The 72,089-nt window shown below is 39.7% G+C and overlaps 3 protein-coding genes across 4 annotated transcripts in view; 1 reads left to right on the top strand and 2 right to left on the bottom strand.

Annotated features, from left to right (window-relative positions):
- Nucleotides 1–1,477: 1,477 nt before the first annotated feature.
- PPIL4 (peptidylprolyl isomerase like 4) lies at nucleotides 1,478–37,521 on the bottom strand. Of its 2 annotated transcripts, XM_061130447.1 has the most exons (14): nucleotides 37,405–37,515; nucleotides 35,374–35,468; nucleotides 32,034–32,101; nucleotides 31,884–31,948; nucleotides 31,481–31,598; nucleotides 30,667–30,809; nucleotides 29,792–29,888; nucleotides 28,922–29,038; nucleotides 23,813–23,937; nucleotides 22,302–22,368; nucleotides 20,765–20,876; nucleotides 14,756–14,852; nucleotides 9,485–9,632; nucleotides 1,478–4,191 (listed from the first exon to the last, which is right to left on the bottom strand). In XM_061130447.1, the coding sequence occupies exons 5-14, from the start codon at nucleotides 31,514–31,516 to the stop codon at nucleotides 3,940–3,942; spliced, it is 1,194 nt and encodes a 397-aa protein (XP_060986430.1). In that variant the 5' UTR covers nucleotides 31,517–31,598; nucleotides 31,884–31,948; nucleotides 32,034–32,101; nucleotides 35,374–35,468; nucleotides 37,405–37,515; the 3' UTR covers nucleotides 1,478–3,939. The 2 variants fall into 2 exon arrangements, with proteins under 2 accessions (XP_060986430.1, XP_060986429.1); XM_061130446.1 differs by lacking the exon at nucleotides 35,374–35,468 and having other exon boundaries at nucleotides 37,405–37,521.
- A 13,786-nt stretch (nucleotides 37,522–51,307) lies between these two features.
- Nucleotides 51,308–69,886, top strand: GINM1 (glycosylated integral membrane protein 1). Its single transcript, XM_061130262.1, has 8 exons — nucleotides 51,308–51,466; nucleotides 57,127–57,183; nucleotides 57,343–57,439; nucleotides 64,868–65,019; nucleotides 65,553–65,709; nucleotides 66,208–66,338; nucleotides 68,024–68,187; nucleotides 69,174–69,886. The coding sequence occupies exons 1-8, from the start codon at nucleotides 51,347–51,349 to the stop codon at nucleotides 69,283–69,285; spliced, it is 990 nt and encodes a 329-aa protein (XP_060986245.1). The 5' UTR covers nucleotides 51,308–51,346; the 3' UTR covers nucleotides 69,286–69,886.
- Nucleotides 69,887–71,542: 1,656 nt separating this feature from the next.
- Nucleotides 71,543–72,089, bottom strand: part of KATNA1 (katanin catalytic subunit A1) — a 32,467-nt gene continuing 31,920 nt past the window's right edge. The window contains exon 11 of the mRNA XM_061130261.1: nucleotides 71,543–71,903. Within this exon, the coding sequence (XP_060986244.1) occupies nucleotides 71,705–71,903 (199 nt within the window). The 3' untranslated portion in view covers nucleotides 71,543–71,704. The remainder of the gene's footprint in view (nucleotides 71,904–72,089) is intronic.

A 72,089-nucleotide genomic window follows, 5' to 3' on the forward strand; every position in this document is an offset into this window, starting at 1 on the left:
CCCACACACAAATCTATAGAAACTTATATGACAGATCAATGGAAAATAGATGAACCATTCCTAACAGGTTTTTAAAAAGCACTATTTCCCTCGTGGCTCACTCAGCTGGTAAAGAATCTGCCTGCAATGTGGGAGACCCTGGTTCAAATCCTAGGTTGGGAAGATCCCCTGGAGAAGTGAACCCACTCCAGTATTCTTGGGCTTCCCTGGTGGTTCAGCTGATAAAGAATCCGCCTGCAATGTGGGAGACCTGGGTTTGATCCCTGGGTTGGGAAGATCCCCTGGAGAAGGGAAAGGCTACCCACTCCTGTATTCTGGCCTGGAGAATTCCATGGACTGTAGAGTCCATGGGGTTGCAAAGAGTCAGACACAACTGAGCGACTTTCACTTCATAATAGATTTTGGACAACTGATTAGAGCCATATGTGGGGGGAAAAGTGAATTTAAATCCCTCTTATCACACCATACACATAACACACAAACAATTCAATATGGACTGAATGTAAAAAATAAAAGTTTATACTTTTGGAATATAGCAGAATATCTTTATTAAGGATTTCTTCAACAAAATACAAAAAGCACAAAACATACAGGGAAATGTTAATAAATTTGACACTAAACTTAAAAATTTGTCTAAAATGCATAACCTCATTTTAATCAAATATCTAGACTTAACTCACAGCTTATAAAAAGTAGAAAGGATGGGGGACATCATGAAGATATCATCAAATAATTTCAGAATGTGGAATACTCTACAAAGCAACTGGCCTAAATTCTTCAATGTCATTTAAAAATTAAAAAAAAAAAAAAAAAAAAGTGGTTGAGGTGGAAGGATGGCAGGAAACTCTTTTAGATCAAGAGAATAAAATGACAACGACAAGCACTACATGAAGCATGGTTGAGACTGGGTTTAAAAACAAATCAACATCAAAAAATGACATCCCTGGGACAATGGGAGAAATCTGAGTATGTGTTACATAATATGAGATAGTTGTTTGTTTTCAGTGTGACAATACTATTGTGGTTATAGAGGACACTTTTTAGAAAATGCATGGTGAAATACTGAAAGGTGAAGTATGTTTTCAATTTACTTTAAAATTATTCAACCACAAAATGTTACTGTTCAATCTGGATGGAATATATATGGAGGTTTGTTATGTTTTTGTGTTTCTACACATGTATGAAACCTTTCATATTAAAAAGTTCAGGGGAGAAAGGTGGGGGGGAGGCGGAATTTACAACTTGTGCTCTTCCAAAGGCATCAATAGGTGAAAATGTAACCACGAACGGTGAGAAATGTTTACAACATTTAGTAGTAAAAAAGGACTAGTATCCACAATCTGTTTAATTCCTTAAGGAAACATAAAATAAAAAGGCAATAACATAATATAAAATGCACAAAAGACATGAAATAAACTTTTCACTGAGAGCATTCAGGAAATGAATATATGTGAAAAGAAGCTCAACCTTATTAGCATTTAGGAAATGCACATTCAAACAATAAGACTTCCACTCTGGCCAAAATGGAGTAACAGGGCCAGGATTTCCCTTCTCCATGTTAACCAATGCAACACCTGTACAAAATATATACAACAGACTTTTTCGGACACTTGGACAACTGTGCACGACAGTGACTCTTGAGAGGAGAACAAACAGGAAAGTCCTACCATTGCCCGGACTAGCTGCAGGGAGAGCCCAGGCGTTCCCCTGGCGGAGCATTTGGGACACCAAGGTAAAATCTGTAGGGCAGAGTATTGGAAATGGCAACCCACTCCAGATTCTTGCCTGGGAAATCCCATGGACAGAGAAGCCTGGCAGGCCCCAGTCCATGGGGTCCCAGAGTCGGACACGACTGAGCGACCCATACATACATACACAGAGCACGGGAGAGAGGAGGGGGCTACAGAGGGAGAATTCTGCAGAGTTCCCCTGAGGCTTCAGCTAAACAGTGTATACACTTGAGAAGACGACCCAAAGGTGGGGAAGAACCACCAGAAAGGAGTAAGTGGTAAAAGTCAAGTTCATACAGGGCTCAGAATAGTTCTCATTCTCCATAGCCAGCGTGGAGAAAGCTCATTATAAACCAGGCAGGAGGAGGATTATTCAGAAGGGTTATTACCTCAGCAGTGAGCCCAACTAGCTCTAGGTTAAAGGCTGTTCTGGTCCTAGATCATTAAGTGTAAAGGCAAGCTATGAAAGGATCAAGCTGTTTCTAAATAACTATCTCCCAGAACAAAGCTCAACATATTTAAAGGAATAAGCTCTAGCACCCAACAATGTAAAATCCAAAAATTATCAGGCATGCAAAGAAGGAAATTACAACCTAATAAAGAGAGGGGAAAAAATCAATAGAAACAGACAAAAAATGGTAGATGATAGAAAGGTCAAAATAGTAATCACAAATACATGTCAGATGTCCCAAACAAAAAACAAAAAAAGAGGAAAGCAGGAGTCTGGAAGGAGAGACATGGAAGATACAAGACAGACCCACATGGAACTTCTGAAGATTAAAAATATAATATATGAGGTGAAAAATACACTGGATGGGATTAACAAGAAATTAGATACTTCAGGAGAAAAGGCTAATGAACTTGAGGACATGCGACTGAAACCCATCTGGAAGACAGAGGGAAAAAAGGACAGAAAACAAAACGGAGCACAAGAGCACTTGCTGCAACAGTTTCAAGTGGTCTAACACACAATGAAGAGGCCCAGAGGGAAGAAATGAAGGACAGAGACAAAGAAAATGTCATGAAAAAGCCCCCCAAATTCCAAATTTGATGAAAACCATAAACCTACAGATAAACAGTCCCAGCAGAAGAAACATGAAGGGGAAAACAAACAAAAACTATACCAAGCGCATCATAATCAAAGTGCTCAACAGCAGTGATCAAGAGAAACCTTTAAAGCAACCAGAGAAAAAGAATAAAAACAATTTTATATAGAAGAACAAATGTAAGAAAAATAGTAGTGTTCTCGCTGGAAACTAATAATATACCACTCAACAGCCACTGGATTGACAAAATTATAAAGTCTGAAATTAGCAAGTACTAGATGTGAAATATGGTATGAAATATTATCATGTGAAACAAAGGTAATTCAAATAGTGCCTAGGGGTATGAACTGGTACAGCCACTGCAGAATATAATTTGGCATTATCTTATAAAGAGGAAAATATCCATATCACATAACCAAGTAAATTATTCCTAGATAAAGAATGTTTATAGCAGCACTGTGTACAACAGCAAAAAAAAAAAAACAAAAAAACCCCCAAAACCCCAAACATCCATCAACAGAAGAATGGATAAATTACAACTTGTCATATAATACAGTATAGCAATAAAAGTGGATGACTTTGAGAAGACACTAAGTTGAAAAAAGCCAGTCACAGAAGTAAACACACATTATACTATTTATATAAAATTCAAAAAAATACAAAACTTAGTACTTCATTTAGGGATACTTACATATGTTGTAAAACTGTAACAAGCAAGAGAATGACAAACACAACATTCAAAATAATAATTATTTGAGGAGAGGGCACTTTTAAAATGCCAGCAATATTCATTTCCTAAATTGGCTGATTGGTACACATTTATTATTCTTTATACCTTATATATACATGATTGTGTATTTTTGCAGGTATGAAATACTTCATTAAAAATAAGGACTGAAAATATGAAAGACTTTAAAAATGAAAACTACTGATTTATGTATAACAATAAAATTAGTGTAAAAAAGTATACAAAGAAAATGTTCAATTCTTTATTGTCCTTCAGCGCCCTACAAAATCAGTGTTAATCTAAAAGGGCCATAATCCTACTGTGAAAAAAAATAACAAGCAGAGTCTTTAACTGCTCTGACACGAAATCTGAACATCTGGTACTCCAAGTTATACAAGAGTAAATATATTAGCATTCATGTCTGATTGATCCACTTTCATCTGTACTTGGATTTTTCTTTATCTTTGGATTTCCTGGGACTCCTGCTTCGGTCTCTCTTTTTACTCCTTTCTCTTTCATAGGGATCTGCCTGGTATTTGGATTTGTGACTGTTACTATAGTGGCCATCCCTTTCTCGAGATCGGCTGCGACTTCGGTCCTGAGGTCGGTCCCTCTTTTCACTCTTCTGCTTCTCCCAACAACTTTCTTCTTCTTCATAGTGACCAAAGCCCATTTCCCTGTAGATATCCTATCAAAGGAAGAAAGAGAGAGATATAAGTGAATCAGTAAAATAATCATTTTGTAGGACTATCAATTCACAAAACTTAAGACATATCCCCCATTAGCAAGCAGTTTTAACAGGTCAAATTTGAACACTACCACTAACGCCAAGAATCCTGCAAATTAAAAAGCAAAACTAATTCAGAAAAAGACTGAACCATTTTCTGACTGATCTCACTGCTTTGTACCTACTCTTTCAGCTGAACTGAAAGACCACATCTAAAAACAAGCAACTGAAATAGCCCAGTTGAAATAAGTCTTTGGGAGAAATTGCAATACCAAGAAATCTGGTTATGCACAGCCATTGTTCCACTCTCCCCTTCCCCACTCCCCCAAAATGTAGTTCCATCACTGATCCACAATGAAACTACTAAAATCCCCATTAAGAATGCTATAGAGACGACATCATTTAAATAACATATCCAAAGGAGATTTGAGACAGGTCAATCAGTCTAAAGAGGAGAGAAAATAGATTCTGAATACTTGGGTCTGAGCAATTATTTTTTAAAGTACTTTTTTTTTATAACAGCTCCTCTCTAAATCTTTAAAGTTTCTTGTTTAGACTAAATGTTTTTTATTAGACTCATTAACATAGCCGACAAAGGTTTTACTACAACCATTACTGACACAGTCCTTTAATAAAGAACTCACTGCCCCAAAGACCACAAAGCGGTGCATTCACTTCTGTTCTCAGTAACTGAGCAGCAGGGTCCATGGGATTCTCCAGGCAAGGACACTGGAGTGGGTGGCCATCCTCTTCTCCAGCAGATCTCCCTGACCCAGGCTCTGAACCCAGGTCTCCAGGACTGCAGGTGGCTGCTTTACCGTCTCTACTATCTGAGGCAACAGAGAAGCCCCTCAAGGAGCAGAAGTACCTCCCATACAGAAAAGGGCTGGTTACAGCACCCCTCTGCCTCTGCTCATGTCTTATCCCTGATCAAAACGAGTACCTCAGCAAGCGGCTGAAATCTAAAGATATCAGAGCCAATGCTCTTTCAAGAATAACTGATAAAATTCAACTTTCTTAAAAGATTTCTCAAAATAAAGGGGAAATTCTGAGGACTGAACTCCCAAGTGCCCAACTCTATTACCTTAGACATTATTACAGTAGATGTAAATGTCAAAGTTTAAAATCCAAGTGATGAATACCCACGGTTATGGCCTGGGTTTTAAGGAAATGATTCACAAGTATTCCATATAATGTCTAGATACCATACTATGCTTATTACAGGGATTGCAGTATGGGAAAATAGACCTAACAAGACTGTTACATGCCACAACATTTGTGGAAGACCTCCTATAAACTGATTCATTATTTCCCACAATACCAATAGTTCCTATCATTCTGTAAGAGTCCCAGAGGTAGAAAATGAGTAGGTGTTTCAACTTAAACTTTTACCAACTATTTTTGAGCAAAATGTGACATCCCTAGGAAAAAGACTTTTTTTGTTCTTCCTGTAACATACACAAAATGTAAATATGTATGTACTATTCTGACTGTACAGCAAGTTCTGGTTGAGGCAATAAACTTCTTAAATGGAGACTGTTTTAACTTATGGATAATCCTATAAAGTCTTCAGCACATTATTATACCAACAGGCACTTAAATGCTTTGAGTGTTTAAAATAAGAAAGAGAAAAAAATAAAATAAAATAAGAAAGCGAGATTACATAGTACTTAATTCTTTGAAAAAAGTTGAGGAAGCTGAAAACCTGAAATGGACTGAAATCTTAAAGCCTCTCCTACTTGGCTTAGTTTTCAAAGCTACACAAGCTTTGAAGTCATGCAGTTCTAGGTTCAAATGGTCTTTGCCATTTAGGAAAGGTGTCAAACAAATCCTCTTGAGGTTAGATTTATCAGTGAAGGTTCACAGAGGAGCTAAAAAGGACTGGAGCCTCAAAAGATGAGTGAGTTAGGGCTTGGATTGGCTGCAAGAAGGCTAATGCAAGAAGTGTATGTGAAAACTGAAAGCAAGGAAGACAGTACTGTATGCATGAAGGAGAAAAGTTCAGGTGAAGCCAGATTAGAACAGATCTAAGTATGTGTTTGCACAGTGCTCAGTGCTTGTGGAGTATGCTATCCTCATTCTAGATATAAGGAAACAGACTCTTATTTAACTGATCAGTAACTTTACAAATAAAACTGAAAAGGGGGCAGTAATGAAAAAATGATACCATATCTGACTGAATTTTTTTAAAACATTAAAGTTTCAGTCCTCCTACTAAACTATAAGGTCCATGGGGGCTTGTGGGGTCAGGATTTTCTTATCTAAGGTAAGGGAAACAACTTAGATAAGCTCTAAGTCATTTCCAGTATGAACTTTTAGAAATCCTACTCATTTTATAGATTTAAGAAATAAGACATGATGATTAAACAAGCATACAGCTAAAAAAAACGAAAGAATACTATAAAATGGCCAGTTTAAGGCAATCAACTTAACTGAGCCAATGACTTCACGTTTAGTAGTCAAAAAATTAAAAAATCAACCTTTGATGAGGTCTCCAGCAGTAAACTGGAGATTCAGTCACATCTAAATCACTAAAATAATATTAAATGATTAAAATGACAAAAACAGAGCTCCAGAGTATAAGAATACTGAACACCCATGAAAGCCACAGAGGAGGACAGGCAAGCAGCCTGATATTTCTCAGACAGGCAGCCCACGGCGGAGTACTCATTTCCTGTAACCCCAGTAAAACTCAAACTTTAAGAACACAGTAACCATCTCTGGATTTAAGACACGAGGTGGAAAAATTATAAACAGATTTCAAATTGAACAGTAAGGCTGTTGGTCAATAAAAAACAAAGCACTTGAAGAAATAAAGCATTCTTAGGAAACTAAGCTCACCAAGCAAAAAGACCAAGAAATGGGAAAATTTGAGCTGTACCTGAAAATTACCTAGCACTGAAAATTTCCTTTAATGATTATGTAATACTTTTGAGATTAAAATCAAAAGGATAAAAAGCAGAATAATAGAAAAAAATTGGGCCCACTGAAATCTTAAATATGGATGCTATTTTATTAGAAGGAAAAGAAAATCAGTGCAGCTATATTATTAAATCAAACCAAAACCAAAAACAACTGCTTTAATACACTTCAAGGGAAGGGATAAAGTTAGAATATTATTGCCAAAAGAGAAGGACATTTACTGCTGTTACTGTAAAGTCTTAAGTAATCAAACAGCAAGACAAATGAAGATTCACAAAAAGGCAGGGGTGCAAAGATGGGAACCACAGACTTGAAATGCAGCCCATCTTCGGATTTTTTTAAGACTGCTGATTATCTCGAACACATCACTGTGTATTTCAGGCCTAAACTCATCATGGATTCCGTGTACAAGTGTAAGAGGAGGAGCTGTGGCAACACATGGGAGTCGGCATGACTATAGAGTTTTAGTGGAAAACATGCTAAATATTCATAGAAATGTAACATAGCTACCACTGAAAAAGATGTTGAGATGATCGTTGGCTAAATTAATAAGAGTATAAAAATTAATAGGGAGATGTTCCTATTAGATGACACTGGAATATTATACTATGGGACAAGCTACATGAATTCCCAATTGGATTTAGGAAAGAAAACTGCTGACAGGGAAGGAGATTTGTGAAAGAATTTGACAGGAATACATTCCAGGTAAGAGGAACAGCAGTAGGGATACAGGTCCAGATTTACACTGTGGTTCTACTACTTACTAGCTGCATTAAGACCACTGGCAAGTAGCTTAACCTTTTTATCTTTTACTTTCTTGTGAACAGAGACAATAGCATCCACCTTGCATTACAAGGACGCAAGAGATGTTACTATTACTGATTCATGTGAGGATTACTGGAGGGATTGACAAGGGTGTAACTTAAAAACAGAGAGCAGGGCATGAATAAAGGGCAATTGAAAGAAGAGAGATTAGATCCTTGCTGGATGACAGCAAGGAGTAGGAAGATATGCTGTCTAGAGAACAGGGTGCTAATACAGATAAAACATGCATTTGCTGTCATTTTTTAAAAAGAAGAAAAAACCATGAAACACATAAAATGGTTGCCTTTGGGGAAAGAAGAAAAAGGGGAGGGGACAGGGATAGCAGCTAGGTGCCCTATGTGTACCACTCTGTAGACTTTACTTTGGAACCACACAATTTTTCAAACTACAACAGAAAATATTTTAAGTGATTTGTAAACATCAAAAGGAAAAAACTGAAATGTGAATCCAGTTAATGGCCTTACCACAGAGAGAAATGATTCCAAGTGATTTAAAACATATTGACTGTAAAAATAATATTTACAGCCAATGTAGAAAATGTTTGCACACACACTTTTTGTTTCCACTTACAACGTGCCTGGGAGACAAGTGTTATCTCAGTTTCACAGAGGAGGAAACCATGGCTCAAGAAAGCTAAGTCATGTGATGAGGTCACATCAATGAGCAGCAATGTAGAAATCTGGGCTCCCCTGTGGCTCAGCTGGTAAAGAATCCAAACCTAGCTCCTCTGACAGACAAACCCTTTACTCTGCCAGTCACACTGCATCTGTCCATCTTTGTGTCTTTGCTTGACATTCCCACTGCCGTGAGCCCCCGCAACCTCCCCGCCAACTGAATGCCTCCTCATCTACCAGGCCCAGTTTAAAGGTCCTCATGTGGTAAAAACCAGAGCAAGGGGCCGTAATGTAATCTGCTTTTCAATTAACTCAGAGCCAAACTGCAGGTTGGAAATGATTTCTTCTCTTTAATTTACTTTCTTTGGGGAATTTTTATTATCATTGTCTTAGAAAATTTACTGTTCAGGAAAGCTTTGGGGATGATCAAGCTAACTATTTATTTAATGTGGCTTTTATTTCATATATACCATATGTGAGGGCATAAATGTTTTTTTCAGGTTCTAAAACCTCAAGAGCTATAAGTGCTGTACATAACACCTGGTAATAAGTTAACATGATAAATTAGAAGGATTTTTTTTTCTTTAACCACACTTGTTTTTGATAGGAATGAGTAAGTGTTCATAGAGATGAAAATCACTCCTGCTTCACAGTGTGGAACTATATGACATGTTAAGTTATTCTGAAAACAATCTTTTATAATCTGTTATATATATTCTTCAAAATTAAAGTTTCATTACCCAAGTAAAACCGTTTTACATCTTAAGAATTAAGAATGCATCCCTCCCTGTTCAGAAGCATACCTTTATTCCTAAATTACATCATTATGATGTAATTGACAGATGGATGAAATATGTGTTTCTCTACAGCGGAGTCTGAACAGCAGTACGTACCTGGTTGGTACTTTTGATTGGCATGTAGTCCTCATCTTCTTTTTCTTCAGAGCAGTGGCGGGTCTTCTTCTTGTGTTTCTTACTTGTGTGTGAGTGACTCGCCTTCGCGTCTTCTGCCTGCTCATCCAGTACAAGTTCGTATTTGGCGCTGGGGCAGCTCGTTAAGGACAAATGTGAGAACTGACCCGGATAACACATCAAAACATGAGAGTCCGGTCAACAAGGAGGCCATCAGACTGAAGACAACTTTTTAAAGCAAAAAGCATCTCAGAGCATAGAATATACTTCTAAAACATAACTAATTCATATTTTACTTCATTACACAGGCAGGAAAAATGGAAAGAACTCTTGTTTCAAATAAACAGTTTACAATGGGTAAGTGGGCAAAAAACACAGGGGAAAAATTGATTTCATAAATGAAAAATATAAGTAGCATTAAAAAAATAAGGAAACCTATTTGTCAATAATGAAAAAATTTAAACTTAAAAAATGAGGCACATATTTAACTTGAGAATATTAAGACTTTATAAACCCCAATGCCAGAGAAGCTATGTAAGACGAAAATACACTCACGTGACTCTTCTTTTGAGTCTAAGTTCAGTACTACAGGAGAAAATTTAGCAAGGCATATCAACAGTTATCATGTTGAAATTCAAATAAGAATTCATAAAAAATTGAAATGACAGTAAGTTAAATGAATAACAGCACAGCTGTCCCTCGCTATCCACAGAGGTTGGTTCCAGGACCTCCTGGGGAGACCAAATGCCACAGATGTTCACGTCCCTTATATAAACAGCATAGTGTTTGCCTATAACCTACACACATGCTCCCTTACACTTCAAATCACCTCTAGATTACTTATAAAACCTACCGCAATATAAATGTGATATAAATAGTTGTAAATACAATGTAAATTCTACATAAATACATAGCTGCCTCCACAGCAAATTGAAGTTTTGCTTTTTGGGACTTTCTGGTATATTTTTCCAGAATATTTTCCATCTACAGTTAGAGATCCACGAATGCAGAACCTGAAGATGCAGAGGGCCAACTGCATACATAATAGGGTTTATCTTAAATAAGAGAAACTGAGAACAATAAGCAGCCTAGTAACAAAGATATACATAAACACATCAGAGTACTGCAACATGGAATTATAGATGAAGTTATTAACAATGACAAATGAATGCTGTTAAACAACCTGGCATGGTGTTTACAAAAAATTATAAGTTAAAACAGCTTGAAGCAAAAATTGTATATAACTTCATAAAACTTCATAAAAGATCAAGATCTGAAAGGAACAAGGAAAAATAAAACATATCCTTTGCCTAAATGGTAGACCTATGAGTGAATATTTTTTAATCTCACATAAATATATTATAAAAATTATAATAATGTATGCTTTAATTTAGAAATAAGTGTTTCATAAACTTCAGTATCTGAGAATGAGAAAAAATGTAAAACTATTAGGACCTCTCTAACAATAATCTTAAACCCTAAACAGGCAAGACTAGAATAGTGGTTTTCAAAAAAAAGATTAGGAAGAAGCCCCAAACACAGAACCCATTTTAGTGGCGTGCGGCACTAGAGGCAAAGCAGACACACTTCCCTCAGGACTGGTTTCAGGTCTGTTTTCACCAGGCCACAGTTCGATGCCCCTCAGGGATGTCTCGTGCAGTAAGCAAACACTGCACCCTCGGGCCTGTCAGAAGATGGCTGACGCCAGCGAGCCAGCCTGTACCATCCTATCATTTCCCCACTTTCTCCAGCTTCTTTCTTCCTTTAGTCTGTGTAACAAGAGTTTCCACGGTCCCTTGATACAAATCCAGTAGCCCTTGCCTATGATTCCACCTCAGTGTTTGCTCTACACATGATGCTCTGTTCAAAGTGCGGCAGAGCTCCTGAGTATTTCTAATTGCTACTCAACAGGGTATAAAATCCATTTAGTGGGTCACTGAAAGCCAGCATTTAAAAATAACATAGACTAGAAAACAGAGTACATGGAATCTAATAAAAATATTATTTTACAAACTTATCTTTCAATTCTGCATGTATGTGTATGATTATACTTGGACTGTCCAAGGGGAAGATATAAACTGTATTCCTTAAATAATGGACCAGAGTTAAAGAAAACAGTACCCCACCTCAGCCCTCATCTCCCCATATTCGTTGTAGCTTTAATGTCACTACTTACAGTATCATTTGAGGATCCTCTGACCCCTCACCTCTACTCTGAGTCCCATATCCCATGAGAAACGCTGGGCTGGAAGAAGCACAAGCTGGAATCAAGATTGCCAGGAGAAATATCAATAACCTCAGATATGCAGATGACACCACCCTTCTGGCAGAAAGTGAAGAAGAACTAAAGAGCCTCTTGATGAAAGTGAAAAAGGAGAGTGAAAAACTTGGCTTAAAGCTCAACATTCAGAAAACTAAGATCATGGCATCCGGTCCCATCACTTCATGGCAAATAGATGTGGAAACAGTGGCTGACTATTTTTCTGGGCTCCAAAATCACTGCAGATGGTGACTGCAGCCATGAAATTAAAAGATGCTTACTCCTTGGAAGGAAAGCTATGACCAACCTAGACAGCATATTAAAAAGCAGAGACATTACTTTGTCAACAAGTACTTCCTCCTAGTCAAGGCTACGGTTTTTCCAGTGTCATGTAAGGATGTGAGAGTTGGGCTACAAAGAAAGCTGAGCACTGAAGAATTGATGCTTTTGAACTGTGGTGTTGGAGAAGACTCTTGAGAATCCCTTGGACTGCAAGAAGATTCAATAAGTCCATCCTAAAGGAGATCAGTCCTGGGTATTCACTGGAAGGACTGATGTTCAAGCTGAAACTCCAGTATTTTGGCCACCTGACTTGAAGAGCTGACTCATTGGAAAAGACCCTGATGCTGGGAAAGATTGAGGGCAGGAGGAGAAGGGGATGACAGAGGATGAGATAGTTGGATGGCATCACCAACTCAACGGACATGAGTTTGAGTAAACTCCAGGAGTTGGTGATGGACAGGGAGGCCTGGCATGCTGCGATTCATGGGATCGCAGAGTCAGACATGACTGAGCAACTGAACTGAACTATCCCACAGACGCACTTCTTTGCAACATTCTATACATATTTAATTAATGGTGATTATTTAATGTCTGTTCTTCCCCCAACTCCAAAATACAACACAAGGTCCATGTGGGCAGGGGCCATGTTTCATAGCTAAATTTCTCTGGGCATGTAACAGCCAAGTAAGTATTGGCTAATTACTAAGACACTCATTGTATCTCTTCCTTCCTAGCTCATCCACTATCTTCTACTCACTACTACTATCAAGACTTTTAGAAGATGTCAAATCTCTCCAAAACCCTATTTCGTGATCCCCCTGACCTCTTCTCCAATTACTTACCAAGGTCTAGTCTAGCGAAGTTAAACTTCCGTCTTCTACCTCTATTTTTGAATCTTATTAATAGTTCTATAGCAATTTCTCTCTCATGATCTATAAAGTACTTCCCATGTCTTTCTGACTTATCAGTACTTAAATAATCCTCAGAATCCCTTGTTCACCACAGTAATAAAGTAATATATGTGAAAACATATATGAAAACATATGTCCTGTCCCTCTATTAATGTACCTAAAACAATAAATGTCTTGTTAAAACAAAACCTATCAATTACCAAAAACATAAAGATCATTCCACTAGGTCATCAGATTCATGAATTCCTTTCTCTTGTTCAATATTCTGTATCTGAACACGTGGTTTGCACCAGGACATGCCTGTCTTCTGTATCAACTTCAAAGGGTTAAAGCAACACTGTTCAATACTAGCTACGGGCAGTGGCTTAAATTTAGATTAATGAAAATCAAACAAGCTATAAAACTCTGTTCCTCATTTCCACTTCAGACGCTCACGAACCACTTGTGGTTAGTAGCCACACTGGACAGGGGAGGTACAGCACGCTTCCATCACTGCAGGAAGTCTCATTAGGCAGCACTGGGCTAGGGACTGCTTCTCAAATATGCCGAGTTTCTTTCTTAACTCACAGTAATCTATCACCTTGAATGTAAAACACTCTTATACCAGGCAGCCTTCCTTTTCAGCAGAAGATGCTCTTTCAACTTTATACTCCACGGTGACTTTCTTTTCATTTGTCCTACACACACCCCTCTTCCAGCTGCAGTTTCTAGTGATTTGCCTCAATTTAATTTCAAAGATTTGGTGAATAAACCTCAAGTGTATCTATCCATACCTTTTACGATTCTAAGATTTCAATCAAACGCCCTCTAATGTTCATCTTCTCAGACCAATCTTAGTTTAGTGTTTGGTTTAGAGCCTGAATATGAAAGCTTCCCTCGCGTTGATTGTGTCAGTACACTCCAGACATTATCCAGCTCTAATACCTTACAATGCTTTGTGCACTGCAGACAGCTAATACAATAAGAAACAAACACACAACACGTCAACCTGATGTTCATCTTTCCTTGATGAATTCTTTGGGAAAAAAATGTTTACACAGTATGGGGAAAGAGTATCCCTAAAACACCAATAGAAACTAGGAAACAAAGAAACCATTCACCAGAAAGAACTGCAAAAGAAATAACCACGTGCGGAGTGAAAGGTTTATAATGAGAGTATCAATGAACAAATTAAAATGACATCATATGAAAAGTATGTTTCATTGCTTCTTTCTTGTCTCAACCTAAAACTTGGACAAACTTATAAAGCGTCAAGTCTTTGGATTTCTTTTTAATCCTACAGAAGTCAACTCTTGCACACAGTAGGAGCGCAATAAGTGTGTGCTGCTAGACTGACATGTATCCTGCAGAGAGAGGGGCCGGGGAGCCTGGCCACACTGCAGTCCACGGGGTCCCAGAGCCGGACACGACTCAGTGACTAACACCACTGCCACAAAGGGCTTAGCTTAGCTGTAATAGAGGAATTTCTGACTGTGAGACATTTAAAACATTAAGATTATATATAGAAAATACAACTCTTACCTGCAGATCTTCTGAAAATAAGTGGTAACCTTAACCTAAGTGTAGGGAGGTAAAAGAATTAGTCTTAAAATTTCTCAACCCTTTCTCCCCACAACAAAGAACATATTGAAAAAACAAAATATACATATATAAAATGGTGAAAAGAGATAAACTGATTTCGTCACAGAGCATCTGAATTCAGGTACCTTGTTTTCTATAGTCTTGTCATAAGATATGACATTGTACTCTCCAGAGTAGAAGGTCAACACATATGGGCCAACTAGTTCTTGTGAAGGATACTCCTGTTTGGGCTTTACTTTATCTTTCAGAACCAAATTAGATGGTTTATCCTGTTCTTTTTCATACTCCTTGAAATCACTCTTGGTGTATTTCCCACCTATTTAAAAAAGAAAAAGGAGCTTAGAAAAATCACCTGATTAAACAAGAATAACAATTGTAAGAGATATAATACATAAGAACTATTTTATAAGTGGCATATATATCGGGGGTGGGGGGGGCTTCCCTGGTGTTCAGACGGTAAAGTATCTGCCTTCAATGCAGGAGACCCAGGGTTTGACCCCTGGGCTGGAAATATTCTCTGGAGAAGGGAATGGCTTCCCACTCCAGTACTCTTGCCTAGAGAATCCCATGAACAGAGGAGCCTGGTGGGCTACAGTCGATGGGGTTGCAGAGAGTCGGACACAACTGAGCAACTAAGCAATATATCAGAGGATATAAAAGGCTGAGAAGAAAACAAAAGAATCATGGTAATTCATTCTTCAACATTATTTTAACTGAACTCAGAAATCCATTTAATTAGGTAGTGATATGCTGCCCCCTAATGATATATGTGAATATTACAACACCAAATTTTCAAATCCTAAATTACAAAGAATATGACCACTGGAAAATAAGGCAGGGTTTAAGTAGAGCCGTTAAGTCTATGAGAACATTAGGCCCAAAGAAAATTGAGGGCTTAGGACTTGTACCTGGGATCCGAGAGGCTTATACGTTTAGAAGAAGTGAGAGTTTAAAGATCTCTGATTTGTCAAGAGAGACTGCTCAAAATCTCAACAGAGCACCAGGCAGATAGGGGATAGCAGGAAATGTACAGATTTTCACTAAAGAGATGTGAGAGGGAAGGGTTGAAGAGAGCACTAAAGATAAACTATCTCTGCTTTGAAATTCTTAAGAGCACCTTTACTGTTTCCAAGGGCCAAAAATGAAATCAACAATTCCTTCAGAAAAACAGGACTGTTAACGGGCCTACAGCAGCAGGGCATGAAAGGAGAGAGCATCCCATGGAGCCTCTCTAATCTCAAACCTAGTCTCCATCAGATGAGGATCCCGCTCCACTCCCTAGACCTGCTGCCTAGCCTGCCTGACCCACCCCCTCAACTACTGTGAGGAAAGGTTTCCAGAGGGGAAGGCCTGCTACACAAGAGTCCAAAATTGCATGTGCAAATAAAGCCGACTTGAGGTACACAGGTGTTTTGATTGAAAAACCTATATACACCTTGACTGCCACCAGGGTATTTAAACAAAAGAGAAAAGTAAAAAGAGGGGTAAGCATCAAAGACAAGGTTAATCTATTTGGCAATTTCAGACACTCTGGAAACAAAAATAGCCAGTAGACAATGTTTCATATAAATGTGAAACAGCATAAAGAGTTAAAATAGTGGTAACTGTGGCAAATAGGCATGGTTTCATCACTGAAAAGGTGTCTGCCATGTGCTTGCCATTAGAAGTCTCACCATGGATGAAGTATAGAAGGAGCAACAGATTAAAGTGAGAAGTTCTGGATTCAAATTCTGACTCCAGTGAGAAGTCGTAGGTAAGAAACTTCAATTCTCTGAAACGCTCTTCATTTAGGAACTGAAAATAATATTAACATTTCAGAGAGCTGTTGGAATCACCTCATAAGGCTATAAGAAAAAGTACTCAGCACCATGAATGGTATAGAGGATGTGTGCTCAGTCGCTCAGTCATATCCAACTCTTTGTGACCCCATGGACTGTAGCCTGCCAGGCTCCTCTGTCCATGGGATTCTCCAGGCAAGAATACTAGAGTGGGTTGCCATTTTCTCCTAGAGGGGATCCTTCCAACGCAGGGATCAAACCCAAGTCTCCTGCAGCTCCTGCAACGGCAGGCATTTTCTTTACCACTAAGCCACCTGGGAAGCCCAGGGCATAGGATACCACTCATTTTTTTAAATGTGAAAACATAATACATAAAATTATCACAACATGAACTGAGATTAACAACAAATTACATGTTTATGACAGCACACATGAAACTGAAGCATGTCTCTTATGACATTTTACTACAAATAAACTATACTGAAACTACTTAGGAAGGCAGTATTATTTCTAAAGTGGGTAGATGCGTTAGGAAGAAAAGAAAATTGAGAGAGAGAAAAAAAACTATTCAGATTCAGGAGTGGTTTAAATTTGGGTAAACTGGACCCTGGGTAAATCACTTCACAAGAAGCTGCCTCAAGTTCCCTCTCTGTAATGAGGAATTATAATAATATTTGTTTCATATGTATCCCAAATGACAAAATTAAATTAGCTTTCTAGGAAAAGAGCTCCACAGAAGAGCTACTTGGCAGTACCACGGGACCAGAACCATAATGCATTAGGTCATTGTTTGTCTATATTTCCTGAATATACTTGATTCTTTTGACCATAAAGCTACAATTATCATATGTGGGGAGGGAAAAAATGTTCATAAGAACCATGAGAAATGGAGTGTTATATAGAAAAAGAAAATAATCCTAGAATTCCTAGTAAAATTTAGCATTACATGGTGAATAACTGCCAAAACACTGCATCAGTGATCAAAAACCCATATTATTTCAGTATACACAGATTCTACCTAAGTTTTGTATGCTACTACTAGGAGGAATTTATCTGACATATTTATGCATCTGTGGGGAATGTCAATATGTATAGGAATAGGACACAGAACACAGAAGAACGAAAGATTAGAAACCTGACTGTGCTTTAACAGGACTGGTTCAGTAAACTATGACACAGAACTCAGTCAAACACTACACAGCCACTGAAAAGATAAACTCTTACTTCAGATACTGATACAACTACCTCTTAGATATATTGTTAAATGAGAAATGCAAAGTACAGAAACACTATGTACAGCCTGCAGTCATTTGCTTTCCTTTTCTAAAGGAGAAAACATACATATATGTGTGTTTCTTTTTTAAAGGAGAAAATTTTTTAAAGGAGACACATACACACATACAATAATTATGTGGGAAAACATGAAATGAAATCCTAAACATCAAATAAGTGGCTCAGATGATAAAGAATCTGCCTGCAATGCGGGAGACCCAGATCAATCCCTGAGTCAGGAAAATCCCCTGGAGAAGAAAATGGCAACCCACTCCAGTATTCTTGCCTGGAGAATTCCATGGACAGAGAAGCCTGGTAGGCTATGGTCCACGGGGTGGCAAAGAGTCAGACAAGACTGAGTGACTAACAGTTATGCTTTCTTTTTTAACATATATATATATTAATATGTATAATTAGATATATTCAAAGAATATATGTGGAAGGTTACAAAAGAAACAGGTAGCTGTGGTTAGTCAGTTCAGTTCAGTCGCTCAGTCGTGTCCGACTCTTTGCGACCCCATGAATTGCAGCACGCCAGGCCTCCCTGTCCATCACCAACTCCTGGAATTTGCCCAAACTCATGTCCATCGAGTCGGTGATGCCATCCAGCCATCTCATCCTCTGTCGTCCCCTTCTCCTACTGCCCTCAATCCCTCCCAGCATCAGGGTCTTTTCCAGTGAGTCAACTCTTCGCATGAAGTGGCCAAAGTATTGCAGTTTCAGCTTCAGCATCAGTCCTTCCAATGAACACCCAGGACTGGTCTCCTTTAGGATGGACTGGTTGGATCTCCTTGCAGTCCAAGGGGCTCTCAAGAGTCTTCTCCAACACCACAGTTCAAAAGCATCAATTCTTCAGTGCTCAGCTTTCTTCACAGTCCAACTCTCACATCCATACATGACCACTGGAAAAACCATAGTCTTGACTAGATGGACCTTTGTTGGCAAAGTAATGTCTCTGCTTTTTAATATGCTATCTAGGTTGGTCATAACTTTCCTTTCAAGGAGTAAGCATCTTTTAATTTCATGGCTGCAATCACCATCTGCAGTGATGTTGGAGCCCCCAAAAATATAAGTATGACACTGTTTCCAACTGTTTCCCCATCTATTTCCCATGAAGTGATGGGACCAGATGCCATGATCTTAGTTTTCTGAATGTTGAGCTTTAAGCCAACTCTTTCAACTCTCCTCTTTCACTTTCATCAAGAGGCTTTTTAGTTCCTCTTCACTTTCTGCCAGAAGGGTGGTGTCATCTGCATATCTAAGGTTATTGATATTTCTCCTGGCAATCTTGATTCCAGCTTGTGCTTCCTACCGCCCAGCGTTTCTCATGATGTACTCTGCATATAAGTTAAACAAGCAGGGTGACAATATAAAGCGTTGACGTACTCCTTTTCCTATTTGGAACCAGTCTGTTGTCCCATGTCCAGTTCTAACTGTTGCTTCCTGACCTGCATATAGGTTTCTCAAGAGGCAGGTGATGTGGTCTGGTATTTGCATCTCTTTCAGAATTTTTCACAGTTTATTGGGATCCACACAGTTGAAGGCTTTGGCATAGTCAATAAAGCAGAAATAGATGTTTTTCTGGAACTCTCTTGCTTTTTCGATGATCCAACAGGTGTTGGCAATTTGATCTCTGGTTCCTCTGCCTTTTCTAAAACCAGCTTGAGCATCTGGAAGTTCCCGGTTCACATATTGCTGAAGCCTGGCTTGGAGAATTTTGAGCGTTACTTTACTAGCGTGTGAGATGAGTGCAATTGTGCGGTAGTTTGAACATTCTTTGGCATTACCTTTCTTTGGGATTGGAATGAAAACTGACCTTCTCCAGTCCTGTGGCCACTGCTGAGTTTTCCAAATTTGCTGGCATATTGAGTGCAGCACTTTCACAGCATCATCTTTTAGGATTTGAAATAGCTCAACTGGAATTCCATCACCTCCACTACCATTGTTCGTAGTGATGCTTCCTAAGGCCCACTTGACTTTGCATTCCAGGATGTCTGGCTTTAGGTGAGTGATCAAACCATCTTGATTATCTGGGTCGTGAAGATCTTTTTTGTATAGTTCTTCTGTGTATTCTTGTCACCTCTTCTTAGTATTTTCTGCTTCTGTTAGGTCCATACCATTTCTGTCCTTTATTGAGCCCATCTTTGCATGAAATGTTCCCTTGGTATCTCTAATTTTCTTGAAGAGATCTCTAGTCTTTCCCATTCTGTTGTTTTCCTCTATTTCTTTGCACTGTTGCTGAGGAAGGCTTTCTTATCTCTCCTTGCTATTCTTTGGAACTCTGCATTCAAATGGGAATATGTTTCCTTTTCTCCTTTGCTTTTCGCTTCTCTTCATTTCACAGCTATTTGTAAGGCCTCCTCAGATAGCAGTTACCTCTGGTAAGGGAAATTGGGTGGATGAGAGGCAGGAGTGGAAGAGACTTTGTTCTACCACCTTTCCATTGATCTTTTCAATTTTGCACCGTATGTGTGTGTTAGTCACTTAGTTGTGTCCAACTTTCTGTGACCCCATGGACTATAGCCCACCAGGCTCCTCTGTCCATGGGATTATCCAGGCACGAATACTGGAGTGGATTGCCATTTCTTTCTCCAGGGGATCTTCCCAACCCACGGATCAAACCCAGGTTTCCTGCATTGCAGGCAGATTCTTTACCATCTGAGCTATATACATAGAACAACTAAAACAAACAAACTTTAGAAGGAAGAATTAAGCGTTTGCATCATGGACTTCCCTGACAGTACAGTGATTAAGACTCTGCTTCAACTGCAGAGGGCACAAGATCGATCCCCGGTCAGGGAACTAAGATCCTGCACACCGCACTGTGTGGCCAAAACAAAGTTTTGCATCTAGAAGAGCCAAACCACCAAAGTCATAATAATTACTCTGGAAACATGTCATGTCTGCAATGGGTAATTATAAGTAATTTATAATACAGTCAAATGTAGAAAATATATTCATCATTAGTTTAAAATACACATCCCCACACCCACACCCACACCACACACACCCCCACCCACCCACCCTACCCACCTTAGATGCTAGAAAGCAGCTACATAAAATCAAACAGCAGGAGTTACATCTCCGAACATTTCTAATTAACAGCACTGTCAAAGGAGAGACACACGTACACAAGAATGCAAAGCAGAACAGAAACAAATGAAGATGAACAACATACCTTTTCCTTTCCATTTAACCTTTGCAACAGACTGGCTAAAGTCCACATGTATTCTTCTGTCATCTATAAGCACATTGTCCATTTTGAAGAATGCTTTCTCACAATCTTCTTCCTGAGAGTAATCATAAAAACTCAAGCATAAATCTTTATGGAAAAGATTTCTGCAGCTAGAATAAATACTGAAAATATAAAAAGTTCCTTGTTACTAAAACTAAAATTTGAATACTTATGCACCAAATGCTTTGCATCTATTACCTCAATTAACTCTGATAACAACCCTATGAGAAAAACATTCATAGCAAACTAAAGGTAGGCGAGATCTTTCTGCTGACAGTGATGTACCTTGTAAATATTATTTCTGGTACACTTGACACAGTGTCTAGGTATAATCTGTTACGTGTCTGTGTTCCTCAACCCTCCAGTATACATTTTGAACCGTTAGGGCCTATTGCAGTGCCTATTGCCTGAAACACAGAAGGTATATGACAAATACTTTGGAACAATTATAATTCAGAATGAGCTACTATTGGACATACATCAATCCAAAGTTACAAAAAGAAATAACACAGCCTAGCTAAATAACCAAAAGTAGCAGGAACAGCACCAGACATATCTAAGTTCATATCCTAAGGGTAAGTAACAGCTTTTGTATTTATTTATCAGATGAAGAAAAGTGCAAAGTAGAACTAGAATACAAATATTTCTAGCCACTGTATAAGTCACATTTAAATTTGATGACTTTTTAAAAGAATTACACTAAATATATGAGTATTTACAATGCTTTGACTCTGAACAATTTTACAAATATGGGTTGTAGTTAATACTTGTAACAAAGAGTGTTAACTGAGTTATTAACTATTTCTTTGAAAATAAAACAGCAGGACAGAAGGCTATGACATTAACTAGGTGCACGATTTTAAACAAGTCATGCTACCATTGTGTGTTCCAGTTTACTTATTTAGAAAAGGAGGATAGTACCTATCTCAGAGTCATAACACTTGCTTAAAGAAAATTACTTGAGTAATATAAGCTATCATTCCTATTATAGATCTAGAAAGTACCATCTAATCCAAACCTCAAATTTTATCTATAAGAAAAATAATGCCTAGAAAAAAGAATTCTAAATAAACTGCCAAATATCAAAGAATAGTTGGTCAGTGACAGAGTTCAAATTAGTATCTAGATCATAATAACACTCAAACTGGTTTTCTTTCTACTACTCAATTGTTATATCTACCTAAATAGCACTGAAAACTTACTTATAGAATGTGAAGGACTTTACCTAAAACTTTAAAAAAGTTTTAGATACCTTCACACAGGTTGGTCTTGAACCCAATGTAAGTAAAAGTACATATACTAACATTAACAGATATTAAACTTATTCTCTATTTGAATATAATTAAAGTTATTTTTCTTAGGTGCTAAAGAAAAGGCAAACTAATTTCCTAATCTTCCAGACTAGAAAAAGTTCTCTACATTTTCGCACTTGAACACCATAAAAAAAATACAAATTTAAGATAGCTATACTATGACTTACTTTTTCAAATTCAATAAAAGCATAACACAGGGATTCTCCAGTCTTCCAATCCCGGATAACTTCACAACTTGAAAGTAAGTGTGGAAAAAGAAAGAAAGAAAGAGCATTCACTGTTACTTCTCAAAAGTAAAAAACAAAATAAGCCAATTATTAAAAGGCAAAGTTAAATTCACAGAGTTATATTCCTCCAAATATCTTCAATAATAATTATTTTTTTAAAATAACTGACCTGTCTAGTAACTAAGTTTTTTAGATTCTACTATAAATGCCCTATACAGGCCTATAATCCTAAATTCCTAAAACACTGGAGAACAAAATAAAAACATTTAATTTTTCTTTAGCAAAGGGAAATTACTGCTAAAAATTCTTTTAAATCATAATTTTAGTCAAATATAATGAATTATAGATTATCTAATGTCACTACAGAATAATGCACACATATTCATATATATATGCATGCTTATTAGTAAACTTATGATTGGATTTTTTTATATTTTAATATAAACAAGGCTCAAATTTAATCCCGTCAGTACAGCTATTACATAGAACCAATCCATCTTAATAACCAAGTGAAATAGCCAGTAAGGTGGAATTTGACGCACTTGGTTTAACCCTTTTTGCTCATATATCTTAAGCCTCATTTTAAAAACATGATATGAAACAGGAATATAAAACATTGCGAGAGGAAAAAAAAATTGTGAAAGGAAAAGCAATCACATTACAGCACATGGTTCAGCTGCTGCAATATTTAAGTACACATTAAAATGTAAATATTGAACAAAGACTTAACCAAAGTTATGATACAACCAAAGCAGCAGGCAGGGAGAACAAATGAGTATATAACGTCCAATTTAAAAATAAGATGTAACAGCATAAGAATTTTTTTTATAAAGATGATATACTATCAGTGAGTGGAAGAATAAAGTCAGGTAGTCTTTTAAAGAAAAATTTTTCTTTCAATAGGAATAATAAAGAATGGTTTCACAGAAGAAAAAACATGAAATAAAAGGAAATTCTAAACATAATACTTTTAATCAATTATAAAATACTTCCCTTTCTCAAAGAAATACTAGCTTCAAAACTTGTGCATTAATAACAAAATTAACCAAAAGAAAAATTTTAGAAAATTTAGATTAAAATTAATTTTGGAAGAGGTTGCTGGAAATTCTAGGGAGAATTTAAATGAGACAGACATTTAAAATATTAAAGAAGGTTTTTGAAAATACTATAGAACTACACTTAAACTGTTTCATTCACTTCCTGTTTTACAGTTGAAATGTATGTGTTGTAAGAAAATCAGTCAATTTATAACACACACACACACACACACACACACACACATATCTATACATAGGCATACATACGTGTTTTTCTTCCCTACTGTTCAACATATTCACCTGTAAAACTCACTAATATAAATTTCATCTATAGTTCAGAGACTCATCAAAAATGTCACTAGAAAACCACCAATACCTAGTTTCTCTAAATCTTTAACTAATTCTAGAGACTACCTTCTTATTGGCCCAAATCTTGAGAATATTATCTCCAGATCTTCATCTGTGGTCACTGGATTCAATTTACAAACAAACAGCACATTTTCTGGAGGTTTAATATCTGCATCAGGTAGGTCTCCCACCTAAATGATAAACAAGAATATAAATTAACTCTTTTATTTAATTTCCATCATAAATACCATGAAGTTAGCTCCCATTGCTGATTCCCTAAAATATCTAAATTTACATTATTAACTGTGGGCTCTGGGAAAGAGATCTAAACAGATTTCAAAATTCAAAACTCCACTCTTCCTGGCAGTAACAGTAACAGGCATGGTATTCACACAAAGTGAACATTTACCAAGTCTACTGGCTTTAGACTCCCAGTTTTATCTCTATTTTTTCTTTTTTCAAGTACTTGATTTATTTTTTAAAGAGTTTACAAAAAGTATATCTAAATTAAGTAGCATGAAAATAAAAAGACCCCATGGTGCCAACCAGCCTAAGAACTACCAGTAAAATGTTCCCTGATTCCATTATCCTTCTTCCTCTCTCACCACAAATGAGCCTTCGATTTTCATTCCTGGCCATTCCCTTACAGATTTAGTTTTACCACATAGGTATATATCCCTAACATAGTGTTTAGTTTTGCTTCTTTTTATACTTTTGAGATACTATTACATTGAATCTAGCCTTTTAAGTAAGTAATGCCCAATTCTCTTCCACAGTATTGTGCAGTACGGAACACCAATTCCTGGATACAGTTTTGAGCTTTTTGACCTCACATTATCATCTTCTACTTCAGGCAAACCAAAGTCAACTTCATAGTCAATTACCACAATGAACCAAGTAAACTGCATTCTGCTGAAGAACTCGAGAGGGTGACAGTAAGATAAAACCATGATTTAATGATGGTGGTGTTTTCATTGTGAGAAAAATATATTTACCATGAGCCTTTACATGGGGAAACAACATTCCTTCATACATATATTAAAAAATTCTCAGAGATGAGTTCAGGCAACATTATCATGTGACGTGTCTCCTCTTGGATAAACACATTTTAAAAAAGGTGGGGGAGAGGGACTTCCCTCGTGGTCCAGTAGCTAAGACACCGTGCTCCCAACACAGTGGGTAAACGTTTGACCCTGGTCAGGGAAAATACTTGCCATGTTCAGTTCAGTTCAGTCACTCAAGTCGTGTCTGACTCTTAACAACCCCATGGACTATAGCACGCCAGGCTTCCCTGTCCTTCACCAACTCCTGGAGCTTGCTCAAACTCAAGTCCATTGAGCTAATGATGCCAGCCAACCAACTCATCCTCTGTCATCCCCTTCTCCTCGTGCCTTCAATCTTTCCCAGCATCAGGGTCTTTTCCAATGAGTCAGTTCTTCACATCAGCTGGCCAAACTATTGCAGCTTCAACATCAATCCTTCCAATTCAGAACTGATTTCCTTTAGGATTAACTGGTTTGATCTCCTTGCAATCCAAGGGATTCTTAAGAGTCTTCTCCAACACCACAATTCAAAAGCATCAATTCTTCAGCACTCAGCTTTCTTTATGGTTCAGCTCTCACATCCATACATGACTAATGAAAAAACCATAGCTTTGACTAGACGGACCTCTGTTGGCAAATTAATGTCTCTGCTTTTTTAATACGCTATCTAGGTTTGTCATAGATTTTCTTCCAAGGAGCAAGCATCTTTTAATTTCATTGCTACAGTCACCAACTGCAGTGATTTTGGAGCCCAAGAAAATTAAGTCTCTCACTGTTTCCATTGTTTCTCCACCTATTTGCCATGAAGTGATGGGATCGGATGCCATAATCTTAATTTTTTGAATGCTGAGTTTTAAGCCAGCTTTTTCACTCTCCTCTTTCACTTTTATCAAGAGGCTCTTCAGTTCTTCGCTTTCTCCCATAAGAGTGGTGTCATCTGCATATCTGAGGTTATTGATATTTCTCCCAGCAACCTTGATTGCAGCTTGTGCTTCACCCATTCCGGCATTTCACATGACATACTCTAAATATAAGTTAACTAAGCAAGGTGACAATATACAGCCTTGACGAACTCCTTTCCCAATTTGGAACCAGTCCGTTGTTCCATGCCCAGTTCTAACTGTTGCTTCTTGACCTGCATACAGATTTCTCAGGAAATCCCATCTCTTGAAGAATTTTCCACAGTTTGTTGTGATCCACATAGTCAAAGGCTTTAGCATAGTCAATGAAGCAGATGTTTTTCTGGAACTCTCTTGCTTTTTTGATGATCCAACAGATGTTGGCAATTTGATCTCTGGTTCATCTGCCTTTTCTAAATCCAGCGTGAACATCTGGAAGTTCTCAGTTCACATGCTTTTGAAGCCTCGCTTGGAGAATTTTGAGCATTACTCTGCTAGCATTGAGATGAGTGCAATTGTGTGGTAGTTTGAACATTCTTAGCATTGCCTTTCTTTGGGACTGGAATGAAAACTGACCTTTTCCAGTCCAGAGGCCACTGCTGAGTTTTCCAAATTTGCTGGCATATTGAGTGTAGCACTTTCACAGCATCATCTTTTAGAATTGGAAATAGCTCAACTGGAATTCCGCACCTCCATTAGCTTTGTTCGCAGTGATGCTTCCTAAGGCCCACTTGACTTTGCATTCCAAGATGTCTGGCTCTAGGTGAGTGATCACACCATTGTGGTTATATGGGTCATGAAGATCTTTTTTGTATAGTTCTTCTGTGTATTCTTGTCACCTCTTCTTAATATCTTCTGCTTCTGTCAGGTCCACGCTATTTCTGTCCTTTCTTGTGCCCATCTTTGCATGAAATGTTCCCTTGTTATCTCTAATTTTCTTGAAGAGATCTCTAGTCTTTCCCATTCTATTGTTTTCCTCTATCTCTTTGCATGGATCACTGAGGAAGGCTTTCTTATTTCTCCTTGCTATTCTTTGGAACTCTGCCTTCAAACAGATATATCTTTCCTTTTCACTTTGCCTTTCACTTCTCTTTTCTCAGTTATTTATAAGGCCTTCTCAGACAATTTAAGTCTGAATTTCGCAATAAGGAGTTTATGATCTGAGCCACAGTCGGTTCCCAGCCTTGTTTTCGCTGACTGTATAGAGTTTCTCCATCTTTGGCTGCAAAGAAACAAACTGATTTCAGTATTGACCATCTAGTGATGTCCATGTGCAGAGTTGACTCCTGTGTTGTTAGAAGAGGGTGTTTGCTCTGACCAGTGCGTTCTCTTGGCAAAACTCTGTTAGCCTTTGATCTGCTTCATGTTTTACTCCAAGGTCAAACTTGCCTGTTACTCCAGGTATCTCGAGTTCCTACTTTTGCATTCCAGTCCCCTATGATGAAAAGGACCGTTTTTTGATGTTAGTTGTAGAAAGTCTTATAGGTCTTCACAGAACCGTTCAACTTCAGCTTCCTCGGCATTAGTGGTTGGGGCATAGACTTTGATTACTATGATAATGGTTTGCCTTGGAAATGAACAAGAGATCATTCTGTCGTTTTTGAGATTGTGTCCAAGTACTGCATTTCGGACTCTTTTGTTGAATATGATGGCTACTCTATTTCTTCTAAGGGATTCTTGCCCACAGTACTAGATACAATAGTCACCTGAATTAAATTCACCCATTCCCGTCCATTTCAGTTCACTGATTCCTAAAATATCAATGTTCATTCTTGCCATCCTGTTTGACCACTTTAAATTTACCTTGATTCATAGACCTAACATTCCAGGTTCCTAAGCAATACTGTTCTTTACAGCATATGACTTGACTTCCTATCACCAGTCACATCCACCACTGGGCACTGTTTTTTGCTTTGGCTCAGCCTCTTCATTCTTTCTGGAGCTATTTTTCCGCTCTTCTCCAGAAGCATACTGGGTACCTACTGACCTGAGGAGTACATCTTTCAGTGTCGTATCTTTTTTCCTTTTCATACTGTTCATGGGATTCTCAAGGCAAGAATACTTAAGTGGTTTGCCATTCCCTTCTCCATTAGATCATGTTTTGTCAGAACTCTCCACCATGACCTGTCCATTTTGGCTGGCCCTACATGGCATGGCTCATAGCTTCACTTGCCGTGTGGTGTGGCCAAAAAAAAGAAAAAAAGGATGAACCTGGGCAAAAGGTATATAGAAGTTCTCTGCATTATTTTTTTTCCTGTAAATTTGAAATTCTCTGAAAATAAAAAAGTTTACGGAACATGTTAAACCCTTTAATTCTAGCATAAACTTTCTATTATTTGTTGCTGAACACTCTAATGATAATCTAATGTTCATTCCGTTTTAAGTCACTTACTCTTGCTGCCTAGTGTTCAAAAGATTTTTCTTTTAAGTCCATAATTTTCTTAGAGTTTGTCTTGGTGTTGACTGTTCTGGGTCAGAATTCTCAGCTAACACAGTATGTTCATTAAACTGTGCATTTTTAACTTTTTTAATTCAGTAAAGTTTTCTTGAATTATACTCTTTAATATTTGTTCCTTCAGACTAGTGATGCTAATACAAATTTTAAAACAGATAATGAATCTGAAAGCTCTACTATATAAACTGACGTAATAAAAACTTAATTATTAGCTATCCATTCCAAAATTGATGATCTACTACATGAAAGGCATACCTATTCCACAAAAATAAGAAATGGGAAAAAAAAAAGCCTAGTATGTGAAATAACCATGTACTGAATAACTGTTCCCCAAATAATTTCATATTGCTAGTAAAAGAGAAAAGGAGTACATTTTAGAGTGTTCAATTTCTGCCCAGGTTTATTTTATCCTATAATTACTATTCTATTATTTAATCTCAATACTAGAGATATACAAAACATTATTCTCTATTACACTTAAAATTCAGTCCAAGAAACTCTTTAAAACTGAGATAAGTATAAGCAACTGAAATCCAATTAATATTTATAAACTAGATACCCATTTCCCATTTGCTTAAAATGCATTTGACACTACACTGACAGAACCAAACTGCTTACTTTCATATGTGTTATTATGTCATATCAAATTTAACCCAGAAAAGAACTCTGAGCTAAATTTTTAATATTTTAATACTATCAATAAGTCAGGAATAAACTCACAGTGAGTGTGTACTGAACATACTGCTGAACAACTATTTGAACAAATTAATTACTTTACCATTTCTAGTAGAATAGCTTGAGTTTTGGCCTCTTTTTCAGCCTTTATTTCTTCTACTTCTTCAGCTGATCTCCCTTTGAAATCATCAATTTCTTCATCTGCTCCAATTCGACCACTCTGTAAGGCAGAAGTTACTCATATATATAAAAGAAAAATCTAAGAAACATGAGACATTATACTTTATTCTTAGTTTCATCAAAGTTTTTAAAACATTTGTTTCACAAATGTGAAACAAACTTATAAACCTCTGAAAACTGATTTAAGCTAATTCATTAATATGGGCTAAACTAGGCTTCTAATTTATTTTTAAATCAAAACAAACATTTATATAAGAACTATCCGGTATCCAAGTAAGTGCTGAATACAGAAGATAAATGATCTTAGAAATTAAGGATTAAATCCTAACTATAGAGATAAACTCAGCTTTGAGGAAGTCTCATTAAGCAGAAATTTATACCTTAAAAACACCTGAGGGGAAGTCTCCACTAAGTCACAGAAATTTCTGCATTCCATCCTGGCTCAAAAGTGTCCCCAGTTGAAAAGTTCCCTCACAAGCTGACAACGTTAATTTAGTCTTAGAGCTATACTCTATCTAGAGTTAAGAGGTAAGAGAAACATTTTATCAAGGTATTTGTATCCAGAGCTAAGACTGTTCTGGTAGAACAGAAACTGAAGAAAGAATATTAGGGAAAAGACAAGTAGAAAAATGAGTGTCTCCATGGAAGAGAAAAAGAACTGCAAACTTTGCTTAGTATTACTGATCAAGCAAGATAATCATTCTGGATAAATAAGTTTTAAAAAGGTAAAAAGCAAAATCTATGCAAAACATTAATATGTATGTACATTCAATCATTAGAAGACTCAACTCACATCTAGTTGTTCTCTTGTAGGTTCTGGTGATCGATCAGGAATTAATAAATCAGGAGGATCATCAAATGGATCATCTAAAATCACTGTATGATTTATCCTTATAAAATAAATCCAAGTCAAATGTTACATTCATATTATTTCAGAATCCATGTTTCATTTTTTATAAAAATTATAACAAATATCTTAAGTATCCCTAATGCCAAAAAAAAAATCCATAAACTCTTAAATTTTATTGCACAGGGGTATTACTAGAATATACTTTGATAGTGTTATTGCTTTTGAGTGCTTGATATTATATATTAATTCTCTGCATTATGCTAAGATGTAATCTGAATAGCTATATCTTAGTAATCTTGTCATCTCTCTCAATAATCTGAATTTTTTTAAAAAAACTAAAAAATTAGTAATTCCTCCCAACGTAAGCAGTTATAATTAGTACAGTAATGGTCTTCTCTGTTATAAAGATTCTTGCTGCTAAGACACTTCAGTCGTGTCCGTCTCTGTGCGACCCCATAGATGGCAGCCCACCAGGCTCCCCCGTCCCTGGGATTCTCCAGGCAAGAATACTGGAGTGGGTTGCCATTTCCTTCTCTAATGCATGAAAGTGAAACGTGAAAGTAAAGTCTCTCAGTTGTATCCGACTCTTAGCGACCCCAGGGACCATAGCCCACCAGGCTCCTCCGTCCATGGGATTTTCCAGGCAAGAGTACTAGAGTGGGGTGCCACTGCCTTCTCCAAAAGATTCTTATTGTCTCCAATTAATTCACATTTTAGAATTATCCAAAAACCAGTCCTATGTATGCCATCCCTATTATCTAGCAAACATCACATATGAAAACACTGTAGTCCATTCCAATAATAAATACTAACCATACCTGATATCTTGATATGGTACAAAGTCCTTATCAACAAAGGTCTCATTAATTTTCTTAATTATGTCCATGCCTTCTGTCACTTCACCAAACACTGTATGAACACCATCAAGGTAATCCAGATTCTCTCCTGTTGTAATAAGAAACTATATAAAAAGACATTTAATAAATACAAATATATACCTGTATATATATATATATATATATATATAATTCAAACTGGTATTAGTTACAAAAGACTCTACATTAACTGCATTTAGTACTTGCTACTAGTATTTCTCACCCACTTGGTACTAGTACTAAGTGAAAGGCACAAAGTTTAAATATAAAATATTAATAAATACACAGTTGCTTGATTGTTTAAAAAATACTTGAACAAACCAAATCTCAAGTTTTTTCACAAGTAAACGCTGTCGAAAAAAAGCATCTACTCCAATGGGAACATTGTGACAGCGAATGAAACGTGCTCAACATGACCTGTTTTGAAATAAGAAATAAATACTGCAAGGACAGGCCTTTCTGTCTCTGAACAGTGATGATCTATGAATTGTGGGATTACAGGTAATGCTATTTTCTTCTTTGTACTTTCCGGTTTTTTTTTACAAGTTTCCTGTATTTTCTAAATTCCTCCCAAAGGACATGCCTTACATTCAAAAGAACAAAATAATAAGGATTTTTTTAAACATAGGAAAAAACAGTGTCATTTTTAAATTCTAACAAATATCTTTGGTTGAAATTCTCTCCTTACTAGACAGTTCAAAAAGATAATTTCATGGGTGCCCTCCAGCAAAACTCATCTCCTCATGCAGTTCCTAACCTGAGATCCATGCTGATCACTGCCATTGTTCACCATGGACACAGTGCCTTTCTTCTTGTGCTTAATTCTTGGCACTTTTTCAGCCTCGAAAAAGCTTGCTTGATCACCATACAGTTGACTAAAAATACATATAATAAGGTTATAAAATATAAGTACACTCAACATGAAATACAGACATACTAGGATTATAAATAAAGGGGACTAGAGATAGCATATAAGGTTACCATTTCTTTATAGAAATGGCACTATTATTCAGAATATTCCTTTTTTTTGCTATAGACATTTATGGAACTTGGGAAAAATCTGTATTTGAACCATATTTTAAAATGCAGATTGAGATACACTACTTAACATTTTTAAGAGGAATTTCTATTTTTATCCATTTGAAAATAAAGAAACTTACCCAAAAACTGATTCTCCTCCACGTCCGGTCCCTGTAGGATCACCAGTCTGTATGATAAAATCCCTCTGTAATATATAGGAGACTTTGTTAATTCAGAGTTTGTTAGACGGTTCCAATAACAAAGAACATGACTAATATCTACCAACTCACCTGGACATTGTGAATAAGGCAATAATTGTAATATTTTATTTTGCACAACTTCAGGAAATTCAAGCAAGCTGAAAAAAAGTAAATACTAAATTTACCACAGCAGTTCACAAACACATTTTCAATCAAGTAAAGGCACAGTTAGTATAATTTAAGTTCTAAGCTACCATATAAAAACCTCCCCAAATGGTCAAACATCCAAAGTCATTTTAAAAAGATAAGTAAGCTTCCCTCGTAGCTTAGTTGGTAAAGAATCAGCCTGTAATGCAGGAGATCGGGGTTTGATTCCTGGGTCAAGAAGATCCCCTGGCAAAGGAAATGGCAACCATTCCAGTATTCTCGCCTGGAGAATCCATGGACAAAGAAGCCTAGCAGACTACAGTCCATGACGTCACGAGTCAGACACAACTTAGCAACTAAACCACCACAGCAAGCCTAGAAAAATGCAATATATTTTAAGTTATCTTTTATTCTCGTTTTCTTTGGGTTTTTTGGGCATCTGAACTATACAGGAAACTAAAACTTAGCTGGGATAAGCAATCATCTTTTTTTTCCTATTTTGTAATTTATTTTTAATTGAGGGATAATTGCTTTACAATATTATGTTGGTTTCTGCCATATATCAGCATGAATCAGCCATAGGTGTACATCTATCCTCTCCCTCTTGAAACTCCCTCCCACCTCCCAGCCCAACCCACCCCCGAGGTTGTCACAGAGCCCCAGTTAGAGATCCCTGAGTCAGCAACCATCTATTGATGAATTGATTTTGTTAAGAGAAACAAGAAAAACTAAAGAGAGCACTGTAATGGGAAAGGATCTAGCAGAGTATCTGCAAATGGGTACCGCTTATGTACATTAGATAAAACAAAGTATCCGGGATCAAATTTTTTTACAATGATTAAATACCCCTTCACTAAAATCCATACACTCACCATGTACCTCTGGAGAAGGGAATTGTTATCCTACTCCAGGGGATCTTCCCAATCCAGGATTGAATCCAGGTCTCCTGTACTGCAGGCATATTCTTTACCGTCAGAGCCATGAGGGAAGCCCGAAGAATACTGGAGGGGGTAGCCATTCCCTTCACAAATATCCATACACTAATCATGTACCATCTTTTTAAAATAAGTTCACTCATTTATCCAATAAACACTGAGTATCTTCTAGGCACTTGGCACTCTGTAAGGTCAAATGCCAGTAAATCTCTGCTGTTAACAAGTTCATAGTCTAGGTGTAGAGTAACATTCTAGCAAGTTCTCAAGGCACTAAGCTAGAAACCAAACAGACAGAAAGATACATGAGGGATCCCTACCCCTCAAGGAGCTTACACTAAATGAGGGTCCTTACATCTGAACAGTTATAATACTGAGCATACCTGATAATACCATTGGTGCACTTAAATAGTATGGTTTTGTTAATAAATATGCCACAAGAGTTGAAAAAAGAGATTGTTTCTGCCTGGGGAAAAGAGAAGACTTCCTGGAGGCTGAAAATAAACACTAACAGAACTGGACTGGCAGAGAGTAGAGAGGGGCCATTTCAAGGTGGGAAGACGTTGTCAAACAGCCTGCCCTCCTCCAGGGGATCTTCCTGACCCAGGAATTGAACCTGTGTCTCTTGAGTCTCGTGCACTGAGGGCAGACTCTTTACCACTATGCCACCTGGGAAGCCCCATTTAAGAGCTGTATCAACCAATACAATACATGGTCTTTGTTTGGATCCCATTTCAAATGATGAAATATTCTTTTAAATGTTTATGAGACAACAGATAAACATGAATGATACTAAAGAATTACTGGGGCTCCCTGGTGGCTCAGTGGTAAAGAATGTGCCTGCAAATGTAGGAGACACGGGTTCAATATCTGAATTGGGAAGATCCCCTGGAGAAGGAAATGGCAACCCACTCCAGTATTCTTGCCTGGTAAATCCCATGGACAGAGGAGCCTGGCAGGCTTACAGCCCACTGGGTCACAAAAGAGTCGGACAGGACTGAGCAACTAAACAACAAAGAGGAATTATTGCTTATTTCTCTAGACGTGACCATGGCTTATGGTTATGTTATCTTTCTTAAAAAATATCTTTTGTTGTTGTTCAGTTGCTTAGTCGTGTCCGACTCTTTGTGACCCCATGGACTGCAGTAGGCCAGGCTTTCCTGTCCTTCACCATCTCCCAGAGCTTGCTCAAACTCATGTCCATTGAGTCAGCGATGCCATCCAACCATCTCATCCTCTGTTGTTCCCTTCTCCTGCCTTCAATCTTTCCCAGCATCAGGGTCGGCTCTTCACATCAGCTGGCCAAGGTACTGGAGCTTCAGCTTCAGCATCAGTTTTTCCAATGAGTATACAGGGTTGACTTCCTTTAGGATGAAGTGGTTGGATCTCCTTGTAGTCCAGGGAACTCTAAAGAGTCTTTTCCAATACCACAATTCAAAAGCATCAATTTTTCATGGCTCAACCTTCTTTATGGTCCAACTCTCACATCCATACATGACTACTGGAAAAACCATAGCTTTGACAATACAGACCTTTGTTGGCAAAGTAAAGAGTTAAAAAGAGTTCTGCTTTTTAATACGCTGCCTAGGTTTGTGATAGCTTTTCTTCCAAGGAGCAAGCATCTTTTAAATAATTACAGATTAAATAAATGTCATGTGTTAGTCACTCAGTCATGTCCGACTCTTTGCCACCCCGTGGACTGTAGCCCGCCAGGTTCCTCTGTCCATGGAATTCTCCAGGCAAGAATACTGGAGTGGGTTGCCATTTCCTTCTGCAGGGGATCTTCCCAACCCGGGGATCGAACCCAGGTCTCCAGCATTGCAGGTGGATTCTTTACCATCTGAGCTACCAGTGAAGCCCTTTAATGTCATGTAAAGAAATTCCCTTTCAGTGCAGTGGTTAGGACTCAGCACTTTCACTTCCACGGCCTGGGGTTCAATCCTTGGTCGGAGAACTAAGATCCCACGGGCTACGTGGCACAACCAAAAACAAAAAATTCAGTGGACGTGGCAAAATAAATGAAACATATATTAACAGCTGTTACATGAAGCTGATCATCAACATGGGAGAGTTCAGTCACATGATTCTACTTTTGTGTATGTTTAAAGTTTTTATAAAAAGGAAAAGGGAGAGAGGGAGTGAGGAAAAAAGAAAAATAAGTCTGGATATATTTACTATAGATTGATAAGTAGTTATACATATAAGTAGATATCCAATCACAACTACTTACACATTACAAATATATACAAACAGCGTGGATTTATGTTTTAAGTGTTCCAAGCTATCGTTGCAGGAACACTGCAAAAACACACAAAAAAACATTCTGTGTTAATTAGGTGGGATAATCCTACCTCTCTTTCAGTTCCTCATAATTCTAGGGAAAAAGGTCCATTCCTTGCCAAATGCTGCTCCACATGGAGAGTGTCAAACTCAAAGAAAAACAAAACTGAAAGATGAAAAATACAATTCCCTATAAGAATCTGTGAACCCCTGGATCTTGTCATGCTTAAAGCTTACCCCAATGAAAGTGGAAGTCGCTCATTCCTGTCTGACTCTGCGACACCATGGACTATACAGTCCATGGAATTCTCCAGGCCAGAATACTGGAGTGGGTTGCCTTTCCCTTCTCCAGGGGATCTTCCCAACCCAGGGATCGAACCCAGGTCTCCCACATTGCAGGCAGATTCTTTACCAGCTGAGCCACAAGGGAAGCCCAAGAATACTGCAGTGGGTAGCCTATCCCTTCTCTAGCAGATCTTCTGGACCCAGGAATCGAACTGGGGTCTCCAGCACGGCATGCGGATTCTTTACCAACTGAGCTTTGAGGGAAGCCCAAAGCTTACACCAGTAACTAAGACAATCCATTATTTTCTTTAAGGCAGTTTCAGTTGAGTTTCTATCACTTGAACAAAGAGTCTGAATACAACACATATTATCCATTACTTCCGTGTGCACCTTCAAAGTGTCAGGCACTGCACTAGGTGCTCAAGATATAGAGATAATTAAGGAATAGTCCCTGCTCTCTTAAAGTTTACATTCTTGAGAGGAGACCAAGACTTGAAAATAATTCCAGGCCAACAGGGAAATGTATAACAAAATATGTACTATGTGATTTATAAAAGACCTGAGGCAGAGCAAAAGAAACCAATCTAACTCTGCTTAGGGACACAGGGAGCTTCACAGACGAGATCATGCTTGACCTGAGAACTGATTAACAAACAGGAAGTTTGCCAAAAGGACAATAGTGGGAGAAATGTGGGGCACAGGCATCAGTATAAGAAAGGAATAGATGTATGTTGAGAGTTGCTGGGATGGGGGTGATAACTCAGTGTGGGATAAAGCTTAGCACCTCTGCAGGCACTCATGGTACCATATTGTATAGCTTGTTTCATCTTTGACAAACTGCATTCCTTGGGGGCAGGACCCTGATTGTAACTAAACTCTCCTGTTTAGTTACAGTTTCTCCCCACTCTGAAACATTCTCCATATTGCTGCCTATTATCGTTCTAAAACAAGTTTGTTACGCCTCTCTCAATCCTGCTTTCAAACCCTTCAAAGATTATGGTTTTCAGTAGGGCACACAAGGCTATTCAGGACCAGACCTAACCTAAAAACCGTATATGACCAGACTCACGGTCTGCCATTTCACTGTCAAGCCACCCCGATCTACTTCCAGAAAATTCCAAGCAAACAAGAACACCCTCACTCCCACTCATTTTTAAAAGAGCGAGTTCAAGTGCTCAGCATTCTGCCTCTCCCCACCCCCAGCCAGGAAGAATTACTCCCTCCTCTGGTTTCCATGGCAACTTATACATTCTTCCACTACATCGCTTAAGAAATTAAATGGGTTGCGGCGCCTATTTCCCCCAATGGAAATTTAGACCTTCGAGGGCAAGACGCCCATCCCACGGCTTGGCACAAAGTCTCACGTAGTGTACGATCAACGAGTGTTTGCTAAGGCTGAGCGCACACCTCCGGACAGCCCTCCCTCTACCTAGAAGGGATGCCTACACTCACTGTTCCAAGCCCTTCGTCCTTGCTTTCATCAAGATTTACTGATTACACGCTATGTTCGTCTGACTAGTAAAAAGCAGTAAAGCCACAAGAGCTATAGGTACTGAATATGCAGCCTGCATTACACACACACAGAGATTTAATAATCACAAGCGCCCGCCACCCGACTGGCCAGCACCAGAGGCGGAGAAGGGTTGCTCCTCAGAAACAAACTTTTCAACCAAGGCCCGCTGATAAACTGCGCGGTCGCGGGCACCATCAGCCCAGAAGCTCCAGCCAGTCCACGCCGGGGACTGGGCAGAAAAGGCAAAGCGGGGGAAAAAAAAAGAGCGCGGCCCGCCAAAAGGTGAGCAGGGCCGGGGCCTCACCGCGCGGCCGCTCCTCGGTGTACAGGTCGATGACGACGTCGCCCAAAGTGGTCTCCAGCAGAACCGCCATGGCGCCCGCTCCTCCTCGCAACCAGCCCCTGGGGTGACAGGCGCAGCCCTACGTCATCTACGCCACGCGTCACCCTCGACGCGACGCCTTTTACGTCATCCCTCCGGCGACACCGCCCTCTCTCGGGGAGGTTCCTTGGGCGGGTCTGATCCGTGGCAAGCCAAGCCGTCTGTGGGTTCCCTGCCCTTGCGCGGCCGTTTTGAAAACTTTTCCAAAGCCCCTGGGGACTGGCGCGGAAGGCTGTCACTCAAAGTGGCTTCTGTGAAGGGTTTGTGGTCCATTTTGTGTTTATCTCAAAAATGACGGTGACCTTTCATTACTGCTCCGTAGGCCCTCTGTTTCGTCGCTCGAAGGCGAATGTGGGGCGCCACCTTCCCCCGCCCTGTTGGGACAACTACGCCGAGTTACCTAGTCGGTCTCTTCTTATCGCCCCGAATCAGAAATTTTAGCCCTTAAAGGTAGGATTTGCTACTCGGAAAGACGGTTAACAGGTAGTTCTTTCCTGGCTAATTGTGTCAAGTGAAGCGAAGTAAAAGTCACTTAGTTGTGTCCGACTCTTTGCGACCCCATGGAATTCTCCAGGCCAGAATACTGGAATGGGTAGCCTTTCCGTTCTCCAGGGCATTTTCCCAACCCAGGGATCGAACCCAGGCCTCCCGCATTGCAGGAGGATTCTTTACCAGCTGAGCCACAAGGGAAGCTCAGTTGTGTCAAGGGCTGTACCTTTCACAGGTACAGCTGATGGTGGGTGCGTCCTTAGTGCAAGTAGCTAAAAATCATAGGTTTCAGCTCATATCTCTACTGGTTTTATCAATACTCTTTTTTTTTTTTTTTTTTATCAATACTCTTGATGAAATAAGAGAAAACTATTTTGAGGCAAGAGGACAATTTAAGCTGAAAAAGTTTTCTCTGCTCTTCGGCCTCCTCCCTTCCCTCTAATGTGCATTGTGCAGCTGTGTTGTGCATTACCCAGACCTCCTCCCCAATGGGAGAAATACCTGCTCAAATCCTAAAGATCAGTTTTTCTCCTTCTGGTGACAACCATGTAACTCCTTATAAGATAACATTGCTTTCTCAGTCCTGTAAGGGGTCCCCTTAAGGTTAAGGTGTGCAGACATCTAGTGAACTTTTATGTACAATGCAAGTGTATCATTTCCATCCGAGTTAATTTTAGGTACAGAACAGACTGGTAAGATGACCTGGGGAGATACTGGGTTGCATCTAAAGGAAGCTCTTAGCTTAAGTGCTTACTTAAGACCACATTAAGTGACTAGCTGTATTACTTGTATTCTGCCTATTTTACAAGGTTATTGCACCTTGTATTACCAAATGTGTGACAGAGCCACCAATAAAAATTATGATGACTAGTCAACTTGAAGTGATTGACCAAATATATCGTGCTAGAAGATCAATGATTATAACAGAGTAACTCTAGCTATGAGAAGCAGCAACAAGAGGGAACCATTTCCTGAACCATGATAGACTAGTAAGACAGGTGGTCTAGCGATTTAGGCTACTAGGCCAAATCTAGTAGATCTGGGCTTCTAGAGCAAACGTCACACTGGACTTTTGCTGTTCTTTAAACACTATTTGTGAAGGAAGGGTTCTGCCGCAGGGCCATCCCATCTTGTTGGAACTTTTCTTTTCCAGTTATCACATGGCTCTCTTTTACCTCCTTTAGGTCTCTTCCTCATAGTCACCTCTCAGTGAGACCTTCCCTGACCACTACAGTTAAAGTTAAGCCCACAAGCATACACTTCTATTTTTCTTCATAGTACTTTTTACAATCTAACATGCTATTTAGGAAATTTGTATGTTGTCACCAGAATGTCAGTTCCAGAGGGAAAGCCAGTTTTGTCTGTTTTGTTTACTGCTGTATCCCTAGTGACTGACTGCCTGCCACATAATAAGTGAATATTTATTTGTTAAATAAATGAATATTGGCAATTAATTAAAGAAATGCAAATTAAAATAACAATGAAATTGTTAATGGGAAAGTAAAATAATACAGTCACTTTGGAAGACAGATTGGCAGTTTCTTCCTTGTACAAAGCTAAATATAATCTTACCTTGATATCAAGAAATCACACAGTTAGGTGTTTACCCAAAGAAGCTGAGACAGGTCCATGTAAAAACCATCATACAAGGAACTTTTCTGGGGTCCAGTGGCTTAAGACGGTGCTCCCAATGCAGGGGGCCTGGGTTTGATCGCTGGTCAGGAAACTAAGGATCCCTGTGCAACTAAGATCTGGCACATCCAATAAATAAATAAATCTTTTAAAACAAAAACCTGTGCACAAATGTTTATAGCAGCTTAATTCACATTTGCCAAAATTTAGAAGCAACTGAGATGTTTTAAATAGGTTAATGAATATACAAACTGGTTTAACAAACTGGGATAAACATCCATGTAATAGAATATTATTTAAAGATCAAGAGAAATTAGTTAGCAGGCCATGAAAAGATATGGCAGACCTTAAATACATATAGGTAAGTGAAAGAAGCCAGACTGAAAAGGCTACATACTGTGTAATTTCAATCATATAACTTTTTGATAAAGGGAAATTATGTAGATAGTAGAAACATTGGTGGTTGCCAATTTTCTGGCAAATTGAGGGAGCAATGAATAGTTGAAGCACAGGGATTTTTAGGGCAGAGAAACTGCTTGTATGAGTGAAAGTGAAAGTAGCTCAGTCGTGTCTGACTCTGTGACCGCATGGACTATATACAGTCCATGGAATTCTCCAGCCTGAATACTGGAGTGAGTAGCCGTTCCCTTTTCCAGCGGATCTTCCCAACCCAGGGATTGAACCAGGGCCTCCTGCATTGCAGGCAAATTCTTTACCAACTGAGCCATCAGGGAAGCCCCTATGGTTATGTTTATTACCATGTATGGGGCTTCTGCTCTCACTGTGTCTGCTCTAAACTACTACCATCCACAACACAAGTTCCCGTAGGGGCAGGGCTGAGATTTGAACCTGTGAGAGCTGACCATGGAGCCCATACAATTACCCACTGCACTATAGCTGGTGGGGCAAGCGAAAATGAAAGTCGCTCAGTCATGTCCGACTCTTTGCAGCCCCATGGACTATGCAGTCCATGGAATTCTCCAGGCCAGAATACTGAAGTGGGTAGCTTTTCCCTTCTCCAGGGGATCTTCCTGACCCAGGGATCAAACCCATGTCCCTTATGCCTCATCATATTTTGTATGAGGCTATCCGTATTGGTGGGTTCCCAGGTGGCACTAGTGGTAAAGAACCCGCCTGCCAATGCAGGAGAGTTAAGAGATGCAGGTTTGATTCCTGGATCAGGAAGATCCCCTGAAGGAAGAATTGGCAACCCACTCCAGTATTCTTGCCTGGAGGAGCCTGGTGGGCTGTGGTCCCTAGGGGCCCAAAGACTCTGAAGGACTGAATCAACTTGACAGCAGTGTATTAGTGAATACATGACATTATGTATCAATATTTGCAGAACTTTGTAAAACTAGGACACAAAAAGTGAACCCTAACATAAACCTATGAGCTTTAGTTAATAATAGTATACCAGTATTGGTTCATCAGTTGTAACAAATGCACCAGACTAATTCAATATGTTAATAATAGGGGAAACTGGGAGGTGGTGGAGAGGGTGGAGAGATCCCAACCTCTGGGATCTAGTGTCTGATGACCTGAGGTGCAGCTGATATAATAATAAAAGAAATAAAATGCACAGAAAAGGTAATGTGTTTGAATCATACTGAAACCATCCTCCACCCCTCCAATCCGTGGAAAAATTTTCTTCCACAAAACCTGTCCCTAGTGCCAAAAAGGTTGGGGGACCCTGGTATATAGGAACTCCTTGTACTTTACATTCAACTTAACTTTAAACCTTAAATTGCTCTAAAAAGCATGTATACAGAAAAAAGATTTACCATTTTTCATCTTTTACCTTAAGTGATTCAGAAGATAAACAGTCCTAAATATTAAATTTAAATATATAACACTTAACATATTCTATGGCCTTATGGTTATATTTTCCATAATTACCTCTAAATATGGAGTCCCCAGAGATAGTAACCTTCCACTCCTCTCCACCCTCACTCATACAAAAATCTTAACCTTAGTGTAGCAGAATCTTTAAAATAAAAGAGATTTTATTTATTTTTTCTTTCCAAAATTTAGTGCTTTGCTACATTATACCAAATGATGTTTTCCCAAAGATACCTGTGATGGTTAAATTTATGTCCACTTGACTGGGCTAATGGATACCCAGATAGTTAGTAAGGCATTGTTTTTGGTGTGTCTGTGAAGCTATTTTTGGAAGAGACTGGCATTTTAATCAGCATACTGAGTAAAGAAGATTACAATCACCATTTTATTTGGGCATCATTCAATTCCTTGAGGACTAGACTAGAACAGGCAGAAAAGGCACACATTTGATCTCTCTGCTTGACCCAGGATATTCATCTTCTGCCCACGGACCATCAGCATAGCTGGTTCTTTGGCTTTCAGACTCAGACTAAGACTTAAGATATCATTGGCCTTCCAGTTCTCAGGGCTTCGGATTTGGACTAAATTACCTAAAAGGGGTAGTTCTTTGGACTCCCCTGGTGGCTCAGATGGTAAAGCGTCTGCCTACAATGTGGGAGACCCGGGTTCAATCCCTGGGTTGGGAAGATCTCCTGGAGAAGGAAATGGCAACCCACTCCAGTATTCTTGCCTGGAAAATCCCATGGATGGAGAAGCCTGGTAGGCTACAGTCCATGGGGTAGCAAAGAGTCGGACACGACTGAGCGACTTCACTTTCACTTTCACTCCAGAGGCTTTCTTGGTTCCCACAGACAGAAGATCACAAGACTTCTTAGCTTCTATAAGCACACAAGCCAACTCCTATAATATCTATACCTATGCATGCATGCTAAGTCACTTCAGTCATGTCCAGCTCTTTGCAACGCTACGGACTGTAGCCCACCAGTCTCCTCTGTCCATGGGATTCTCCAGGCAAGAATACTGGAGTAGGTTGCCATGCCCTCCTCCAGGGGATCTTCCCAACCCAAGGATTGAACTTGTATCTCCTATGTCTCCTGCATTGACAGACAGGTTCTTTACCACTAGCACCACTTGGGAAGGCCATCTGTACCTATAAATACCTATTTGGTTGCATCCGATCTTAGTTGTGGCACACAGGGTCACAGGGTCATATGGGATCTTTCTTTGCTGTGCAGAGACTCTAATTGTGGCACAGTCTTATGTTAGTGGCTCCACAGCATGCAGGATCTTAGTTCTCCCACCAAGAATTGAACCCAAGTCCCCTTCATTGCAAGATAGATTCTTTTTTTTTTTTGCAAGATAGATTTTTAATCACTGGACCCCTAGGGAAGTCCTCAGGAAGAAGTCTTTACTATGGTTTAGGGAGATGGGCGAGACACAAGTAGGTCTAGCATTGGCTGCTTTGAATAATTTCAGCGGGCTCTGGGGTACGGACGCTATCTCTAGTTGCCTGGTGCCTGCCCTAGGATGATTAGGGCAGAGAAATACTGCCTCTTGGAGTTTAGTAAAAGCCTGATGTTGTTGTTTAGTCACTAAGTCATGTCCAACCATTTTGTAACACCATGGACTGTAGCCCACCAGGCTCCTCTGTCTATGGGACTTCCCAGGCAAGAATACTGGAGTGGGTTGCCATTTCCTCCTTCAGGGGATCTTCCCGACCCAGGGGTCAAACCCATGTCCTGTGCATTGCAGGTGGATTCTTTACTACTGAGCCACCAGGACCTAAAGGCCTGATAGTGGAGGTGATTTGGAGTACAGACACTGGATTGATTGGTTTACATATGAAAGGCAGGCTCACAGAGGAGAAGTTTACTCACTCTAGAAATTATCTCGAAGCTTCCCTGGTGGCTCAGTGGTAAAGAGTCAGACTTAGCAACTAAACAACAGCAACACAAATTAGCTCAGCCCTGGGAGTCTCTCTAGGGTCAGCCAGGCCCCAGACAACAAACATACAGAGAATGAGAAAATATAGTTAATACATAAAGATTATGAAGTTGCCCATCATTTTGGCATCAAATGAGGCAGAGGATGAGAAAGTGAGGCTCCTGTTTTCTAATGAATCAAATAAAGTGAAGCTTGACTCAAAAGAAGAAAACCCACTGCCAAATACTGGAAGCCCAATGAAGGCAGAGCAAAGAAATCCTGCAATCTGGCTTCTGCTTCCACATGGAGGCCCCTTCATTTCCTAAAAAATAGTCTTAAAAGGTCGAAAAAGACAAATAAAAATGGGGACTTACAGCAAAATAATACCTACTTATCTGTGTTACTAAATGTGAAATCATCCCTAAATAGACTCAAAAAGATTACTACCTCCACCATTGAATTTTTCTTGCAATATTTGTCACAGATGTCCTAATTTCAAAATTGGATAGTATTTTTAAATGTTTTGGATGTTTTTATGATCTTTAATCTCCAAAATTTTTGTCAGAGTACCAATCAAATGCTCATTTACATCTCATTTAGCATCCTTGGATACAGATGTCTCTTCATGTGTTCACGTTGCTGGCGTCAGTCAGCTCGGGGAGCAGACAGAAGAGCCGGTCTCTTGACTCTGGGGCCCCTCTGACTATAGTTGTGGTGGAGAAGGAGGCAAAGATCTCCCACACTTTCCTGTTTCTTTACTTCTCTCAACCCAGCTTATGTCCTTAGAAGGTGAGCTGAACAGAACATTTTGTAATCATCTCTATAAACATACAAAAACAAGTTAAAGTATGATTTTGTTTAAAATATTTTATGACCCAATAGAATGTATTCTATTCTTTTTCCCCTGGAGAAGGGAACGGCAACCCCCTTCAGTATTCTGGCCTGGATCCATGGGGTTGCAAAGAGTTGGACACGACTGAGCAACTTATGCTTCACTTCACTTCAGAATGTACTAATTCAGTACATCAAGGTTAAAAACCATAGCTCCATCACTTACTATCCTGTGCATGCATGCTAAGTCACTTCAGTCTGACTCTTTGCAATCCTATGGACTGTGTAGCCTACCAGGCTTCTCTGTCACTGGGATTCTTCAGGCAAAAATACTGGAGTGGGTTGCCATGCCTTACACCAGAGGATCTTCCGGACCCAGGGATCAAACCTAGGTTGCTTGCATTTTCTGCATTGGCAGGCAGATTCTTTACCACTATGCCACCTGGGAAGCCCTTATTATCCCATAACTCATGGCAAAAGTCTTCATCTCTATACACAGAAAAGGATGATACTGTAAAAGCAGTTTTAAAACATCTTAGGGGAAAAATAAGGTAAAATGTGTGAATGGTTTTGGAGATGTAAAAGGAAGATCTTCCTCTATTTCTTTTTTATCATCTCCTGGGGGTCGTCAAGAAGTTTGAAAATGTGTGGTTGTGTAACTCTGGAAAATAATGGAGTGGAACTGTGTTGCAATAGAAATGTAGTGACTCACTCTCTCCCAGAAATTGGAAACAGACATAGATTATGTCCCAGACTTCCCTTTGGTGCCAAGACTGCTTTTGGATTACAGAAAAAGCGGAATTCAAGTTCTGATTGGGAGAAAAATAAAAATAATGGAATCAGTCATTGGAAAAGAAAACTTATTAAAGTTTGGAGTCAAAGAGTACTATCTTGCATGAGAATAAAGATGTATTTTTTTATACCTCATATGTAATTTGTTTTCTATGTATTAAATTTTTTATTTACTTGGCTGCTTGGGTCTTAGTTGTGCCATGTGGGATCTTTAGTTGTGACATGCGGGATCTTTAGGTGCAACATGTGAACTCGTAGTTGAATTGAGACATGGAAACTCTTATTTGCCATATGCGAACTCTGGTTAGTTGTGACATGGGGGGTCTAGTTCCCTGACCAGAGATCGAACCCCATCCCCTTACATTGGGAGGGCAGAGACGTAGCCACTGGGTCACCAGGGAAGTCCCTGTATTAAACTTTTTCAAGGCTATCTTCTGCTATATGAAGGATTATCTTCAAGGAACATAAAGTGTCTAACATGCACAGAAATAGAATGGGTTTCTATCAGCAAATTTAACCCCTTTGGAGACAAATAAGTGAAAGAATAATGTCTGGTCAGGAAATGGGGTGGGCTCTGTTGGGAAATACAGACTATGTTGCTCACCTTCCCCAACTACTTTTTCTTTCAAATGTATTTTGGAAACTCATATTATTTATTCAAATTACAGAAATCTACATACATCCTACATCCTGATCATTAGGTTTGATTTGTTTTTAATCTCAGTGGTCTGAAACAGAGTGAAAAGGCCAGTGGTTGCCGTTGGACCCCTCCGGTGGGTGAGATATCACTGCAGAAACCATGTGCCAGGTAATATTGTTGTTGGGTATCTCACAGTCGGCAAGGAATTAGTTGAATGACTAGTTTACTCTACAACAATTTTGGCCAAAGATTTTGTTGTTTACCCTAGCTAAAAACACAGGCATGGGGGGAAGCATTGATAAAAGAGGAAGAGGACTAAGAGAGAAACCTATTTCTTTTTTGTGTCAAAAGTTTTATTTAAAAAAAAAAGACTTTTTTTTTCTCTGAAGGACAACATCTCCAACTTCTTCTTAATCAATATACAATCTTGTTAACCTGAAAGACCTAAATTTCTTAGCATTTCTGTGTCAACCTTAAAAAAATAAAACAGCCAGTTATTTTACCAGCAGTATGAGTTTATTCAGGAATAACAAAGGAACTGCAATAAGGGACATGCAAACAGAGTTTTGCCAAGAGAACATGCTAGTCATAGCAAACACCCTCTTCCAACAACACAAGAGAAGACTCTACACATGGACACCACCAGATGGTCAATACTGAAATCAGATTGATTATATTCTTTGCAGCCAAACATGTAGAAGCTCTATACAGTCAGCAAAAACAAGACTGGGAGCTGATGGTGGCTCAGATCATGAACTCCTTATTGCTACATTCAGACTTAAGTTGAAGAAAGTAGGGAAAACCACTAGATCATTCAGGTATGACCTAAATCAAATTCCTTATGATAATACAGTGAAAGTGACAAATAGATTCAAGGGATTAGATCTGATAGACAAGAGTGCCTGAAGAACTATGGATGGAGATTCGTGACATTGTACAGGAGGCAGGGATCAAGAACATCCCCAAGAAAAAGAAATGCAAAAAGGCAAAATGGTTGTCTGAAGAGGCCTTACAAATAGCTGAGAAAAGAAGAGAAGCAAAAAGCAAAGGAGCAAAGGAAAGATATATCTATTTGAAGGCAGAGTTCCAAAGAATAGCAAGGAGAGATAAGAAAGCCTTCCTCAGTGATCAGTGCAAAGACATAGAAGAAAACAATAGAATGGGAAAGACTAGAAATCTCCAGAAAATTAGAGATACCAAGGGAACATTTCATGCAAAGGCGAGCACAATAAAGGACAGAAATGGTCCTAACAGAAGCAGAAGATATTAAGAGGTGGGAAGAATACACAGAAGAACTATACAAGAAAGATCTTCATGACCCAGATAACCACGATGGTGTGATCATTCACCTAGAGCCAGACATCCTGGCGAAGTTGAGTGGGCCTTAGGAAACATCACTATGAGCAAAGTTAGTGGAGGTGATGGAATTCCAGTTGAGCTATTTCAAATCCTAAAAGATGATACTGTGAAAGTGCTGCACTCAATATGCCAGCAAATCTGGAAAACTCAGCAGTGGCCACAGGACTGGAAAAGGTCAGTTTTCATTCCAGTCCCAAAGAAAGGCAATGCCAAGAATGTTCAAACTACTGCACAGTTGCACTCATCTCACATGCTAGCAAAGTAATGCTCAAAATTCTCCAAGTCAGACGTCAACAGTACGTGAACTGTGAATTTCCAGATCTTCAAGCTGGATTTAGAAAATGCTTTAGAGGAACCAGATATCAAATTGCCAACATCCATTGGATCATTGAAAAAGCAAGAGAGTTCTAGAAAAACATCTACTTTTGCTTTATACGCCAAAGCCTTTGACTATGTGGATCACAATAAACTGTGGAAAATTCTTAAAGAGATAAGAATACCAGACCACCTGACCTCCCTCCTGAGAAATCTGTATGTGGGTCAAGAAGCAACAGTTAGAACTGGACATGGAACAACAGACTGGTTCCAAATCAGGAAAGGAGTACATCAAAGCCGTATATTGTCACCCTGGTTATTTAACTTATATGCAGAGTACATCATGAGAAATGCTGGGCTCAGTGAAGCACAGGCTGGAATCAGTATTGCCAGGAGAAATATCAATAACCTCAGCCATACACATGACACCACCCTTATGGCAGAAAGCAAAGAACTAAAGAGCCTCTTGATGAAAGTGAAAGAGGAGAGTTTTTTCACTTTAAGTTGGCTTAAAACTCAACATTCAGAAAACAAAGATCATGGCATCTGGTCCCATCATTTCATGGCTAATAGATGGGGAAACAATAGAAACAGTGACAAACTTTATTTTTGGGGGCTCCAAAGTCACTGCAGATGGTGACTGCCACCATGAAATTAAAAGACACTTGCTCCTTGAAAGAAAAGCTATGACAAACCTAGATAGCATATTAAAAAGCAGAGATATTACTTTGCTGACAAAGGTCCGTCTAGTCAAAGCTATGATTTTCCCAGTAGTCATGTATGAATGTGAGAGTAGGACCATAAAGAAAGCTGAGCACCAAAGAATTGATGGTTTTAAACTGTGGTGTTGGAGAAGACTCTTGAGAGCCCCTTGGACAGCAAGGAGATCCAACCAGGCCATCCTAAAGGAAATCAGTCCTGAATATTCATTGGAAGGACTGATGCTGAAGCTGCAATAGTTTGGTTACCTAATGTGAAGAACTGACTCCTTGGGAAAGACCCTGATGCTGGGAAAGATTGAAGGCAGGAGGAGAAGGGGATGAGATGGTTGGATGGCATCACCGATGCGATGGACATGAGTTTGAGTAAGCTCTGGGAGTTGATGATGGACAGGGAAGCCTGGCGTGCTGCAGTCCAGGGGGTCACAAAGAGTTAGACACGACTGAGCGACTGAACTGAACTGAAACTAGGTTAAGCTGAAGACCAAAGGAGAGGGACATAGTTTTATAGAGAAAAGGGGGTTATTGGGAGGGACGGTTTTGAGTAGAAATCCATTGGAAGAGAAGTGTGAAAGTGTTAGTCGCTCAGTCATGTCCAACTCTTTGCAACTCCATGAACTGTAGCCTGTCAGGCTCCGCTGTCCATGAAATTCTCCAGGCAAGAATACTGCAGTGGGTTGCCATTCCCTTCTCCAGGGGATTCAGGGACTGAACCCGAATCTCCTGCATTGCAGGCAGACTCTTTACCATCTGATTCACCAGGAACCTCTGGGGAGAGAGCAGGAGTTCAAACTTCTCATTGACCAAATGTGGTGGTTTCTCATTGGCAGTCTATTGCTGGGTAAGGAGAAAATCTTCCTTATGCTGGAGCAGTACAGTAAGCCTCTTCTTTTTGGAAATGCATGGTGCCTCTCTCTTCTTGTTTTGGGGTTCTGCAGCACAGGGAATGATAAGGCATGAGAGCTCCCCCGTTGGGGCTTCCGGATATCCATCATTTTATTTTTTTTTTTAAGTTGTTTTTTCTGTTATGTTTTTGGTTGTTTTGGGTGGCAGGCGGAATCATAGTTCCCAACCAGGATGAACTCCGAGCCCCCTGCAATGGAAGTTTGGAGTCCTAACCACTGGGCCGCCGGAGGAGTCCCTATTTTGTTTTTTAACTTATTTGCTTTTTAAAAGCTTTTATTTTATCAATTTTTCTTCCAGTTTTATTGAGATATAATTGACATATAAGTTTATGTATATGTTTAAGGTATGCAGGGCTTCCCTTGTGCCTCAGCTGGTAAAGAATCCACCTGCAATGCCAGAGACCTGGGTTTGATCCCTGGGTTGAGATGATCCCCTGGAGAAGGGAAAGGCTACCCACTCCAGTATTCTGGCCTGAAGAGTTCCATGGACTGTATAGTCCATGGGGTCTCAAAGAGTTGGACATGACTGAGCAACTTTCACTTCAGATCACTTTAAGGTATACAACATAATGAAGTTATTATCACAATAAGTTTAGTGAGTATCCATCATCTCATATGTACATAAAATTAAGAAAATAGAAAAAAATTTTTCTTGTGATGAGAACTTTTAGGATTTACTTTCTTAACAACTTTCATATATTGCATAATATAACATACATCAGTGCTGCTTATATTTATCGTGTTTTACATTACATCCTAGTATTTATCTTATAACTAGATGTTTGTACCTTTTAACTGCCTTCATCCACTTCCCCCCTCCCACTGCCTCCCGGACTTTCTTTTAAATGGGGTTTCTTTATTTTCACATTTGCTTTAGAGGGTTTCACCAATAGTTTTTTGTTTTTTTTTTTTAACCAAAAGTTTTTTTTAACCTGAAGTGGGGAAGAAAAATCTGTCATTGTCAATTTATAGGTTAAGAAACTGGCTAGAAAAGCCCTGAGAGCCAAGGTGACCTGGCTTCCAGCAGAGTGCTGCTTCCTCGCCTCTCCAGTGATCCGATGAATGTTGAACTTAATGTGCGGTTGGTCCTTGGCCTTGGCACAATAAATCCCTGGGGAACTTTAAAAACTATCAATACCCAAGCTGCTGCCCAGACTTATTAAACAGAAACTCAGGTTCCCCGGAAGACCCCAGAAACAGCAATTTTTAAAAGTGCTCAGACAATTCCCAAGTGCAAACCAAGGTGAGAAGTACCGATTTAATAAACCCCTCCTCCAAACGTGAGGGCTTCCCTAGGTGGCGCTTGTGATAAAGAACTCGACTACCAGTGCCGGAGACAGAAGAGACAGCGGTTGGATCCCTCAGCTGAGAAGATCCCCTGGAGGAGGGCATGGCAACAACCCACTCCAGTATTCTTGCCTGGAGAACCCTCATGGAGGAAGGATCCTGGGGGGCTACATACAGGCCATAGGGTCGCAAAGAGTCAGAAAGGAGCGAAGCGACCTAGCAGGGCACGCTAGGTGATATACCCCAAATGTGATGATCAGTTCAGTCGCTCAGTCGTGTCCGACTCTTTGCGACCGCATGGACTGCAGCACGCCAGCCGCCCCCCTCCCCACCAACTCCCAGAGCTTACTCAAACTCATATTCATCCAGTCGGGGATGTCATCCAACCATCTCATCCTCTGTCGTCCCCTTGTCCTCCCGCCTTCAATCTTATCCAGCATCAGGGTCTTTTCCAATGAGTCAGTTCTTCGCATCAGGTGGTCAAAGTATTGGGAGTTTTAGCTTCAACATCAGTCTTTCCAATGAATATTCAGGATTGATTTCCTTTAGAGTTGATTATCCAAACGTGATACGTACAACAGTGTTCTGATACATTACCATTATTTTCACTTTGTCAGTTCAGTTCAGTCGCTCAGTCGTGTCCGACTCTTTGCGACCCCATGAATCGCAGCACGCCAGGCCTCCCTGTCCATCACCAACTCCCGGAGTTTACTCAAACACATGTTCACTTTGTAGATATATGTAAATATATACACATAGAGACATACTGATGTACACATACAGTATATACTAAATCAAAAACAACGGCAATGAGAATGTTTACACTCATTCAGGTGAGGAAATTCTCCTCAAATCAGAGAGCCGGTCTAATGACGAAATCGGACCTTCTGTGACTTGACCCCGCCCCCGAACGTTGTGCGGCGGCCTAGAGCCTTAGACCCCCGGCTGATCTCGGAGAGTTCCGGGTCCCGCCCCGCCCTCGCCCCGCCCCGCCCCGCCCCCACAAAGGCTCCCCACCGCACCCCGCCCCACGAAAAGCCCCGCCCCACGAAAAGCCCCGCCCCTCAGGCCCGCTAGGCCCCGGCCTCCCGCCCGCCGGCCCACGCCCGCCGCCCGCCCCCGGCCTGTCCAAGATGGAGGGCGCTCCGAGGGCGCCCCTCGCTCTCCGGCTTTTCGTTTTCGCGGCCTTGCCAGCCACCGGGTGGCTGACGACCGGCACCCTGGAGCCGCCGCTCCTGCCGCCAGCCCCAAAGGTAGGGCTAGGCGGACGCGACTCGGCCGGGATCCTCGGGGAGAAGCCCGGGCCGGGGACTTGGGACGGCAGCGTCCGCATCGACGCCTCCCACCTCCCCGCCGGCAGGCCGGGGACTGGGGGCCGGGCTCCCAGAGGGCGGGGAGTGGTGGGGAGAAGCACCCAAGGAAACGGGGGCGGCAGGGGACGGGGGAGGCGAGAGAGTGAAAGGGAATCTTTAACGTGTGGTTAAGCCCGGCGCAGCGAAACTGCTTGTTTGGGTAGTCTCGTGTGTTGTCGTCTTGACGGGCGTTTGCCGTCGAAAGTCGCCGATCACCGCCTTTTGTAATGGCGCCTTCTTGGGGTAGAGCCGGGCTCTGGGGCGAGGCAGTGTTTATGTGCTAGGGAAACGTGGAAGTTGCTCAACGAGAGAGAGCGAGGGCGTTTCCAGGCCACCTGTCTGCTGCAGCGGGTGGCGGGAAGGAATGCCTGCCCCCGGCGCGCGGGGCTCCGGGTGCGCGCAAGCCGGGTGCCCGGGGTCCGCAGAGGCAGAGAGACGGAAGACCCCGCGCAGACCCTGCCGGCCTGCCTTTAGCGGGTGGTGTTAGAGGAGCCGGTCTCTAAACCCGGTGGGGCCAGGCGCGCCAGCATCCGCTGGGAACCTGGTAGAAACGCTCCAATCAAAAGCTCGAGGGTGAGGACCCAGCAGAGCGTTGCAGCAGGCTCTCCATCCAGGTGATCCCGAGGTGGGCTGAAGTTTGCGCATCACCGCGTGCTTCTACTGAAGGGTGACTGGTTCTTACCGCTTTTGCCCTTAACTCTCGGGGGGACTCTCGCTGCCCTTAACCAGTATTTGCTTCTCAGCCGTTGAATGTGTGATGGGGGAAAAGTCTGAAGAATTCACAATGCGATTTTCCCAGAATGAGAAGAAACGACATAGGTGCACCTTTTCTTACTAATCAAGACCTGAATACCCAGCATTTAGGGGTGACTGACACCATAAATGTCACTGTTTTAAGAGTTATGGCGTTACCCTTCCTGGCTACAAAATTAATAGCGTACCTCGGTGACAGTTCTCTCGGGATTTTCCAAGAAGCCACACCATCCCAAGCTTTAAGAACCACTTATATCCAAAGTGGACTACAGTTGCAGCTGTTCGAAAATACGAATATGAGATTGAGACCAAATTAAAATGAAGTAATTCCTAGGGTCCTGGAAATAGAGTCATTGGTTACCCCTTTTCCAGACTTTAGAGACTTATCATAGTTATTTATCAACCCCAAATACGTTTGAGTCTATTCCTATTATATGCTTGCCTTTAGACTGCAGGCTGATAATACACCTACTGTGGGTTCTTAGTGAGTTGTTCCGTTTCAGTTCTTCTTATGACTTCTGTCTGCTTTTGGGAAATCCAGATCTACACTCATTTCATTGGTTAAATGAATGCTCTGCAACTAGGAGGAGAATCTCATTCCTTGGAAGGTGTATGTGGGAAGCTGAGGCCTCTGAATCTAAACATTTTTCAAAGTTTTATTGTGGAAAATTTCAAAGGTACAGAACATTTGAAAGAGTTTTAGAGTGGTCATGCATATTTGATAGGAGTTGTTCTGTTGACTATTGTGCAGCAATGGTGTGTTTGAACTCTGCATCATGGTAACCACTGGACTACTATGGTTATTGAGTATTTGAAATGTGGCCAGTGTGACTGAGGAACTGAGTTTTCAATATGTTGTTTAGTTTTAATTAAATGTAAATAGTCACATGTGGTTAGTGGATACCATGTTAAATAATACCAACTCAGCCTACCATTTGTATTTTAATCTACTTCCCTGGTGGCTCAGACGGTAAAGTGTCTGCCTACAATGCGGGAGACCCGGGTTCAATCCCTGGGTTGCGAAGATCTCCTGGAGAAGGAAATGGCAACCCACTCCAGTATTCTTGCCTGGAAAATCCCGTGGACGAAGGAGCCTGGTAGGCTACTGTCCATGGGGTCGAAAAGAATCAGACATGACTGAGCGACTTCACTTTACACTTTATACTTGCTTTATCACACACGTTTTCATCTGTTTATCTTCGTATCCCGCCTGACCTAAACGTAAGAAAATAGGTTAAAGTTAGGAAAATTCTCTGTGTATCTCTTCAGTCACTCATTTATTGGATTATAAGCATTTTTCTGTTTTGTTTACATATGTAAGTTGTCAGCTGTTGAGGTTACACAGATGGTGAAGTAATAAAATTTTTTTTTACAGTTTATTTTTCTAATATTAAAATGACTTGGTGACCAAAGAGAGGGGGGCAGCCAGAGGACGCTTATTTTCTTATATGTGTAAATATTTTTTTATTATATGTGTAAATATTTATTTCATTTATTTCCCTCAGACTTACTTTAAACCAGGTATCTATCACTTTTGTTCTTAGGAAGTCATTTTGTTCCAGGTGGGCATTTGTGAGTGATGGAATCAGAGGAGAATTGAAAATGAGTGGGGAGAGACTTCAGTTCTGCCACCCATTTCTAAGTGTACACTGCCCTGGCTGACAAGCCTGTACTTCCAGTTCCGTCAGAGGCTCTCGGAAAAAGCAAAAAATATGACCTGGCTCTGAACTTTGGGTTAGGAGGCAGGAAGGGATGAGAGTTTCTCCCGATGTGAAGTCATTCAAGAGGATCCAGAAGAATGTAATTGAAGTTGGCCCTCTGGAAAATATAGTGTGCTCATGTCTATTCATTGTCTTTTCCAAAGACAACAGGTCCAGTTCTACTAGGCAAGTGATGTATGTAAGTGCAGTAAATCACTCACAATATAGGGTATGTTCTCTACTGAAAGGCAGAAGCTATAAAAAGGTTTCTCAGAAGAGCATCACCGGAGACTTATCTCCAGACTGTTAGAAGAACAGTGCTCTGCAATTTTCAAATAGATTGTCTAGTTTGGAAAGAATGAATTCTTGACTGAAATTTGGGTTTAAAACTGTACAGCCAGCAACTTGATGGTTTATTGAATGTTAGTTTGTTCTAAGAGATGAGTTCACTTGTTCTAACCCACACTTAATTCTAGATAAGGATGAGCCAGAAGAAAACTGGGCTGGAGCTGAGGAATCACTAGTCCTAAAGCTTCCTGGGCTCCTTTGGGAGTTGGGAAGTGGACCAAAGTCATCCTGAATAGATGGTACGAACTTACATGTTCGTATCCTCTTTATCAAGTTGTCCCAGGAATCAATAAACTCAGCCCATAAAATTACTGTCTTAGTCTCTCATTTTTTAGAAATTTATAAAGTATTGGGGTTGCTCATGGTGCCAAGAAATACACTGGTATGTTAGTTTGATGTTTATGAATAATTTTTCTTGGGGAGGAGCCAAGATGGCAGAGGATTAGGACGGGGAGACCACTTTCTCCCCTACAAATTCGTCGAAAGAACATTTGAACGCTGAGCAAACTTCACAAAACAACTTCTGATCGCTAGCAGAAGACATCAGGTGCCCAGAAAAGCAGACCATCGTCTTCGAAAGGAGGTAGGACAAAATATAAAAGATAAAAAGAGAGACAAAAGAGCTAGGGACGGAGACCCATCCCGGGAAGGGAGTCATAATAGAGGAAGTTTCCAAACACCAGGAAACCCTCTCATGGGCGGGTCCGGGGGAAGTTTTCGAACCTCGAAGGGCAACCCAACTGGGAGGAAAAATAAATAAAACTCACAGATTACATGCCTAAAAGCAACTCCCAGCAGAAAAGTACCCCAGACGCCCACATCCGCCACCAGCAAGTGGGGGCGGAACGGAGAGGAGCAGGCAGCATTGCTTAGGGTAAGGACCCAGCCCGAATGCCCTGAGGGCAATCGGAGGGAGCTAACGTGAGACAGAAACTTAAACTGTGGGATAGCAAGAGAGAGAGAGATTACTAACCTGCCGGCCATTCGCAGAACAAAGGGACTGAGCAATTCCGGAGAAGAGCTAGCCGGTGGCGGACCAGCCTATTCCTGCCATCCCCGCCGGAGGCAGGAGGCAGGGGGGAGGGGAAAGGGGCAAACTCGGCCCCAGAGACGGCACCCCCTACCACACTGCAGAAGGCCTCCAGTTTCTAACCAAAGACTTCCTGAGATTCCGGATGGTCGACATCCACCGGGAGGGTCGCGGCTAGAGCCCAACTCCCGAGAATAGACACAAGCCACACGCACTGACTGGCGCGGAAACTGAGGCTGGGGCCGCGGAGGGGAGAAGGCGCACCACACCCGGGGAGAGTGCGCCCGTCAAGCTCCTGGCTGCCGGAGCTGCTCGGGCGGGAAGGCACAAAACGCAGGCCCAACCGAGTCCACGCTTTTGTGGAGTACCCGAAAACTGGAACCGCGCGCAACGCAGGGCCCGCTCCATATAGAGCAGCCGGGAGCCTGAGCAGCGTAGGGGGGAAAGCACACACCCGTGAGCCGGGGCAAACCCAGTGTGGCCGGAACACTGCGAGTGCTCCCCACACACAGCGGTGTCTGTCTGCAGTGCCCCTCCCTCCCCGCAGCACGAATGAACAAGTGAATAATTTTTCTCTTTGAAAATTAAGAATACCCCCCCCCCCAAAGGTATTTAAGAGGAGTCTTCTTTTTGTTCTAGGATAACAGCGTCTGTGAATACACTTAGGAAATAATTTCATTTACAGATAATAAATTATAGTTCCTGTGACCCTGAATACTTAAAATAGTGCTTTCTTCTGTGTAGTGAGCATCTCATGAATAAACTTAAATATTTGAGTAGACTGTCTTTGAGCATCCTGTGAGAGGCACTGAAACTCTGCACCCCAAGTCCTTGTCCATGGGCATTAGAAGACACCTCTAAGAAGGATAAGAGCAAGTTTGTATGTGAAAACAATAAAGTTGGAAACATTTGATGTCTGCTCTCATGGATGTCTGCTCTCATGGAACAAATAAATAAATTGATGGTGTATTACACAATGTTGTTTAAAAAAAAAAGTGTCTACATCTACCCACATAACTGTTTTAAATGAAAGAAGTTCCAGAAGAATACATGCAATATTATTCCACTTATAAAGTTCAGGCACAGATGAAACTAAACAATAGGTTGTTTAGATAGAGAGCACATGGGGAGTTAAACTGTAGAGGAAAGCAAGAAATGTGAACATGGAAGACAGTATAGGGATTCCTTCTGAGGGGCAGTGGGAAATGTGACAGAAAGGATCATGCAGGGGACTTAGAAGATCTGAATGACATTTTAGTTTTGCTCCTGGGTAGGAATACATGAGTGTTTATCTTTTCTTTTAAACTTTGTATTTGCATATTACATGCTCAGATACATGATATATTTCATATTAAATGGATAAGTGTATAGATTATGAAAAAACTGAAATTGTGAATAATGGCATTTAAAAGGCTATAAAGGGAATTCCCTGGTGGTCTAGCAGTTAAGATTCAGTGTTTTCACTGCTGGGCCCCTGGATTCCATCCCTGGTTGGGGAACTAAGATCCTGAAAGCCACCCCCCCCCCCACCAACACACACAAAAGAGCTGTAAAAATGAAACTGATGAGTCGTGTTTTCTTTTTTTTTCTTGATGAGTTTTTTAACAGTGTTCTTTTAATGTAGTCATAAGCGATCATACAGTAAGTATAACTGAGGGAGAAGAGAATGAACTGAGTTATTCTCAGTTCAGCAAATGCATACCTACCTGATTTGTGTATTTATTTTGCAGGACAGCCTCAGAATTAATGTAACCACCCTGGAGGATGGGAAGGTGTCTAAAGAACAGGTGTGTCTTTGTTATGCTTTCATTATATCACTTAGCTAAGTATCATGCAGACTATTTTATTTTTTATCTATACACCCCATTTAGATAAAGTATTTTTGACATGAGTTTGTCATCATTTGTAAACCATTGGAATTAATGTATATGCTGCTTTATTTTAAGGTTGTTCTTAACATAACCTATGAGAGTGGACAGGTATATGTAAATGACTTCCCTGTAAATAGTGGTGTAACCCGAATAAGCTGTCAGACTTTGATAGGTGAGTACTGCTAAATTATTTCCATTATTGTTCTGTGTTTAATAACACTAAGTGAAACACAATTCTTTGATATTATTTATTTCCATTTTAAATTAATAATATACATCATTACTAAAGTATATGCTAACACTAATGGATTTAAAACTCTTTTCCTACTTAATATTGGTTATTTCTGGCATTTTCTTCTATCATGGCATTGATATTACTCAGAACTGCATGTCTGGTAGGTTAATAACAATGTAAGAATGTGCCTCGAGGTAGTAAATAGGGATTTACAAGCAAGGCAAAATCTCTTCACATTTGTAAAAAGCGAAGAGAAGTGAATTGTCTTTCTGATTCTTCTACCTTTATGTCTATATTACATTTTCCTTTTTAACCTTTTAAAATCTTGAGTTGTTTAAAGACAAGCAAACATGTTACATTAGAATATACCCATTGTTTGAATGAGATAAAGAATATGAGAAATTTGTATAATATTCCTGTTACCTATTTTAATATACAGATTTAAGGCAGTAAGTATTTCTCTGACCACTTGTGTCCTTTACTTAATTCATTGTGTGTCTTTATTATCATTCCATTCATAGTGTTTTCCAGTTATTTATTGTGATATTTCCTTGTCCTAGGAGTTATTTTGAAGTATATTGCTTAATTTTCAAACACTGAGGGATTTTTTTTTCTTTTCTTACTGATTCCATCTCTATCATCAGAGATGTAGCTGTATAATTTTAACCCTTTGAATTTAGAGACTTGCTGTTTAGCTTAACATATGGTCAGTTTTAATAAATGTTACTTTCCATTTGTATTTGAAAAGAAAGTTAACCATTTAATTAGTTGGATATGATATTCCATATCTGTTAGGTCAAATTTGTTAACCACGTTCAGTCTTTTATGGATTTACTGATTTTTTTTGTTTGTTTGCTTGCCCTGTGTATTACTGAGAATGGTATGTTAAAATCTGCGCTAAGAACATTTGTTCTTTCAGTTTTGTCAGTTTTTGCTTTGTATATTTTGACATACAGTATTACTAAATCCATGCAGATTTAGAGCTGTTATGTCTTCTGGTGAATCCACTCTTTTGTCCTTATAATATGTCCTTATTTATCTCTAGTGATGGTCTTGCCTTAAAATCAGTTTTATCTAAATATATTATTTTACCAGTAACTGCTTTTTGGCTGGGCATGGAGGAGGGTGGTGGATGGTTTTGTGGTATGTTTCCATTTTTTTTTCAGTCTTCCTGGGTCCTTATAATTAAGGTGAATGTCTTACAAGCAGCATATACTTGTGGTTTTTTTTTCTTTCTTTTTTTTAATTCAGGCTATCATTCTGTCTTTAATTGGAATTTTAATTTAGTTATATTAATGTAATAAATGATATATATAGACTTAGATAGTCTATCTTGATTATTTGTTTTCTATCTCTGTCTTATCTGTTCTGTTTCTTTTTTTTCTTTTTTTGTCCTCTCTGGATTATTTACTTTTTGTTTCATTGTCCCCTTCTATCTTGGTTTTTATATTATTTTATGTTCTTTATATTATTTTATGTTCTTTTAATGGTTACCCTTGAGATCAGTAAACTCATACTTCTATCATTTCCCAGACACTGCAGGAATCTGAGAACACTTAAACTCTGTTTATTCTCTTTCTGCTTTTAAATTTTTTAATTTAATTTTTATTTTTTTAGCCTTGTGCCTTGAGGGATCTTAGCTCCCTGACCAGGGATTGAATCTGGGCCGTGGCAGTGAAAGCCCGGGGTCCTAACCACCAGACCACCAGGGAATTCCCCCCCTTGCTGCTTTTGTGTTGCTATTTTCATGAATTTTAACTTTTTGGATTCTTAAACCCTGAGCAACATAAGCTGTTCTTGGTGTTTTCCTGTAGTCCAGTGTTCTTCTGTGCTTACCCTCACAGTTACTCTTTCTATTGCTTTTCATTCCTTCCTGAATATCTGTATTCCCCTCTGGAGTTATTTTCCCTCTACCTAAAGAATTCAGCTTAGTATTTATTCAGTGCAGATTTCAGTGTTTGTGTTTGTGTTCATGTTTTTACATGTTTCCTGTGGTTCTCAGCGAGAGAGTTGGTGTACTGCAAGTTAATCCATCATAGCGGGGAAAAGAAGTGCCATTACTGGCTTGAATAACATTCCACTGATGTTATATGTATTAGGAATTTGACGTGGGGCACAGTCTGCCTGCTTTATTTACTATAGTCATCTTTCTAGTCATCCCAGTTGCGTTGAGTTTATTTCCTTGAAAGCTGAAGTAAAAGCCTGTCTTACCATTTTACAGGAATCTTTAAAACATTAAATGTAACTACAACAAGAGTCTCTTATCCTTAATTCTTTAGAAAAATTCTTCTTTGTAGATGTATTACTTATATTGCTGTTGAACAGTTGAACCCAAATGTTGTAGCCTGTGACACTATTATCTCCTAGTTCCTGTAGGTCATAAATTTGAGCTTGGCTTAGCTGGGTGCTCTGACTGGCTCAGCTGGGAAAGGTCTGCTCCCTAGCACTCGTGGTTCTTGACAGGATTCATTTCCTTGTGAGTTGTTCCTCACAGGATGTTAGCTGGAGTCCCTCCTTCATGTTCTTGCCACGTGGGCCTCTCTGTAGAGCACCTCACAACATGGCAGCTGGCTTTATCACAGAACAAGAGAGACTGTCGGGGAGAGAGTGTACCAGCAAGACACAGGTCACAGTCTTTATAATCTAATCACACAGGTGACATTCCAGCACTTTCGCTGTATTCTGTCTGTTCGAAACAAGTGTCTAGGTCCAGCTTGTCCTCTGTAGAAGGCACTTACAAAGGGGCATGAAGGCTGGAGGGGAAAGAGTCATTGAGAGCCATTTTGGAAAGTGGTCTCCCTCAGTAGAGAAAGTCAGAATATAGAGGGCTCTTGTTACTAGTTTTATTCTATAGAAGCCATTACAGATTTGGAGGAAGAGTCATATACATCAGTACGCTTTGATGTATTGATGTGACTGCATTTTCTCATCTATTGAATCTCTGTTCTGGTGACTGGCCTTTGGGCAAACGAGTAGGCTGACGAGGAGCCTGCCTTTCGCTGAGGGAGTTCAGTTCAGTTCAGTTCAGTCACTCAGTCGTGTCCAACTCTTTGCGACCCCATGAATCGCAGCACGCCAGGCCTCCCTGTCCATCACCAACTCCTGGAGTTTACTCAAACTCATGTCAATCAATCGGTGATGCCATCCAGCCATCTCATCCTCTGTTGTCCCCTTCTCCTCCTGACCCCAATCTCTTCCAGCATCAAGGTCTTTTCCAATGAGTCAACTCTTCGCATGAGGTAGCCAAAGTATTGGAGTTTCAGCTTCAGCATCAGTCCTTCCAATGAACACCCAGGACTGATCTCCTTTAGGATGGACTGGTTGGATCTCTTTGCAGTCCAAGGGACTCTCAAGAGTCTTCTCCAACACCACAGTTCAAAAGTGTCAATTTTTCAGCTCTCAGCTCTCTTCACAGTCCAACTCTCACATCCATACATGACCACTGGAAAAACCATAGCCTTGACCAGACGGACCTTTGTTGGCAAAGTAATGTCTCTGCTTTTTAATATGCTATCTAGGTTGGTCATGACTTTCCTTCCAAGAGTAAGCATCTTTTAATTTCATGGCTGCAGTCACCATCTGCAGTGATTTTGGAGCCCCAAAAAATACAGTCTGTAACTGTTTCTACTGTCTCCCTATCTACTTCCCATGAGGTGATGGGACCAGATGCCATGTTCTTAGTTTTCTGAATGTTAAGCTTTAAGCCAACTTTTTCACTCTCCTCTTTCACTTTCATCAAGAGGCTTTTCAGTTCCTCTTCACTGTCTGCCATAAGGGTGGTGTCATCTGCATATCTGAGGTTATTGATATTTCTCCCGGCAAACTTGATTCCAGCTTGTGCTTCTTCCAACTCAGCATTTCTCATGATGTACTCTGCATATAAGTTAAACAAGCAGAGTGACAATATAAAGCCTTGACGTACACCTTTTCCTATTTGGAACCAGTCTGTTGTTCCATGTCCAGTTCTAACTGTTGCTTCCTGACCTGCATACAGGTTTCTCAAGAGGCAGGTCAGGTGGCCTGGTATTCCCATCTCTTTCAGAATTTTTCACAGTTTATTGTGATCCACATAGTCGAAGGCTTTGGCGTAGTCAATAAAGCAGAAATAGATGTTTTTCTGGACCTCTCTTGCTTTTTTCAATGATCCAGGGGATATTGGCAATTTGATCTCTGGTTCCTCTGCCTTTTCTAAAACCAGCTTGAGCATCTGGAAGTTCTCGGTTCACGTATTGCTGAAGCCTGGCCTGGAGAATTTTGAGCATGACTTTACTAGCGTGTGAGATGAGTGCAGTTGTGCGGTAGTTTGAGCATTCTTTGGGATTGCCTTTCTTAGGGATTGGAATGAAAACTGACCTTTTCCAGTCCTGTGGCCACTGCTGAGTTTTCCAAATTTGCTGGCATATTGAGTGCAGCACTTTCACAGTATCATCTTTCAGGATTTGAAATAGTTCAACTGTAATTCCATCACCTCCACTACCATTGTTCGTAGTGATGCTTTCTAAGGCCCACTTGACTTCACATTCCAGGATATCTGGCTGTAGGTGAGTGATCATACCATCGTGATTATCTGGATCATGAAGATCTTTTTTGTACAGTTCTTCTGTGTATTCTTGCCACCTCTTAATATCTTCTGCTCCTGTTAGGTCCCTACCATTTCTGTCCTTTATTGAGCCCATCTTTGCCTGAAATGTTCCCTTGGTATCTCTAACTTTCTTGAAGAGATCTCTAGTCTTTCCCGTTCTATTGTTTTCCTCTATTTCTTTGCATTGATCACTGAGGAAGGCTTTCTTATCTCTCCTGGCTATTCTTTGGAACTCTGCATTCAGATGGGAGTATCTTTCCTTTTCTCCTTTGCTTTTTGCTTCTCTTGTTTTCACAGCTGTTTGTAAGGCCTCCTCAGACAACCATTTTGCCTTTTTGCATTTCTTTTCCATGGGGATGGTCTTGATCCCTGTCTCCTGTACAATGTCACGAACCTCTGAACCTCTGTCCATAGTTCATCAGGCTCTCTATCAGATCTAGTTCTCACTAGATCAAATCTACTTCTCACTTCCACTGTATAGTCATAAGGGATTTGATTTAGGTCATACCTGAATGGTCTAGTGGTTTTCCCTACTTTCTTCAGTTTAAGTCTGAATTTGGCAATAAGGAATTCATGATCTGAGCCATAGTCAGCTCCTGGTCTTGTTTTTGCTGACTGTATAGAGCTTCTCCATCTTTGGCTGCAAAGAATATAATCAATCTGATTTTGGTATTGACTATCTGGTGATGTCCACGTGTAGAGTCTTCTCTTGTGTTGTTGGAACAGGGTGTTTGGACCAGTGCATTCTCTTGGCAAAACTCTATTAGCCAAGGAGACTACTGGATAAACAGTGGAAACACTGAAATGGACCATGAGAGAAGGGAAGTTTTCCAGTTAGAAGTCTCGAGGATGTGAGGGAGGTTAGGCAGATGAGAGAGAGGGCACCGTAATGAGCCTGAAGAAGGAGGACCCAGCAGAGAACCACCAGACAGGTCATAGGGTGCCGCTGAAGGCGTCTAACAAGGACACTGTGTACTCAAAACCATGTGATGGTGAGATTAATCTGGCACCATGTGCATGGTGGAAGAGGGAGGGATTACAGAAGGGGAGAACAGTTAGGTAAATATGTTAAGAGTAAGTAGCTAATGAACTAGGTGTTGGGCGGGGAGGTAGGTGGAGCTGGAAAGGACACATGGAAGAGATACTTTGGATCTGGAATGGTCCAAAGGGAACAACTGACTGGATACAGAGGATGAGAGTGAAGAAGTCAAAGGTAACCTAGTCATTTTTGTCGTTGGTAGTTTGGAGAACGGGAGGGGTTTCTTAACAGAAACAGAGAGGTCAAGGAGGAACAGGTTTGTGAACTTAGATTGAGACCAGGGGTTAGGCCACTTGTTTCTCAATAAAAATGTATGTACCTGTTTAAAAATTACAAATGTTAGTCTGTACCCCTTGAGATTTTAAGACTAGAGTGAGGCTTTAGCATCTGTACTGTTCCCAGTTGGTTCTGATACATAGTTAGGGTTTAGAACCACCAGACCAGGTATTTGTTTTAAATTATGTATTTATAATTCTGGGTGGAATCACTACTTCGCATAGGCTATAGAATAAGAACTTAATGCATCCTCTCAAGGAACTCGGCCCAGTTGAGACAGATTTATAAACTAAGAACTACACTGTTAGTGCTTTAAATTTTTTTTAAAAAAGGCATGAACTCAGCATTGTAAGGATATGGTATCTAGAACTATTAAGTAGGAGTTTATTAAAAATGTATGGAAGGGGACTTCTCTGGAGATCCAGTGGTTGACTTTGCCCTCCAATAAAGGGGGTACTGGTTCAATCTCTAGTGGGGGTCTAAGATCCCACATACCTCAGGGCCAAAAAACCAAAACACAAAACAGAAGCAATATTGTAACAAATTGAATAAAGACTTTGAAAATGGTCCACATCAAAAAATAATAAAATTTAAGAACCTAAGGGAGGAGAGTGAGTAATGGAGAGCATGCTGGATCAAGAGAAGAGCTCGGTAAAGGCACAGTGTTGGCTTAAACAGCTGGGCCTGCATGCAGGATATCCATCTGGGTTCCTTTTTGGCGGATGATTCTCAGCCAATAACATTAGAGGAACAGAAACGAAATGCTGCTTTTGCAGCAGTTTCATTGGTTTCTATTATCTTTTTCTATAGCACTGCTCAGCTTTATAAACCAGTTGCGACTGCCACCCTCCATCACTGCTGGGGTGGGGGTAGGGTTTCTCAGCCAGAAGGAACAGGGCCAATAGCCGATCCCACTCCGTCGTTTGTTAGTGGGGAGTAATTACGGGGCTTTCCCTCCCTCATCCCCATTCCCACCCTCCCCAGCGATTAACAAGTTGCCTACTGGGAAAAGAATTGACAAAAAGCCCTCAAGTGTCCTTATTGCTAGAGTCCTTTCTATCACAGATTTTGTGAATGAATGAATGGATGAATGGATGTGCTCACCTCTCTAACACATGGGATTGTCTGTGTCTTCCACCCTGTTTTGTAAACAGTTGCACCTACTGGTTCCTCATAGCCAGTCTATGTAAAAGAATAGGAAAGATGTGGCAAGTGTGAAGTTCCATACAAAAGCTGAAAGTCATCAGGCGTTTTTCCCTTTAAATGAGTATAAGAATTGTAGGGATTTGTCAAGTTGTCTTTGTTTTCATCGATCTGAAACATCAATGAGGTCAGAAATAAAGGTAAAGATAATGGTATACAACTGTCTTGTTCCATGTAAATGTCAACAGAATGATCAAATTCAGTAACTGATTTTGTTGCATTTTTTGTTCAAAGCTATCACTACTTTTTTTTTTTTTTTAAACAGTGAAGAATGAAAATCTGGAAAACTTGAAGGAAAAAGAATATTTTGGAATTGTCAGTGTAAGGATTTTAGTTCATGAGTGGCCTATGACATCTGGTTCCAGTTTACAACTGATTGTCATTCAAGAAGAGGTAGTAGAGATAGATGGGAAACAGGTAAGATAGTACGCTTACTATCTGGGAATTAATTGTAAAGATTTGTGTTCAGTGTTATGCACATGTTCAGTTATTTATTTCTGACTTGATAAGGAAAGAAGCTACACTAATATTGCCTGTATCCAATCATTTAGAATTGTCTATTTGTTTTAGCATTTACTTGTTTAAGAATTTGAAGTCTTAATTTGAAAAAAGATCATATTTATACATGTTTATATCCCTTAAAATTATGATCATTATTAAGCAGAGCAAGGAAGTGAAGAGACTGAATTTGGTTCGTAACTCTGCTGCCATTTCTTCTGGCCAAGTCTCTCTTAAGTCAGTGAAACGAAACTGAGAGCAAACCTCTAGTAGTGAGTGCTGAAACACACTGTGTGTGATAAAAGTTGCAAATTAATTGTCTTAAAGAGGAATTCTGTGAATAGGACAGGTTTTTTAGTTTCAGAAATCAGGGAAGAAAATTCAGTTTTAGATTCTTAACCAGGTTGTGTCATTATTCAAAATAAAGAGTAATTGCATCTATTTTTTCATAGGCTCAACAAAAGGACGTTACTGAAATTGATATTTTAGTTAAGAATCAGGGAATAGTCAGACGTTCAAACTACACCCTGCCTTTAGAAGAAAGCATGCTCTACTCGATTTCCCGAGACAGTGACATTCTATTCACCCTTCCCAACCTCTCCAAAAAAGGTACTTTCAACGACCGTTATTTAAAGTATTAAGGAAATGATTTCTTTAATCGGTAACTTTTTCATCATAGTTTGGAAGTAAGCTTCTTTTAAAAATGCTTTATAACATGTATTGCTTTATGTATCCATTTTGTAAAATGTGGTCTGTGCTGATGACAGAGGGACATTTTGCTGAAATCATCTAAAAATACACAATAAGAATTTCATTCACTTAAGTTCATTTAGAAGAGGAAATATCGTTTTTTCCACTGAAACACAGAACTTAAAAAATTTGACTTTCTATGTGACAGAATTATAACTGCTGTAGCTCCCTTCTTACTGTCTTAATTTGAGGTTCCTTTCTGGCATTTAAATCTAAAGAATCAAATGTTTGTTTTCCTCCCACGAAAAAAATGGATGTTCTCAGCATCCTAAATGTTACTGGTGTAGAGCCCTAGAACTGGTGGGAGAGTCACCAGCACGGGCTTAGCATTGTGGTAACCTGGCTCTTCCTTCCCAGGAGACAGTGTTAGTTCATTGCAGACCACCAGCCAGTATCTTATCAGGAATGTGGAAACCACTGTAAATGAAGCTCTCCCTGGCAAATTACCTGAAACTCCTCTCAGAGCTGAGCCTCCATCTTCATATAAGGTAAATAAGGTATCTGGGATTATCTTTATATGTGTTACAAGCATTTATGGTTATGGTAAAGAAAATAAGTGCTAGCGTTTTAAATGAGGTGGAAACCATGAGAATTTGATCCATGGGATGTTGTTAATAATGAACTCATCACTGTTTTAATGTGACATTTTTAGGTATTCCTGTTTTCCTTATTAGTAATGTAGTCAGATGATGATGGTTGAGGTATAGATTTCAGTTTATTTGGGGGTCTTTCTCATGTCCCCATTGGTCTGTTTATTCTGTGACTTCATGCATGCACACATGTACACATACACACAGTCCCCTCGAGACCTTGTACAGTGACTTGGCACACTTGGTTGAGCGTACTTTCTGAAATCAGACTGCCTAGGTTTGAATCCTGGTTCTGCTTGGGACAAGTTCCTAGCCTCTCTAACCTTTTTCTTTATGTGTACAGCAAAGGTACATAAAGTGATGCCTTTTCTATGAGGTTGTTGTAAGCATTTAAATAAGATGGGTGCAAATGTAAGTATACATTGGCACCTGTTAAATACTCACATGTGATTAATAATAGTATACTGTTGACTGGGAAGACAGGGTTCAGAGAGTATGGTGAAATCTCTATGTTAGCTTGGCCCCTTACTCAAAATAATTTACATTTAAGTGAGCAGGATATGTGCTTAGTAACAAAAGATTCCAGAGATGCTTCTTTGAAGAGGTTCTCACTGAAGGTTAGGATTGCTTGCTTTGGGTTACTGGAGAAACCTTGGTCATTTTTTGAATGCCTGAACTCTGGTGCCCTTACTAAACTTACTCCATCTCTCTCAGAGCAAGGAAGAACAGACTCTTCAAAGTCCTTGCCATCAAAGCATGCCCAAGTTTCATCTGTCACTGTTGAAGTACGCAGTGAACTCCTCATCACCAATGGGCATCACAGACTTGATGAACATGAGTTTGAGCAAGCTCCGCGAGTTGCTGATGGACAGGGAAGCCTGGCATGCTGCAGTCCATGGGGTCGTAAAGAGTCGGACATGACTGAGCAACTGAGCTGAACTCCCCATAGGGTTCCAAAAGCTATGAATATGTCTGTCACTCTTTCCTTCTGTTGTCTTCCAAATACTGGAAACACATAGCTGACAGGTCCATTCTGTATAAGTGGACTAGCCTTCTTGTCATGCATGCTTAGATACTCAGTCATGTCTGATTCTTTGGGATCCCAGGGACTGTAGCCTGCCAGGCTCCTCTGTCCATGGGATTTTCTAGGCAATAATAGTGGAGTGGGTTTCTATTTCCTCTTCAGGGGCTCTTCCTGACCTAGGGATCAAACCAATGTCTCTTATATCTCCTGCATTGGCAGGCGGATCGTTTACCACTGGTGCCACTTGGGAAGCCCTTTATATTAGACAACACGTATGAATAACTGTAAAGGGTAGTAACAGGTAACAAACATTTATGCCTCTTTTGCTGGAAAATAATTTTTAAATTGTAAATAACTTTGAGGTACATTTAAAAAATAAAATGCACCCATTTAAAATGTACAGTTCGATAAGTTTTGACAAGTGTAGATACCCATGTTACCACCATTACAGTCAAGATATATAAATGTTACCATCACCTAAAACTAGAACATAATTTTTAAAGTTTCTTAGAGCTCAAATGAAACTTGCATATCTAACAAAAACTTTTTTTTTCTTTAGGTGATGTGTCAGTGGATGGAAAAGTTCAGAAAAGATCTGTGCAGGTTCTGGAGCAGTATTTTCCCGATATTCTTTATGTTTTTGAATGTCATGGTGGTTGGAATTATAGGAGCAATTATAGTAATAACCATCTTAAAGGTGCTTTTCCCAGTTTGTGAATACAAGTAAGTATTTCTCATTTTTTATCAACTTTAGTATTTTTAATGATTAAAAAGTAATTGTATTTACTATAGAGTAGAAAATTTAAAAATTAGGAAGAATAAGACAAGTGGGGGGAAAAATAATATATCTTTTTTTCTAGTCCATCTTTCAGCTTTAGCAAAATTAAAAGACATTTATTGGATACCTATATGGTCAAGACACCTGTCTTGGGAATTCACATGTGGATAGGACAAACTCTGCTCTGTAAGAACTTAGTGTATTGGAGAGAAAGGAAAGTGTCTATAACGGAAAATGTATTGTGTGTAATAAGAAATAAATGAAACGAGGGCTTCACTATGTATTTTCAACCACAAAGTATCAATTTAAAATGCAGTAAAATTTTGGAGACTAGCAAGGTATTTTAGTAACACGAGAAAGTAAAAGAAGTAAAAATTAAAGTTGCTTGGTTGTGTCCAACTCTTTGGGATCCCATGGACTATATAGAATTCTCCAGGCCACAATACTGAGTGGGTAGCCTTTCCCTTCTCTAGGGGATCTTCCCAACCCAGGGATTGAACCCAGGTCTCCTGCATTGTAGGCGAACTCTTTACCAACTCAGCCACAAGAGGAAGCCCAAGAATACTGGAGTGGGTAGCCTGTCCCTCCTCCAGTGAATCTTGCAGGTGGATCGTTACCAACTGAGCTATGAGTAACAGGAGAAATGCTGTCTAAAGATCTATGGTTGCATGCCAGTGGAGTACTGATTAGAAAGCTGCTCAGGCCTAGTCTTCTTGCCCACTTGGTGCAAATCTAGGACTGTGTATGCCATGGGGATCTGTAATTTACCTTGTCATCTCCTACAGTACCAGCTAAGGAACTTCTTTAGTTTGGTTAAAGTGAACTAACCATCATAAATAAAATGAAGCAAAAATACCTAATCCCAGGTATACATTTAATTACAACCTCAAAGTAGCCCTGTCTTACTTTAGTTTTAATTTTTGCATTTCAGAGGAATTCTTCAGTTGGATAAAGTGAATGTTATACCTGTGACAGCTGTCAGCTTATATCCAGATGGACCTGAGAAAACAGCAGAAAACCCTGGAGATAAAACATGTGTTTAGAACACCCTCTCAAATCATGGACTCTGAGTTAGCTTAATGGTTCAGATTTGCCACTCAAATATAATTTTCTTTAAGCCATTAAGAATCAGTTTGTACACTAGAGAAATTGCTAAACTCCTAAAGCTGTCTAAAACTTGATCTTTAAAGTGACAGTTAAAGTTCACCTTATTCTATAATAGGGCTGCCTGTTCTGGTGGTGAATTATTAAAGAAAATTTAAATGCAATGGAAGAGAAGACATGTGAAGAAACTGAAACTACCAAAAAGAAAAAAAAAGGGCAAGACAAAATGCCACGTGCCAATCCTTTTCAAGGTGCCTTTGTTAAGGAAATTATATACATTTAATTACTATAATATATAAGACTTTATGAAAAGCACTTTATGAAATTCTAATTTAAAAGCTCAAGAACTTAACACTTATTTTTTTATTCAGTAAAATGTGCCTTAATATTAAGTATGTGACTCAGTATAAAAATCACTGAAGTGTGTATCATGATTTGATTGTATCCTGTACCAAGACTACTTACCTTGGATGAACCAGGATTCTAAAATAGTGACATGTTCTCACTCTAAAAATAAACTTTTTTTTTTTGAAGATAAAAGTACAATGTTTTTGGAGTATCTTTGCCCATGTGAGTTACTTACAATAGCTCCTTTCACATAGCACTGGCTGAAACCAAGGGCCACATCAGTTAGTAAGTCCATCAATGTTGTCTAATTAGATGTGCCTTTGCTCTCATGGTTCTCAGTGTAATCCTGTTTACCCCACAGTAATGTTTGGTCTTTTTTTAACCATCACCCATATGGACGTATATTTTACAATATGATCTAGGACATGTAATTCTTAACCTTCACTCCATGTGATACTTTCTGTTCTATTAAAATTCTTTAAGTTTTTTTTTTTAATTGTAACCCATCATTTAAACAGCTTCTTCAGTGGCTCAGTGGTATAGGATCCACCTGCAATGCAGGAGCCACAGGAAACATGGGTTCGATCCTTGAGTTGGGAAGATCCCCTGGAGAAGGGAATGGCAACCCACTCCAGTATTCCTGCTTGGAGAATTCCATGGACAGAGGAGCCTGGCAGGCTACAGTCCATAGGGTTGCGAAGAGTTGGACACGACTGAAGTGATTTAGCAAGCATCATTTAAAATACTTTAGAGGAAAAAAAAATAAAAAAATAAAATACTTTAGAGGGAAATGACTGGATTTTAAACCACCTTCAACTTTTACTAAATAGGTACGTGTAGTGGAAGGATGATAGGTAGTAAAGGAGTCATTCATTCTGCTTATTTGTTTTTAATAAGGAATAACAGCCCTGTGTAATGTACTGTGTCCATCTTCTAGACAAATAATAATTTGATCCCAAAGTCACTCAGCAATTAACACTTTATTTTTTTTTAATGCCCTTCACTAAGTTGCTAGAAATCCCCAGTTCTAACTTTAAACAATGACAGGGTCTTATTTCATCCTTTAAGCATAAGCTTGTAGCCTCTTGTGAGAACAGTGCAGGAGGCTTTCACTGGAGGGTGCAGGCCCGGCAGTCAGCAGCTCCTAGCCTGCCTTCTCTCCTCACCTGTGATACTTGAGACCATGGCAAGTCATGTGGTCTTCCTGAGGCTCTGTTTTCTATGGTTGGGGTGATACAGTATTACTTTACAAGGAATTATAAATAGAAATCTTACCTGAAGTTTTATACCATTACTGTTTATTTCATTTATTAATGTATATTTGTACTGTTAATTATTTTAATTACACTGTGCATCCATGAGTGATGGGTTAGTGACTATTAGAGAATAGTGAGCAGCACGAACGTGAAGGCAGCTTCTTCCCTGCAGGGCAGCCTTTTCCATGTGGGCAGAATAAAGTCAGGCAGGCAGGACTGTACAGATGTGTATATACATATATTTTTCCTTTTAAACTGCACAGTAAAATGAAGGGGCCTTTAAAGCTCTCTCAGAACCAGGAGGGAAACCGGCCATAACACCAGGCAGGAAGGAAAGCACAGTGGGTGTGGTTCGGGCGTCACTCAATTGGCTACTTGTGTAAAAATGTTCAGGAATTTTCAGTTATCCTCTGGCACCTACAGAGCTAGAGCCAGTCTTATTCCTCAGAAGCAACAGCAGCCACAGGCAGTGGAAGAGAAAAGGATACACTCAGAAGTGCACATAAAGACAGTTTTCCAAGCCAAGTAATAGTACTTGTGCTATAACATTTGTCAGTGAAAGAGAAATACAGTAAGGCTAAAGTAAAACAAGTTTGCTTGTAACTTGAAAAAATTGCCTTTATTCAGAATCATACTTTTTTTCACTCTTACCATAACGAAAGTTTAAAAAAATATAGCGCTTGGTGCAATGAAATACTACATTTAATTATTCAAACACTTAATGCAAGGTTGCTCACAGTTTACATGTGAGAATTTAGCATGATCCAAACTCAAATATCCATTTCTCATATCTTTCAATGTCTGCAGCAGACACTGACTTTGAAACCTTTTTTAAAGCCATTTCAAAATCCTCCATAGTTGTAGGCATGTGCATTTCTTCTCTTGAAAGATTTCTGATTTCTTCTGGGGTCAAACCTTCAATACGCCTTCTCATTGCCATCAAGGATGCATCCCTAGGTTTTAAATTAAAAAGACAAAAACCACAAAGTGATGTGCTGGTCAAATAAAAAACTGTGAACAGAAGGTTTTTTTCATTTCATGTGTTATTCTGCAATTATTTTATTATGTATACAGAAGTAGTACTGCACAGAATCTAGTGTTGAACTACAAGACCTGTTTTGGAGCTGTTTTGTTAGCAG

Source organism: Dama dama, chromosome 26 (assembly GCF_033118175.1).
Source record: "Dama dama isolate Ldn47 chromosome 26, ASM3311817v1, whole genome shotgun sequence".
Lineage (NCBI taxonomy): Eukaryota > Metazoa > Chordata > Mammalia > Artiodactyla > Cervidae > Dama > Dama dama.

Excerpts from the sequence above, each read along its gene's own strand:
- PPIL4 (XM_061130446.1), bottom strand. The coding sequence starts at position 37,474 with ATGGCGGTTCTGCTGGAGACCACTTTGGGCGACGTCGTCATCGACCTG. Across the intron at positions 32,102-37,404 it reads CACCGAGGAGCGGCCGCGCG|CTTGCTTGAATTTCCTGAAG; the intron begins GTGAGGCCCCGG and ends ACTTTTTTTCAG. Across the intron at positions 23,938-28,921 it reads AAGCTATTCTACTAGAAATG|GTGGGAGACCTACCTGATGC; the intron begins GTAAAGTAATTA and ends TTTATCATTTAG.
- GINM1 (XM_061130262.1), top strand. The coding sequence starts at position 51,347 with ATGGAGGGCGCTCCGAGGGCGCCCCTCGCTCTCCGGCTTTTCGTTTTC. Across the intron at positions 65,710-66,207 it reads TCCCAACCTCTCCAAAAAAG|GAGACAGTGTTAGTTCATTG; the intron begins GTACTTTCAACG and ends CTTCCTTCCCAG. Across the intron at positions 68,188-69,173 it reads TTCCCAGTTTGTGAATACAA|AGGAATTCTTCAGTTGGATA; the intron begins GTAAGTATTTCT and ends TTTGCATTTCAG.